The sequence below is a fragment of the Amaranthus tricolor genome, chromosome 15 (genome assembly GCF_026212465.1).
Source record: "Amaranthus tricolor cultivar Red isolate AtriRed21 chromosome 15, ASM2621246v1, whole genome shotgun sequence".
Taxonomy (NCBI): domain Eukaryota; kingdom Viridiplantae; phylum Streptophyta; class Magnoliopsida; order Caryophyllales; family Amaranthaceae; genus Amaranthus; species Amaranthus tricolor.
This window is the reverse complement of record NC_080061.1, coordinates 3,731,974-3,792,921: the sequence shown is the minus strand read 5'-3', so window position 1 is coordinate 3,792,921 and position 60,948 is coordinate 3,731,974. Positions and strand designations below refer to the sequence as shown.

At 30.1% G+C, this 60,948-nt stretch overlaps 4 protein-coding genes, 1 long non-coding RNA gene and 6 other non-coding genes across 12 annotated transcripts in view; 8 read left to right on the top strand and 3 right to left on the bottom strand.

The window, feature by feature from the left end:
* The first annotated feature begins 302 nt into the window (after positions 1–302).
* LOC130800734 (uncharacterized) lies at positions 303–8,184 on the top strand. The gene is made up of 3 exons (XR_009039488.1): positions 303–572; positions 725–819; positions 5,431–8,184. It is a non-coding gene; the product is annotated as an uncharacterized LOC130800734 (long non-coding RNA).
* Positions 8,185–15,510: 7,326 nt separating this feature from the next.
* LOC130800733 (ribose-phosphate pyrophosphokinase 2, chloroplastic) lies at positions 15,511–20,074 on the top strand. Its single transcript, XM_057664342.1, has 8 exons — positions 15,511–15,815; positions 16,601–16,774; positions 16,930–17,178; positions 17,400–17,543; positions 17,645–17,812; positions 18,151–18,220; positions 18,656–18,737; positions 19,606–20,074. The coding sequence occupies exons 1-8, from the start codon at positions 15,696–15,698 to the stop codon at positions 19,784–19,786; spliced, it is 1,188 nt and encodes a 395-aa protein (XP_057520325.1). The 5' UTR covers positions 15,511–15,695; the 3' UTR covers positions 19,787–20,074.
* A 2,827-nt stretch (positions 20,075–22,901) lies between these two features.
* LOC130802007 (small nucleolar RNA U61) lies at positions 22,902–22,995 on the top strand. Its single transcript, XR_009039726.1, has one exon. It is a non-coding gene; the product is annotated as a small nucleolar RNA U61 (small nucleolar RNA).
* An 84-nt stretch (positions 22,996–23,079) lies between these two features.
* LOC130802008 (small nucleolar RNA snoR14) lies at positions 23,080–23,170 on the top strand. Its single transcript, XR_009039727.1, has one exon. It is a non-coding gene; the product is annotated as a small nucleolar RNA snoR14 (small nucleolar RNA).
* A 51-nt stretch (positions 23,171–23,221) lies between these two features.
* Positions 23,222–23,312, top strand: LOC130802004 (small nucleolar RNA Z101). The gene has a single exon (XR_009039723.1). It is a non-coding gene; the product is annotated as a small nucleolar RNA Z101 (small nucleolar RNA).
* Positions 23,313–23,417: 105 nt separating this feature from the next.
* Positions 23,418–23,507, top strand: LOC130802005 (small nucleolar RNA Z101). The gene has a single exon (XR_009039724.1). It is a non-coding gene; the product is annotated as a small nucleolar RNA Z101 (small nucleolar RNA).
* A 215-nt stretch (positions 23,508–23,722) lies between these two features.
* On the top strand, positions 23,723–23,819 carry LOC130801982 (small nucleolar RNA R30/Z108). Its single transcript, XR_009039701.1, has one exon. It is a non-coding gene; the product is annotated as a small nucleolar RNA R30/Z108 (small nucleolar RNA).
* A 48-nt stretch (positions 23,820–23,867) lies between these two features.
* On the top strand, positions 23,868–23,967 carry LOC130802003 (small nucleolar RNA snoR31/Z110/Z27). Its single transcript, XR_009039722.1, has one exon. It is a non-coding gene; the product is annotated as a small nucleolar RNA snoR31/Z110/Z27 (small nucleolar RNA).
* A 539-nt stretch (positions 23,968–24,506) lies between these two features.
* On the bottom strand, positions 24,507–26,313 carry LOC130800732 (peroxidase 20). The gene is made up of 4 exons (XM_057664341.1): positions 26,104–26,313; positions 25,545–25,736; positions 25,106–25,271; positions 24,507–25,029 (listed from the first exon to the last, which is right to left on the bottom strand). The coding sequence occupies exons 1-4, from the start codon at positions 26,311–26,313 to the stop codon at positions 24,614–24,616; spliced, it is 984 nt and encodes a 327-aa protein (XP_057520324.1). The 3' UTR covers positions 24,507–24,613.
* Positions 26,314–27,836: 1,523 nt separating this feature from the next.
* LOC130800731 (type I inositol polyphosphate 5-phosphatase 2) lies at positions 27,837–33,722 on the bottom strand. Of its 2 annotated transcripts, XM_057664338.1 has the most exons (11): positions 33,411–33,722; positions 33,072–33,177; positions 32,859–32,951; positions 32,165–32,252; positions 31,561–31,665; positions 29,781–30,579; positions 29,503–29,687; positions 29,312–29,420; positions 28,939–29,087; positions 28,390–28,612; positions 27,837–28,291 (listed from the first exon to the last, which is right to left on the bottom strand). In XM_057664338.1, exons 1-10 carry the CDS (start codon positions 33,441–33,443, stop codon positions 28,393–28,395), a joined length of 1,887 nt encoding a protein of 628 aa, XP_057520321.1. In that variant the 5' UTR covers positions 33,444–33,722; the 3' UTR covers positions 27,837–28,291; positions 28,390–28,392. The 2 variants fall into 2 exon arrangements, with proteins under 2 accessions (XP_057520321.1, XP_057520322.1); XM_057664339.1 differs by lacking the exon at positions 32,859–32,951.
* A 26,171-nt stretch (positions 33,723–59,893) lies between these two features.
* Positions 59,894–60,948, bottom strand: part of LOC130800730 (tobamovirus multiplication protein 2A-like) — a 7,649-nt gene continuing 6,594 nt past the window's right edge. The window contains exons 6-7 of the mRNA XM_057664337.1: positions 60,830–60,948; positions 59,894–60,266 (exon numbers count right to left, since the gene is read on the bottom strand). The exon at positions 60,830–60,948 is cut by the window's right edge and continues 91 nt beyond it. Of these exons, the coding sequence (XP_057520320.1) occupies positions 60,159–60,266; positions 60,830–60,948 (227 nt within the window). The 3' untranslated portion in view covers positions 59,894–60,158. The remainder of the gene's footprint in view (positions 60,267–60,829) is intronic.

Below are 60,948 nucleotides of genomic sequence, written 5' to 3'. Positions count from 1 at the left end.
TTTTTTTGAAAGGAAAAGCCTATTATACTCAAAGCAAAGCTAAAATTTATTGAGAAATCATTTATATTCAAGTAATAAGAACCCAAAAAATTTTGATAACGACAATATATATTAATTTTAGATAGCAAATTAAAACATTTTATGAATTTGAAATTATATAAAAATTAATTATATCAGCTAAATTATTATTTTCTTAAATTTTGTGTTCCCAAAGTGCATAAATTATGAGGTAACTCTCACGTGACCTTTAAAATACTGCAATAAAATTTATTTTTGGAACCTAATTTTCTTTTTCTTTTTTTTTTTTATAATTTTGGATTTTGATGTTGGAACTTGGAACCGATTTCTTCATCAAACAAAATTTTCTAGTTGGGAAAAGAACCCATTTAAGTGAAAAAGTGAATCCAATGAAGCAAAACTGAAGGCGCAATCAAGTTGTTCGTCCTCCGAGTCTCCGACACGAAGATCTCCCTCTCATCGGCTGCAAACGGATTCAAATTTCCAATTTGTAATGTAGTACCAACGCTGCAGTGATGATTCGTCGTCAAATTTCAATGGCACGACAATGGCCTGTAAGCATCTCATGCAAATGGTTTTTGATTATTGATTGTTGATTTTTTTCCGGCCAATTTGTAGTTTAATCTAATTTCCCGACTTATAAGTCTGAGTTTCTTTGATTCATTTGAGCAATTGATATAAATTTCCTGTTTTTGTTTCTTTGAAGCAACATCCAAAGCAGCGATGGCGGATCATCTATCACAAAATAGTTCAATCTACTTACAATCTTCTTCAACTTATGCAGCATTCTTCTTCTCAGGTGTAAGTTGATGATTCTCTTAGAAATTCTAGAAAATTCCATTGAATTATTGTTTAATTTACTAGTTTTTGTTTAGTTGATTTTCTAGGGTTTTAAGCCGTCATTTGTAAATCACAGCAAATCACTGAAAAAAAGACAAAACAAAATATCAATAAAGGAAACAAAATAACAGAAAAATTAAAATCCTGAAAGCCCTGCGCTCTTACCCTATCAAATTCTTCCATAAGGGTGATTTGTCACCTGGAAAGACTTTCTCAAATATATATTGGCTGTTCTCTAGAACGCAAACATGCGAGATATGCTGAATCTTTGGCCAATCTCTACCATTGGGGCCTCGGAATCTTTCAGTCAGCCCTCCACATGCTTCATATAAAGTTCATTTAAGGTAGTCAGCTTTCTGAAACCTTCTGGGAGAGATGTCAATTTAGGGCATCCATATAATTTAATGTATTCAAGAGATTGCAAAGAACCTATCCATTCTGGGAGTTCCACGAGATTATCATTGTAAGATATTTTCAGAAAACGGAGGTTTACCAAGTTTTGAAGCCCACTTGGAAGATCCAAAAGTTTAGGGATCGCGCAAATCTCCAAAGAACGAAGATTTTTCAAGGCTTTCCATGTCATGCCATCTTCATTTGGTGATGGCTCAAGCTCATACTGTAGTCAAAACCTCTACGCCTTTAGAGATGATGTCAGTCTCCGGCATTGAAATAACACCAGATTTTGGAGAGAAGACAATTTTTTGAAGACTTGTTCTACACTAGAGATGTTCAGAAGCTCACTTTCATGGATTTGTGGTGAGGAAAGCTGTTGCAAAAACTCATTTGGCATGCATATATTAGATCTTCAGGAATGTCAACTCTCAACTTCCTCAACTTTGAACCAAAACTTGATGAGCTTGTTGACGACGAAGAACTTGTTGCAATCTCCAACACTGATAGTGTCCTGTTGCTCTTTGATAACATCAACTTCCCGACATTGGGACGTGGTGGCACATATTCTGGGTTTGGACATCCATGTATATGCAAAGTTGATAACCTAGAAAATGACATGGATAAATCAGTTTCTCGTACTGTCCACCTCCCCTTCAAACTCTTCATATTTATCAAACGAAGTTCTTCAAGAGATGGAAGAAGAGAGTATCTAGTATAGATGATGTTGATGATGAGGAACTATTGTACAAATCACTCTCCATGTATTCCACACTTCTCAAATCACTAAGATCAAGGGACTTCAAGAAAGGTAGCTTGCTAAAGGAAGGCACTTGCAGGCATCTCTTACAACCCAGGAGTGTAATATCTACCAGATATGGAAGATTAATACACAAATTACCCATCATTGCCCTACTTGGGAGCTTTTGACCTCCGTAGCATTCAATTAACAGGCTTCTCAAATTAGGATGTGGTTTTATTCCTTCTAGTACTTCTTCATCATACTTATAATCACCACTAACATCATAGTATGACGAATCAAACTCAATGCTCAAGTTAGTCAACAGTTGCTTACAAGTCAAGTTAGCTTCTGCATCTTTGACAGTATCTTTTACGCTTCCCAAAAATACAATGTGCAAAGGGCTTCCTAAGTTATTTAGATTCTTCATATCACTCAACTTAGCAGGATTGTAACTAGATTTTGGGGAATCTAGACAATTAACAACAAATTTAGTTAACATTCGGAGAGAAGTCAATTCTCCTAATCCTGAAGGTATATATTTTAATTTATCACAATCACCAATGTCAAGACTCCTAAGATTAACAAGTTTTCTCATACTCACCGGGAGTATTGTAATTTGTAAGCCTGTGACATTCAGACAAATTAAGTGTTTGCAAATTATGAAGCCTAGTAATTGAACTTGGGAGTTCCTCGACAAATGTATTGGACAGATTGAGGTACCTTAAGTGAATCAGAGTACCTATTGAACTAGGTAAACATCTTATGCCAAGTTTACTTAAATCCAATACCCGCAAGCATCTATAATTTGATATCAACTGTTGACAACTATATTTGCTGAAGGGCGACCCATCTTTCAATTGCATTGGCAAAAGAAAGGTCCGCAGAAGCTTCAAATTTAGCATATCCCTTGGAATCATCCATGAAGACTTGAAAGTGTAATCAAAGGATACATGATAGAGTTTGTCACTATTTAAATTCCTTTCTTCAGCCCCAGCAAGCTGCAATTTTCTCTGGCTACTTCTAGAGCAAGATCATGCATTAGATCATGCATTTTACACTTCTTGATGGCACCGTATTGATCCCTTTCTACATCTTGAAAGAAGCACCTTTGCAATAGAACCATAAAGTACTCTTCACCAACCTCGTCTAGACTCTGGCTTTCACAAGCTGTCGGAATAAGAAAGCCTTGAGCCATCCATAGATCAATCAAGTCTTCCTTATAAAATACAGTCTTTTGGGAACAAAGCGCAGTAGGCAAAGCAACTCTTCAATGGTGACCACAGGTGATGGTAGCTAAGCTTGAGGATGCCTAGAATGCTGGTTCATGTCTGCTGCATATTTAATAGACTTGTATTGTATCCTTCAATGACTTCCACATGCCCTCATCCTTTCCATAAAGAAGACTACCTAAAGTTCTTATTGCCAAAGGAACATTTGCTCATTTCTTAATAATCTCCTTCCCCATTTCAACAAGTTGTGGCTTCCCTTCAGATTTTCCAGGCTCAAATGCCATCTTTTCAAACAATTCCCAAGACTTTTCTTCTGATAGCCCTTGTAATTCATAAGGAGGTAAACAACTCATTATTTTGGCCACTCGTTTTGACCGAGTAGTTACCAAAATCTTACTCCCTTTTTTACCAATCTTCAAGAGAGACCTTAGCTTGAGCCATTCCTCACGCTCTTCGTTCCAAACATCATCTAAAACAAGCAAGTATAATTTATCACCTATTTCCGTCCTTAATCGACCCTGTACCTGCTCCATCTCTAATTTCTGGATTTCTGTATTGGTTGCTGACATGAGGATCTTTTCCGCAATACCCTTAACATCAAAAACCATCCGAAACACAAACCCATAACCTCGTCTTAAAGTGCTCCCCAACTTGAGGATCATTATATACAAGCTGCGCTAAAATTGTCTTGCCCATGCCTCCAATGCCTACTATTGGGATAACCTACGGAGCACCTCAGTTCAGGTACTATCACATCATCATCAATAGCAGAGCTGGAGGAAAGAAGGACATCTATGAGGTATTTCTTATCATCATCTTTACCTATAATGTCATCCGCATCTACATAAGAATAAGTTTGATCTCTCCCGTTTCTGGCTTTTACTTCCTCACGAGGGTGAATTACAAACCCAAACTCACTACTGTCTTTAACTATATCATCCAAGTTTTGCCTAATTGCTTTAATCTTTTGAGAAATATCGATTGCACGGGCAATTGGATTAGAGCGAGAGAAAAAAGTGCATACCTCCTTACTAAACTTGTTTCCATGTGAGAAATGTTTTCGAGAAGCAATAGTGGCAATCTCATCGAACAAGTCGTCAGCTTGGTACACTGCTTTGGCAAGCCTTTCAAGCCAATCACGAATAGTTGGACTATCCGCTCGCCTCTCTCCTCAGCATCCAAGAGCACATTTTTTATGGTATTCATAGTTTTCTTAATTCAGCTGCTCAAGGCGATCCTTGAATTTCCAAGTTAAGGCAATCTCATCAATTGCTCTTGAACCCAGATTCTTCAGGACTTCCTGTACAATACCAAACAGTATGCCTTCAGCCATTTTCTCTCCTCTCGTTGTGAATCTCAAATTGTCTCTCAAGTATTTTCAAGACTAAAGTGTTTGTTGTTTAAGGTGAGTATTACCGAGTAACAACTCTTTTCTTTTATAATCTAAGAATTACCCCCTACATTCCTTAATTAGTTCCCACAAAAAATATTCACAAGAATTAAGGAAATTAAAATTTTTTAGATGGTGAATATATTTTTTACTGAATAATAAATTGATGGAAGGAAAACTGAGGGATCATAAACATAAAAAAATATTAAAAAACAGTTATTCTGGTGAGAGACTGTATTTCAGTGAGACGACCTCAAAACAACATGCTTATATACTAATAATATTTATTATTTGGCTATTTAGCCCATATATAAGGCGCGTCTCACGGTGAGACCGTCTCATATAAGAATTTATGTTAAAAAAAGTTAGTGAAAAAAATATAAAGACCACATCTAATAACAAAATAATTTTATAGAGTTGGTGGGAAACATGTAGGGGTCTTTAGGAGTATAAAAATATTAAAATGAAGTTACTAAAAGATATGCGATGACCATAAATATTTGTAAAATATTAAAAGAAAGATGAATAATTATTCTTGTCTAGAATTTTTGATTTAAATAGAAAGATTTTTTATTTTAGCAACAAATAAAATATTTTAAATAAAAAATGAGAATTTCTTTAAAAAAAAATGAAAAGTGTAGCATTTTTAAAAGCACTACCGCACCGGAGTGTATGACTCTATTTAATACATTATCTACACAATTTTGTTAATATAACTTTTATTGACTAAGAATACTGGATGATATTATTATTCAAGGACCGTAAAAGTTTGTTCTGCAATTGGCCTTTCTTTTATTGACTAATTGGTCTTTCAAAGCTAGGCTTGACCAGCTCTAGAATATCATCAATACTCTCAATAATTTGCTCTTGTATGCTGAGAACCAAGCTGATGATCGACCGAGCAGTTTGTGGTTGGCTTTAAAGGCTTAACATTGTTGTCTATACTGCTGATGACTTGTTTGATGAACTCCACACTATTGCATATAGCAGACCACTCGTGGGTCAAAGCACAATGTCTAAGAAGGTAGTGAATTTCTTCGCCCTTTCTACAAATCAGCTTGCTCTTCCTTTCCGAATTTCCAGAAGGTTAAAAGCAATTAGGCAAGAACGACATTGTTAAAGATGGTAATGAGGTTAAAAGCAATTTGGCTTTTTTGAAGATTGGTACAACCGGGAGTAAGATCATCGTACAAGATTGAGGACGGTTGCAAAAAAATATGGGCACAATTGCTAATCGTTATGCCTTATCTGAATTGGAAGCATGGAGTTTGTTTGAAAAGCTAGCATTTGAGCCTGGACAATCTCCATTGATTCCACACCTAGTGAAGATTGTTGGGAAAGGTTTGTCTCATACCAATGGGTTAAAGATGGTGTGAACACTTTATCAGTCATGTGTACACCCAGTATTTTTCCAAGATATGCTGGCATTCATAATATCAGTCATGTGCCTTTAGCCATTAATGTGCAAGAAGTGGTTATTTTTGAGGGATGCAAACCTCGGAAGAATGCCAACTAGGAAGCAAGATGACACATCATGAACATTCTCAAGCTTAGCTATAATCACCTATGGTTTCCATTGATCCAAGGGCCTTGGACGTCTTGCTGCATTAGAACAGTTGGTTATTTTCTTTTTCTTTCAACAAAGCAACAAGGAGGTGAAGACGAAGATGATCACATGCCATGGAAAGCCTTGAAAACTATAATCCTCATTCTTTGGAGTTATGGGATCTTCGTAAACTAGTTGATCTTTTAATTGGGATTCAGCATTCGATAAACCTTCGTTCTTTAACCATCGCGTGTAATCATAAATTTGGGAATTACCAGAATGGATATCTTGTATACATGATCATAAGCTTGTCCTTAGAGCAACACTTGAGGAAGAACTATCTGAATGATTTCAATGCTTATTACTACCATTATGGTTATTGTTTAATTAGTTTGTTACTAATTGTCTCATTTTGCTGTTTTTAAATACTTATCAAAGACATAAGGGGAGCCTTTTGTGTTCTTTGCATCCCATATTGATGTACTAATCTAGTACATGGCATGATGGCAATACTTATTTATTGTTTGTAGTCCTGAGGAGTAAGCTAAGGGCATAAAGCACCAGATCGTGTACTTCTGGGTTGTATGTGTATTCAGTAAAAAAATGTTATATTCTTTTTTTTTTGGATGTACTGTTTGGAAATTGATGCTGATTCTACTGTCTTATTGACTTCATAAAATTAACTTGCTGAAGAGATGCTGGGTTGTATTTGTGAAATAACTTTATTTGGTTTTTTTGGCCTTTTGGTTTAGGGGTGTTTTGCAAAATAATTTATTGGACAATTTTAGCTTATTTTGATATAAATAGAGGGTTGTGGGATCAAACCAGTCAATTCTAATGTTTGGTAAATAGCTTATTGATATAAATAAACTGTTTTTTGAACAAGCAACTCATAGTAGCGCTAGCGGGTTCAAACTCAGCTGGTCAAATCAGTCACTGTAATCAGCTATTAGCTACCAGCTATCAGCTATTTATCAAACACCTTCTAGTTTTTAAATTGGTCAAAAAGCCATTTCACAAATAGCCTATAATTATTTTTTATCAAAACACGTTCATAACAGTTGGTTTGTCATCCGAACATTTCCCCCACAAGTTTCAGCCATCAAAGAGACCCTACATAATGAGCATGTGAAAGTTTGCAATTTCTACACATACCGTTTGACCTGAGAAACAAGAAACTTGTCAAATTAAGTAATTTTTCGGCATTGTCAAATTTGGATTGCTAAATGCCTAAATTTCTTTACAATTCCTGAAACATTCAATGTTAATGTTGTCTATATTTCTGTGCTGCCTTTATAAGTGGACCGTGAAGTTTGCTTTAGACATATAGTCTGGATCATTGCTGCCTTTTGTGGACTTAAGTTTGCGTTAGGCTACATTTACTTGGTTATATTACTTGACCGACTCAAGTTCGGTTTAAAATATTTTTAATGTTGGTCGTACTTTGGGATTTACTATATGTTTATTATTGCTTATAGTCCATATGTTTATTATTAGTTATGGTTTATAATTTTTGGTTATTTCTTATCTATATATATTTTATTTTATTTTATTTTATTCATATATGTCTTTTATTTTTTGAGTAATCATAGCTATTCATATATTTTTAGGAAAAATTGACATTAATAATCCAAGCTTTTGCTCATCCGCTCTGAATACTCCAACCTTTAGATTATTTTCTAATAATTCAACATTTGCCTTTACTTCGTCGTGAATAATCCAACTTCTATTTTAGTTTTGCTAGCAGCATATCCTATTATTACCTATTAATAGTAATATGGTATGTTGTGGGAAAATTTATCACAAAAGTTAGATTATTAGAAAATAATCTAAAGAGGAGATTATTCACAGCAAATGAGTGATATGTTGGATTATTAATGTCAATTTTTCTTACTTTTATCTATTATTTTGGTTTGCTCAAAATTTGTCTGTAGCAAATATGCTACGGGGAGGGGATTGGGAGTACTATCTATCACCCAAATTGATGAACAATTTATGTATTAGAGGAATTATGTAAGGTTGTATTTGTAAATAAATATTTCATTTCAAATTAAAGATTTTAATTATGAATCATCAATGGAAAAATTTTAGAATAATAAGGTTTTGAAAGTGATTTTTAAATTCTCATCTTTAACCACTTTTATAACAACGGTGAATTTAACTCAAATTCAAATTTGAATTTCTTTTATTTGTCAAACACAAAATTTGAGTCAAATTTATGTTCTCAATTGAAATCATCATTTGCAAACATAGCATAAATTTGTTTTTAGAAATACAGTCCAAAATCAAGAAAATAATATGTAAAGTTTATTTATCACCAATACAGTATACTAATTAGTACTTACATGTTTCTATTTGAAAATAAAAATCCTTTGTGCTTGGTGTTTCAAATATTTAATAGGTAGTGTATGTATTTATTTTTCTTTACGTATATAACTTTCTATTTTGGTACTTAAACCATTTAAGTGATTTGCTGTATCATTTCCTATTTTGTAGTAACAAGCAAATTTCTTTTAGGCTTTCAGACTGTCAATAAAAAAGTTCAAAATAAAAAAATTATCAATCTTTGAGATTTGAGATATGATCATACAAAGTTTATGTCTTTATTATATAATTTCAACTAAAATAATCTTTAGATAAGATTTTTCTTCAAATAGAGAGATATTTAATCCGTTTAACACATTCTATGATCTATTAAGTAAAAAAAATAAAATTTAAACATTAAAAATAATCGTCAAAACTAAAAAAACTCTTAATTCTTATTATGATCAGTACCCTAATATAAGTTAAAATTCAACTTAACACATTTAAGTTAACAAAAGAATAAGCAAAGTCGTAGGTACTAAATTGAGCTATCATGCAAAATAAAAAGTTGGTAGTTTCAGTTACATAAGAAAGCATTAAAAGATTTGGCCAAGGCCTGAAACATGATGAAATTCATTGTCATTAATTATATCTTCTAATAAAAGCTTAAGATACGTGACAAGTACGTACGCTTTTTGCTGGCAAAGTTCATGCTATACTTCAAACAAATGTCCTTGTAAAGATGAGCAAATAGTCATTTAACAAATATGAAAGTCTTATTAAATAATAGTAATTTGTGAAGTTAATAAATTACTTTTATATGGTAGGATTTAATAGGGTGAGAATTTTGTGATTTTAATTTATCTTTTTAATTTTGTTTATTTTATAATAATTATTATTATTATGATTATTTTTTTTATGGTAATTTACAAATCATATTTATCGATTATAAATTATTGCTTAACCAAATAGTGGAGCCTATAAGTGATAAGATAAAGCCAATAAAGAGAGTAAAGTGAACCTTGTGTGATTAGTAGGAGCGATTATCTTTTATCTTTGTCTTTTTGGTTTGTTGGAGGGCGATCTGGAAGTTGGAAGGACACTGAGAAGTATTGTAGCTAAGTTTATTTTACATTTTTACTGATTTTAAGGGTGACTTGTGGTTGTGGCTAGTCGTCGCCCAGCTTCGTATTATTGAACGGTTTAGTTTTTTTTTTTTTTAGTGCAATTTAATTCATTTATAATTGAATTCATTTTAGTTTTACTTTTTTTTTGGTTTCATTAAGTTCGACTTGTATTACTCAAACTTTGTAACTCATTGAACACGGCTATGTGTTCACGTGACAAATTTGGTTAAATCTTGGAAAATTTTTCTTATTTTTGTCCATAATAAAATATTTAAGTATCTATATTAAAGTATTGATAATTTAATATGGATATTTGAGATAAAACAAAAAATTCAATAAACCTATATTTAAATTGTAAATGATTCATACTTCTTAGTTTTAAAATAGACGTTCATTATAGAATAAGCATAAATATATTTCAAATTGTAATTTTTCGCGTATCTTTTACAAATTCCATATAATAACCTTAATATGTGAGCTTTTACTTTTATGATTAATGAGACAAAGAATAAAAAATTGAAAGTGTAATTTGATTGACTCATTCTATCATTTCTATGTAACTCACACGTAATTCCTAGTTTGTATTATAGTTTTTATTTTTTTAACATTGGTTGTGATGACAAAATTTTGAATACCCACTACGAAAAAATATGTATAACTTGTTCATCAACGTGCTCTCTATTTGACTATTTTGTATTTTTTTTTTCTCTTATTTGATTTCTTTGTAAATTAAACATTAACCAACAAACAAAAAAACCGACCATAACTTTTTTTAGCTTAAATTAGTCGATAATATCTCTCATATTTAAAAATTTTAGTTAATTAGATTTGCAATTTCTGTAAAAAAAAGGAATATATAAATAAAATAAGCAAGAACAAATTTAAATAATAACCAAATTCAAAATATACTATAGAGATGTTTGGCAAAATAGTTTATAGGACAATTTTACCTTATTTTGACTCAAATAGAAGGTTAATTGGTTAAACCATCAAGTGCTATTATTTAGTAAATTAGATAATTGAAATAACATATGATTATGAATAACCTGCTTTTGAACAAATTGCTCATAATAATAGATTCAAAATCAATTCACAAAATTAGTTATTAGTTATTTATCAAATACCCTATATCTAAATGACAATCAATGATCACAAATATTTACACATTGCAAAGAATTACACTTGTTGCATAGTTGAAGTTGCATGGTATCTATCTAAACCAAATCATATCACGTACTACTAATAAACATTCTTGATAAGTACGACAAAGAATTTATTCCTTAGATTAAGGGGGAAATGTATTTGTTACATATTTTGAATATGGTACGTCTTTTTCTAGCACTCTCATAGTGACTATAATGATACAAGAATTAATGTCCCACCCTCATCACCAAATGAATTCTACGTCTTGTAGTACCAATTCCTTGTGGGCCCACAACAATCTTGTTTGATGATTTACCTACGTGTGTGTCTTACCCATAATTTGTGATCTCATTATTCCACTTATTTAGTGATTTAGAATGGACGTAAGAAAAGGGAAAATCTCAAATATTGTTTGAACACTTATTACATTCATTTAAATTATATAATTAAATATTAATAGTTATTATAAGATATGAACATAGGTTTGGCTCATATGTGAGGCATTACCTATTTATGGCCCAACACATAAAGTTTCATCACCGGCCATCAACTACTATAATGATTTGGTCTACATACGTGAAAAAATACAATTTTAGAAATTGATACGACACGATACAACATAATATGTGATACACAAGTGCAGTCCGGGACATGATTATTGTTTATTTTATAACCAATTTGAGGAAATAAAAAATGATAAAAAAATTTATGCAAGTCGGGCTTGTATTTACGGCCATTGTTTGAGAATCGTTGGTTCAGTACACAATTAGCAACTGGCCATGGCCTTCCATAACTCAATTTGTCAGACACGTGACTTACTTTAACAAAATCTGTAACAGCCTAATACTACACAAACTCAATGTCTAATGTTTTCCATAAAATAAATTCCATCAAAGCCTAATAGACCCGAGCCTAATTAACTCTACCATGTAAATTGAAGAAAGTCGCTCTCGTGTCTCTTTAAAATCTACGTGTTATTTCATGGAATTTTACATTAATCAGTTATCAAACTCAAAACGACATTGTTGGTACACTAATAAACCACAAAACGACAATCATGAAACACGAATTACTCAACATTCAACAACAATATGTCTTGATTTCAACGTGTTACAATGTTGACCAATTCGTCCTACCTAATCTTATTTTGTATTAATATAGCTCCACTTTGTTGATAAATAATTCTACATTGCATTATAAATGAAATTATGAAAAATTAAACTCATTAGTAAATGTTTTGTTTGAAAATTTTAATATGATATATAAATGAATAGAAAAATCACATGTATTTGATCTTAAGTTATTACTACATACAATGTCATCTCAATAAAAAAAAGTTACAACTACAATGAAGATTAATTAATACTCCTATCAATTTTTATATCAAGAAATAGTATTTTATTCCATTAAGAAATATTTTTTTTTGCAAACCTCAATGCTAATTTAATAGTCAAAAGACTCTAATTATGGGTTTTTAAAAATTAAAATAAGTTGACATTTGAGAAATATATATTAATACAAATGTGTCAAGACTTTACATATAAAAGTTCATAACCAAAGTTTGAATTTAAATTTTAAATATTCTATTTGAGAAGAATAAAAAAAAATATTATACATAATATAATAATAGAAAAAGAACATTGGCAAACAACTTTTTTTAATTGGTGATAGTTGATTATAGTGGCTGATTTAATCATTTGTTTTTATTAACTGGTTTGACTGGCCAGTTTATTTAAATATGTTGCTATAAGTAGCTTGTTTAAAAATAGTTTATTTATAACAATAAGATCTTTCAACTAATTAATTTATCAAATATTAATATTGAATGATTTATATTTTAACCACCATTTATTTATATCAAAATAAATTAAAATTATCTAATATAAGATATTTATCCGAGGTTTCGATGATTTGTCTATAACTTTTACTGTTGTCATTATGATACCATGTTAATAAATGGAGAATTTTGACTTGCTAGTTGCCTAGAAAAAAGGAGAAACATTCAAGTCTTATCATACTTGTTTAATTAATATTTAATTGTCATACTTTGAATTGAATGATACTCCACTTAAAATAGCTTTGATTTTATTTTTTTTTATATTTTATTGAGTGTTATTCTATGAAAATACTTCAAAACTGATACAGTCAATAATGATACCTTATGACAAACAATCATAATTATAAAGTTGTTTTTGCTTGAATTATTTAAGTTTGACCAAAAGTCAAAGTAAGCCAAATATTAAAAATAAGAAAAAATAACCTAAAATAATTCATTCATGATTTTCTTACAATAATCTTATCTATTGATTAACCATAAATAATCTCAACCTTAGGGATATTTACCTAGCGTAAACTTGGATTATTTGATGACCTACTATAGTAGGTTATTCAAAAAATAGTAAACTGAATATTATTTTGAAATTAGAGATTAATTTTGAAATTTACGTAAAGAGTTCTAAATATTTAAAAAAATCACAAAATTATTTTAAATATTTTTTTAACATTGTATTCGTCATTTTATTTTAATTTATCTTTTGTAAAAAAATAAAACTTACTATAGCAAGTCATATGTTTACCGGGTTTACTCTAAGACAATACCCCTCAAAGAAGGAATTATTCATGGTAATCAATAGGTGAGATTATTGTAGAAAAATCATGAATAGATTGGATTATTCTAGATAATTATTCCTAAAAATAATAAATAAGGGCATATTTATGCTTTAAGTTTATATCGTGTATTTATCTCATGTAAAAGTTATAATTTTGTTATGATAATTGATTAAGAGTAGATTGGGCAAAAATTAGAGGATTTAGAGAATCTAATTATAATTTTAAATCTATCTCAAATTCAAAATTCTCAAATAAGACAAATTGAGACATAGATTGTAATCCTAATATCATACAAATCAATAATCTAACATTTTCATTTCACTAGTAGTTACTCTCTTCAGCCTCTTGAATCTTGATTTTGAATTTGATACGCACGCTTAAAAATTCATGTATTTTAAATTTGTGAATAAGAATAAAATACGTAAAACAATTTATTATCTACAAGCCACAATCAAAATAGTTATTACTTTATGTCAAATTGATTCAATGCAGATCACATATAAAAAGAAAATAATCACTTCCAAAACTTTTTTGGATCCTTTTTTAAGTCTAAAATCTAAATAAATCATTGGGATATCTATATGGTAGCAATATACATTTATAAACTGCCACAAGTAACAAATCTTAAAAATTTTCACAGATCAGCATTGTAATATTGTACTAAAAACTACAGTATTATTAATGAGTTAAAAATGTTTAATTGGCTGTTAACTTGTGAAATATCTTAAAAATATTCTATATGGTAGCAATATATTCTTATGAAACGCCCGTGGTAGCAAATCTTAACTATAAAATCTACTGTAGTTTTGAGGAAAAAAACAAGGGCAAATAAGATATTTAACAGCTTAACGACCAATTAAACATTTTTAGCTCATTAATGTTACTGTAGCTTTAAGTACAACATTAAAATACTATTCTGTAGAATTTTTTTAAAATTTGCTATCACTACCATTTTATAAAAGTATGTTGCTATTATATAGAAAATTCCTAAATTATTTAACAAATACTTTTACGAAAGTAGGATTTATTGGCACTTCCTCCATAGTTGTTTGGTGAAAAATTGAATACCAAATCAAATCGAATTAATAATTTGGATATTTTTCTAATTCGATTGCTTTGAACTTTGAATAATCTGGTATATTGAACTTTTGATCATTAATTTCAAACATTATTAATCCTTACAATTTTTTAACATTTAGTTGAGCCGAGTGTATTTGATTTAATTTCGTATCAAATGAAATAAAACAAAAAAAATGAACTTACATGGTTAATTATTACTCCCTCTGTTCTTTTTTGATCTTTCACATTACTATAACGGGTAGTTTTAAAAGTTCTTCCACTTTAGAATACTTTCTATTTTAAGAAAGTTTTTATCTCACTTTTACCCCTTAAAACCCCCCATTTTTTTTAATGTACCCCTTTTCTTTTATTTATAATTATTTTCTCTCTCATACTTTCAATACAATCATTATTTCACACTACTATTTAATTATAATAATAACCACTACAACCTCATACTTTCAATACAATCATTACTTCACACAACTATTTAATTAAAATAATACCCATTACAACCCAAAAATTCTATCTTCCTTAATATGTGTGAAAAACCCAAAGTAGAAGATCAAAAAAGAACGGAGGGAGTATATTATCATGAAAGTGATATATACAATCCTTACTCTTTTAGGGTTAAATTCATTATCTAAAAATATGATTGCCTTATTATTTTAATGCTAATTACACAAATAGCTATGTAATTAATACTCATTTTTCATCAAATATTATGATTTTAATGCAAATATTAACTCAAATAACGATGTAATTATTACTTACTTTTCATCAAATATTCCAACTTTTAATTAATTAACTTATTATATACAACCATAAGTACCGTATATATCATTGCCTAGTGATGCCCATAGTATGTGTTGGGTCAATTTCGATTCCACAACAGTGAAACTTCATTTGTAACTTAGGATTCTGGTTATAGGCGGTTCCTGCCAATTTAACTCTCGAGTTGGGTAAATAAGTCTATAATATAAAGAAAATAAATTTTATTTGTAAGTAAAAATAAAAAAAACAAAAATAAATAAATTGAGAAATTATCATCGATCATAAGATTAGTTATAGCCCAAAATTAACAACAGAGACTTGGTTTTTTTTTTGAGAAAAAAAAGTGAGAATAGGCGCTAGGCCGCTAGGGTCCCAAATTCCAAACCCTCTCGTCTCTCAGCCTCTCTTATTTAAGGGTGGAGTTGTTTTCTCAAGTCTTAGTAAGACAAATCTCCAATTTTCAGAGCACCTCGTGTCTTCGTCTTCGACTCTCCGCGGAAACGAGAACTTTCATACTCCATTAATGGCGTCTCTTTCTCTTCGCTCTTTGTCTTCTTCCAATTCATCTTATGGTTCCTCATTTTCTTCTTCTGTTTCTCCTCCTCGGCGCCTTCTTCTTCGCTTCGATCGCCCCTTCTCTGTCGTAAGTTTTTTTTTTTTTTTTTTGTGTAATTTTTTTTGTTGAATTGGTTCTTTAATTGCGTATGCATGTGTTGTCAATTTTGAATTTGGATTATTTTTTATTGACGAATTTGAGTATATTTAGTCAGGAGTGGCATGCTAATTTGTTTGGAAGAAGGTTCTTTAATCGCTTATGTTTGTTAATGTAATGTATAAGTTGTGCTTTATTAAAATTTGAACTTGTATGATCGTTTTCATTGACATAAATGGTGGAGGGATGAGTATTGGAAGACGGAAGCAACAAATTGAATTATGCTTGCTTTAAAATAATATTAAAATAATTAAGTTAATAATTATTTTTAAAGATAGTTTGCACTTGCCAATTGGATCAAATTCAATGAAAGTTTTTTTTTCGTTTCTGTTCTTCTAGGACAAATTGCAGTAGTTTAGAATTTGCACTTTTGTAAATTAGTAAAATTACTCCATTTGTGTTGGATTGGATTCATGCTTTTACAGTTGCTATGCTGTGATGTGATGTGATATGTGTAATAATCGGGAGTGCTTCTGGTCATGTGCAAGATGTGCAACTTCTCAGGCCCCTTAAAGTAATGACTTCTTGTTTAATATTACTTTGCCCCTTTGAATTTTCTGCATAAGCAAAGCCAAGTGAGAGTCTTTTTAGATGTTGTACAGCAAATTTTAAAGCGATCAAAGGGAGTATTTGTAAATAAACAAGGTCTTAAATTGTTGTGTACTCTTTATCAGCTCCTGGTGATGATATGTAAATTTGCCTTGTATTTCTTGTAGAAATGTAATGGTAGTAGTGAGCCGTTAAAAATTAATGGACGGCCAGCTGTCCCGATCCTTGATGAGCAATCGCTGCCCAAGTTCTTGCACTCAAAACGCCTGGAGAATACTGTAAATAGAAGTAATACAAGGCTGAAACTGTTTTCTGGTTTGGCAAACCCTGCACTGGCTAAGGTCAGTTCAAGTTTCACTTTCACATTTCCTTACATAAGCTGGTTACAGTCTTACAATAGCGTGAATTGCTTATGTTGATGTTAATTAGTCAACAAACCATGTATTTTTGAATTGATGTATTCAGTACTGTTTTCTTGTTAATAATTGATGTACAGGAAATTGCCTGGTATATGGGTCTTGAGCTGGGAAAAGTGAATATTAAGAGGTTTGCAGATGGAGAGATTTATGTGCAGTTGCAAGAGAGTGTCCGAGGATGTGATGTGTTTATCATTCAGCCTACTTGCACACCGGCAAACGAAAATCTTATGGAGCTTTTAATTATGATTGATGCTTGTCGTAGAGCATCGGCCAAAAATATCACTGCTGTGATTCCATATTTTGGATATGCTAGAGCAGATAGGAAGGCAAGTACTTTGATTTGTACTTGGTGTTATTTGGTATTCAAAACCAAGTGGAGATGTTTTCCATATATCAGACTATTGGTGTGTCTTGGATAATTTGATGTGCTGTGTACAAGTACATTGGAATTTGGAATGATTTATGTCAAGTTTGTTCACATCTACACCATGTTTTCAGATTTTTGGTGCAGATAATCTTGCTAATGTCGGATCTTTTTCTAATTCAGACTCAGGGGCGTGAATCTATTGCTGCCAAACTAGTTGCAAATCTCATTACTGAGGCTGGTGCTAACAGAGTACTGGCATGTGATCTCCACTCTGGGCAATCAATGGGATACTTTGATATTCCTGTAGATCATATATACTGTCAGGTAATGGTTTTTTTTCATAAACCCATGGGTTCTTATAGGTGAAATGTATAACTTAGCTAGTTAGTATTTTGCAATTTCTGATTTCATCAATCTGTATGCAGTCTGTGATACTTGATTATTTAGCCAGCAAGGGTATTGCCTCAAGCGACTTGGTTGTAGTCTCTCCTGATGTTGGAGGAGTTGCAAGAGCCCGTGCCTTTGCAAAAAAGTTGTCTGATGCACCTTTAGCCATTGTGGATAAAAGACGACAAGGTCACAATATAGCTGAGGTAATAAAAAGTTTGATAGAATTGAATTGAAAGATTTGGCATGTTGGTAATTTTCCAAACACCACTTTTTCTGTATCTTTTTGGATGTTTAAGGTCTGTTGGGTGGTTGGTATGTATTAGTGAGATTGCTTTTGATATTTTGATTACCTTAAAACTTACAGAATTTGTGCAGATAGTGGTCTCTGGTTTTGATTGTAGTATAGTTGCTCATTTCTTTCACTAACAATTAGATAGTTGTCTCTTGTTTTGATTTTTTGTTGTGTATATGCTAATCTGTCTATGAAATGATTCATACAGATAAAGTTACTAATGTTCCTTTAATACACTTGTTTGTGCAGGTAATGAATCTCATTGGTGATGTTAAAGGAAAAGTTGCGGTTATGGTGGATGACATGATAGACACTGCTGGTAAGTTACGTTCTATAGTAGTAGATGCTAGTGTAATACTCCACATGCTTTCATGGTTAATAATTCTACATATATAGTTATATGTTCTCTCTTGATGAGCTGGCACTATTTTCTGTGCAACAAATTTTATTAAACAATGTTGTGTAGTTACTAGTTACTGATAACCAATTCACTTCTGTTACCATCACCATGTCCTTACCACTATCGAGAATGTTTCCTCATTTTTGCACAATGATCAACACCTTATTGACATAAGCTACTTGTGCCTTAAATGGATACATAAATCTCTTCTCATGGTGTAAGAGGAATGTTTGTCTTTACATGTGGCCCATTCCTGTTGAAAATTAACTTCTTGATTTTGGGTTTCATAAGTAATTAGGTCCTTCAGAAGATAGTTTGGTCAACAATATCAATACTAACAAACCTTTTATGTAGGCACTATTACGAAAGGTGCAGAATTGCTTCAAAAAGAGGGGGCTAGAGAAGTTTACGCATGTTGTACTCATGCTGTGTTCAGGTATCAATTCTTTTGCTTGTAGTAGTTGATCTTTAGAAGCAGTCAAGTTTGTTGTGCAAGTGGCTCACTCTAAAAGTACTGATTCAAAGTATTATTTGCTGATTCTCAAGGAATTATTATTAGTTTATCTTGTGACAATGAAATAGGAGGTATATTATAGCGATTGATTGATGATATTATTATTATGTGATATGTCCTTTTGGATGGTAGGAGCTGTATTTGCATTTGTATTTGATTTGAACAAACTTTATTTCATTGACTTGTAATTGTAAATGGTATGTACTTGAGAGTTGAGGGTGTTGTACTGTTGTTGATGAACTTTACCATTAATCAACACTTATTCAGCTACCGCTAATCTCCTAGTTATGACTTGCCTAATTCTGAACGATTTTGTCAGAAGACCTTGTGAAGAGTTGAAGAGTGTGCATTGACCTCTTTAGCATGGCGGGTGTAACATACCTGAAATTTATAATAATATATAAATACGAAATTTATGTATTAAATTTCACCAGAAATCCAAAACGAGGAGACTGGGAGTGTAATGTAAGGAATCCGTACATTATAAATAAATGAATGAAACAAAAGGTTTAATATCTAATAGCTAATGAGCTTTATCGATACCATACTAATTATCATGTAGATTATACTATTATAATATCGTATATGACTTATTAATAGTGTGGGATCAAAATGTAAGTTAATCATGCCATTTTCTTCCCATCCTTCACGTTTAAGCTGAAAGCCAAATGCCATAATGACTCGATGTTTAAGGAACAGAGTTTTGCAAGTTAGACCCGTCAAAAGTATATTAGAGAACAATATTAATCACTTGTTTTGCTAATATACTTTATCTTTGTTTGTTTTGTAGTCCTCCGGCAATTGAAAGATTGTCTAGTGGTTGTTTCCAGGAAGTGATAATTACAAACACACTTCCAGTAGCGGAAAAAAACTTTTTCCGTCAGCTAACTGTTCTTTCAACAGCAAACCTTCTGGCCGAAACAATTTGGCGGGTGCACGATGACTGTTCCGTAACTAGTATTTTTCAGTAGTATGGCAAACTGTGAAGACAAGGAAGAGTAGTGTATCGTATATTTGTGGTGATATATCTTCCTTCGTAATTTGCGTTGGTATCCTAGTCTCGAAACACCGTGTTCGTGTTATCTAGCTAATTATGCAGTTGCAGCAGAGTAGCATATAAGAGTTGCTAAATATTGTCCCTTATGGATGATTTAACTGGCAATCCAACCATTTAGGATTGCATTTGTATATTTTTTTAGACGAGTTTTTTTCATCTGATTCATTAAATTTTAAGTTATAATATGTTGGGACTTGGGACACACTATGAATGATCTTTCCCGTTTTGAAAATAACTTGCCTTAGTTATTATTGGGGGTACATTATTAGTTAATAACTTAATATAGTCTATTATTTTGGGCTACCTTTTCTTTTATAATCAAATTTTTGTGATATTTAAAAACTAAATTTGATTAATGGGAAGTCAATTGATGAGAGCTTGAAAATTCCAATTTTTTAGTCATTAACAATTATGTTTATCCATGACTTTTGCGGATCTTTTTTTCAAATAATTAGAGATTTTTATTGATAAAATTAAGAAAAAGCTCAAATAAACCTCCAGCATAAAAAACCCCCCATAAGGATAAAAAGTCATTGGAAACAAAGGGCCCAACAAAATCTTTTAATTCACGTCAGAAAATTTGAAAAAAAATAAGATGATTTAATAACTTTATTCAAAAAACAAACTTCGTTTAAATTTTTTTCCCAAAATAAGCGTCTTTGGTTTCAAAGCTAGGCTTGGTATGTAATCGCTTTTACTAATAGCGACCTAATGTTTGACTGGTCAACAAGGTCAAATCACTGTTACTAACAGTGATCTAATGCGTTTGTAAATACAGCAGCTTCTTCCTCCTTTCTCATTTCACTTTGTACCAGCGAAATAAACTACGAAATCTCCCTCTTCTTTCCACCATTAAAATCAACTTCAATCCTTTATTAATCTCATCAAATTTCAAGTTTCTATTACTAATTAGTTCTGTCATCTTTCTACATTCAATTCAGGTACTATTTTTTTGTGTTTTTTTTTTCTTTTTTCAAAAATTAGGGTTCACAAAATCTTCATTAACTTACACATAAATACAGGTTCATAAACTTGCAATTTACTACTTCTTGTTGATCTACAGTTTATTAAGGTACGTTTTTATTATAAATTTTTTTGTTCTTGATGATTTTAAAATGTATGTCTTTTATAATTTACACTTAAACCTTATGAATATGTCAAATGTACTTGTTATTTGCCATGATCTTCTTAATGAGGTTGTTTGTTCATGAATTTAATGTAGAAAACGTTTGAGTTTAATGTAGAGAATGTTTGAATGCAAACCCTAAATTTGAGTTTAATTTAGAGAATGTTTGAATGTAAACCCTAAATTTAATCAATGTAATTATATATGTATATATTTATGAACTTGATGGTGATGTTGATTTTGTACGTATTGTTGTAGAAATGGCTTCATTTCGTGTGACTGTTGTATGTTTTTGGAATGGTTCAATTCGATCAAGTAGTGGCAATGTTAAGTATGTTGGGGGAAGACGTAAACTGCTTGCATGCAACTCAAACATAGACTTGAATGAAATTTAAACATCTTATATGCTCTAAGATTGGCATTGACACTAGAAGAAATACTGTTAATATAAGTTTTAAATATAATATGAGTCGAGAATTGTTAGCTCTTCAGTTGAGGATGAGGAGGCTATAGTATAGATGCAATGTGGGAATATTCAAACTCTACCTCTATTCCTTCTTTAGAGTTTTAAATACATTAGATATAATAATGATGACATATCAAACATCTCCAACCTAGTTCATCTGTTTACCTTTAGTGCAGCACCAATTTCAGATCATCAATCACAACTCTAGCTAGTCATGCTAGCGACTCCGAGTCCCCAATCCCAAAATCTCAAATTGTCAAAGGCATGGGCTAAATAGCCAAATTATACAGATTATTAAAATTTAAGTTTTGTAGGCATCTCAGTTTGAAATAATCTCTCACAATAATAGCAGTTAGTAAAATTTCACCATATATTCTAAAATGGGACGGTTTCACTGTGAAATTATTTCTATTGGACTGACCTGATAAACATTTATCGTCTTAAAGTGATTATTTATAACCTTAAAGTGATCACTAATAATTTTAAAATGATCACTTTTTATAGTTTTAAAGTGATAATTTATAAACTTAAATTGATTGCTTATAATTTTACTATAATCAATTAAAAAGAAAAAAATTATATAGGATGAAATAGTATCATCTAAGAGGAGCTCAAATTTCATTTTTTCTAATTGAAATTAAGAATTTTTGAAATTCTTGAGTGAAAAAAAAAATTAATTGAATAAACGAACCTTTAAACTTTTTCCAAAGTAAGCGTTCAAACCCCAAAGCTGTGCTTTGGAGCTGTTCGCAGTTACTAACTGCGAACAGCATATAAGACAAACTAACTGTTCGCAGTTAGTAACTGCGAACAGTTCAAAAAAAGACAAAATAGCTGTTCGCAGTTACTAACTGCGAACAGAAAAAAAAAATTTTTTTTTTTTTTTTTTAAGGTCAGATAGCTGTTCGCAGTTAGTAACTGCGAACAGCTATTTTGTCTTTATTAAACTGTTCGCAGTTACTAACTGCGAACAGCTAGTTTGTCTTATATGCTGTTCGCAGTTAGTAACTGCGAACAGCTCCAAAGCACAGCTTTGGAGTTTGGACGCTTACTTTTGGAAAATGTTTGAAAGTTAGTTTATTTAATTAATTTTTTTTTTTTTTCACTTAAGAATTTCAAAAATTCTGAAATTAAGAAGTCTAGAGCATTATGTATGGGCTGAGCTATTTTACTCAATCAAACATCAAATAACGAACCCAAGTTAAATATAGTGGATAATGGACCCGGGCTCAAGTTTCAGAACCCAAACCCAATAAAAATCTCAAATTAGGGTTTCTTGACACATTAGGGTTTGGGGTTTATAAATTAATCTTCTTCAACATGTTCCATCATTCTCAAATCGCTATCTATTTCCTCTCCACCTCTAGTTCGTACCTCCAAAACGATTCCCTAATTTCATAAATTATCTGTAATTTGTCTTTTTGATATGAATTTTATTAGCAATGAGGAAAATCTTTAGTGTTCCAGAGATCGGCCTAATTGAAGGTCTTTCAATGACGGCAAACACAACCCTCTAAGAAGTTCTGAGCTTCAAATTCATCGATCATCCATAATTAGGGTTTCGTTAGTTTATCTTTAATTGAAATTTAGGTTTTGTTTTTCTGATATTCAAAAGACGAAATGACGATAGAAATTCATAAGTCTGTCAATCCACTGATCCAATATCTGGTTTGATGACACAGTGAATCCCGACAGGTTCTGATCGTCTTTCTCTTTCAAAAAACCTTTGATTTATGTTTTAACCCTTTTTCAAGATTTAAAGGTATATGATGAATCTCATTTCTAAATGGGTAATTTGCGTCTGAAATATCTTTGATGCTTTTTCACCTTGGAGAACTGATGCCTTTTTCTTATTTAACCCTGTTTTAAATCAAACAGTTAATTTCCAGTTAAATTGCATCTTTTTTGATAAAATTTTTTTAGGGTATTGTATTAATTTAATTGGTATCAACAAGTGGGCAATTGATGAAATTTTGTTTATAAATGGGTAATTTGCGTCTGATATTCATTGATGCTAACTTTTTCTTACAACTGATGCCTACTAATATCTAAATCCTATTCCTTCTAAAAAAACTAATAAAATTGATTATATTTAACTTTAATTGTAGAATATTACTTTTTGAAAATAAATAAGTTGAATAATAAACTGGGTCAATGATGGGTTTTGTACTGAAAATCCTGAAATTATTAATGTTGTATAACAATTGAAAACTGAGATCCCATTTCTTTAAACTAATTTACATATATAAAACTAAATTAGAGATTGCAATGAGGTTAAAACGCTCCCTCTTCTGAGTAAAGTTGAGGAAAATTGCAGGCAGAATCGAACCATAAATACTAGCCACCACTGAGCAATCTCTTTTTATTTAATTTCATCAAATAATTGATAGTAGGAGACTGGAGTGCATCAAATGATGAAATAGGAAAATAATCTTAGGACACCTTCCAACACATCACATTTTTTGTGCTGTGGATGAGAATAAAATTCCGTTCTGATGATGCTCTCTTTCATTTTTGTTAATTTATTAAAAAAAAGAGTAACTAATTAAATTGTAAAAATTTTATGGTTATTTTAATGAAATTTTAAAACAAACAAATTAAATTAGAATGGGCTGAGTTGGAGCGGTCTGAGAATGCGTAGTCTATTGGAGCTTGGTTTTTTTTTATGTGGACTTGAATCGGCCAATTTATTTGGAACCTGGCTTAAACTTTATATGACCCTTTACAGGTTTATTTGTGACAGAAATGCAGCGTTGGAAGATGTCCTAAGATGAATTTGCTACTTCCTTCACTTGACGAACTCTTAGGGATGTGTGTCGGTGTACACAAGTGTGTAGACCGACACGTTCTGAATTGGATTTTGTTCTATAACTATAGGAGTTGAGTCTCATCCCATACGTTAAAAATTAGATTTGATTCAGATCAGATCCGAATTATGGATTCTTTATGTATTTTTTTCTTTCAAAATAATACTCTATATGTGATTTAGAATGTAATTTTAAGGAAAATAATTTTATTCAAGTTCCTCAATCACATGAATTATATAGAGGTTAATGTACTTATGATCCAATTGCAAGTGGTATACAAAGTATTAAATATAATACAAAAATATCAAGTACAGTGCTTAATCATATTGTTGTAAAGTCCAATTAAGCATTAACAAACCTACAATTCTTCCTAATTTCACCGTCTAATCCTGTCAAAACATTAATATTCCCCATCTTAATTATAGATTCTACAAAAGATTCAAAGAAAAACTTTCTATTATTAGCATACGCCCAAACTCTTTGCTGAATATCTCCACCTTGATCTTCCAGTAGCAATACATTATCTGAATGCAACAGTCCTTGTGATTCAACCAAATTTATATAATAATGATTATCAAAATATGTTGGTGTACTAAAATCAAGTGGTGCTATTGCATTATCATTTCCTGTTTTGGGGCATATTGAACTCAATGATTCTTGGTAGTGCGAATATCTATCGTATACATTCTCTTTGAATGTGTTGTCGTAAATTCGTTGTCTAAAGCTCACACACCTTGCTACACCCATCGTATGGCTTCCTGTTATGAATTCACGGGTTTAGTATAATGTGAATGTCAACTAGTTAAGTTGGTAAAGTCGTTCGGTATGTTTTACCTGAAAGCGCAACCAAGTCTTTGGTGTCTAGACCTTGTTGCCTAAAATTGGCAATGAGAGCATCTAGTGATAGATTTGGAGTTGGGATGAATTTGTTGGCATCATCTATGCTAGCTGTTAAAGAGTCTCTTCTACCTAGAGAAACTTCCCATGTGGGTCCACCTCTCTTCATAGGATCAAAAACAATAATAGAGTAACACTTCAATTTCATATTTCCTTTTTAAATTGCTATTCTCTTATTTTGGTTTCGAGTAATAATGAACTATATTAAAATGGTATTTTGATTTTTCTCAAATAATGTGTACTTCTCTCATCTTAAAAGATTGTCATATATATATTTTTTTTTCATGCCACCTCTTATTTTGATAAAATTTCCTTTATGAAAATGTTGAGACAAATTGATATATATTGTAATTACTAAGTGAAGCAAGTAATGTACCAAAACAACGGAGTCACGAGCAGCAATAGTAAGAATGTCGGCACAAGAGACCGTTAAAGGACAAGCATATTCAACTGCTGCCTTAATTTCGTCAATGACTTCAAAACCCTTAAGTGAATTCTTGTTTGGATTAGCATCCTTTTCACTTCGTATGACACCATTGTTGTCTAACAATATTGATCCGTCACATCCCTAAATTAATAATTAATAGGTACAAACCCATAATAAATGACAATTCAATCTTCAATAATATATCAGAGAATCTAGGTTCGAGTCTGCTTATGTCATGTAATATAATTTTAATAATATTGAGCTATGTATCATATAATACACAAATATGGAGTTGAGTTGATTCACTATTCTTGGACTCATCCTATATTAATATCCTGAATTCACCCTACACAGTTAATTATACCAATTTACGTAAAAAAAGGTCAATTAGAAATAGTAATTTCTTCAACTATGTCGGAGTAATTTTGTGTATATCTGACCTCTAAAGTCTAAACCTACATGTAGGCAAAAGTGATCACTTAACAACAGTTGGATAATAAAATGTTACCTGGACAAAACAATCATGAAAATGAAGCCTCAACAATTGAGCAGCTACTCTAGGCTGATTTAATACTTTAGTCTTGACTATATTGCCCACAAGTTCTTCCAATAAAGGGCATGATTCTTTGTAAAAATCAGGAATAAGACCATTTTGGCTTGAAATTCTTATGCTATTAAGAATAACCAAGAGAACTAAAAATAGCTTCATGAAGGCCATCCAATTGTAAGAATGGTAAATTTTGCAATGTTATAAATGTTGAGATAAAATTGATATATACTGTAATTACTTGTAAATATTTTTTCAGATGAAAGTGATTTATGTTTTGTATTATTCTGTATGTCATGTTTGGATATTCAAACCAAATTCTACTGGTTATGGCATTTGCTTTTAGGCTTGGTCTGAAGATGGAGTATGCCACTGTTTTTCTAAGCTTTTTCATATTCATAATAATATTTCGACGCCCACTTTATAGTTTATGTATTCTTGAATCAAAGTTTGATGTAACTAACTTACCAAATCTTTTTAAGTCAAAATGGTCTAAATAGATTTTTTTATTTAATATTTACGATTATAATGGGTTATAGTAAAATAATTCTTTAAATCATTTGTTATAAATGTGAAGTTGTACATAATATTTGCTATTAAGGTTCAATTGAAAATAACTTTTTTATCAATTTTATCAGTAATAAGAGTAAAATTGCTAGATGGTGTGGGGCAAGTGGAAAATATATATATTACTTTTTTTTTTTTTTTTTTTTTTTGTGTCAATTTCCTGTAAAACGAGCTACACTTACTGCTTCTTTTCTTCATTAGCTAGAAATTAGCTTGTAAAGTTTGTGTGTCGTCCGTGCATAAGCATCTGGAGTCAAAATAATGAACTTTCATAAGAGGTAATTGAAGGAAGATGTGGGTAGCTGAGATTATAGGGCAAAAATATGATAACGGTTATCATATAAAGAGAATATCGATTTAGTAAATTTGGAAACTTTTATGATATGGTTGATATGATATAACTTTGTTTTTACGCCATAGCTGAGCAGGACCGGCCCAGGGTAAAAGTATTTATGGGCCCCTAAACTATTGTATATATAGAAAAGTTCGAAACTTAACATTAGTTGAAAACTAAAATTTTTTGAGGCCCTACGCATAGACACGACTAGCACTTGCTTAGGGTCGGCCCTGTGACTGAGATGCGTATGACACCGTTGATGAGAAGACATATGCTTAAGAAATGAATTTGAAATGAAGACATGAGTCATGGATTCATATATATCGAGTATAAAATTAGACAAAATCATTTATGTCAATTTTGATGTGAAGAAAAGAAGCAAAAAAAAAAAAAAAAAAAATTAATTTCAAGCTTAAAAGAAATAACAAGACAAGGTTGACTATAAATAACCCGAATAACATGAATAAATTATGACATGGAAAACTAGAATTTGAAGGAGCATATGCTCATCTGAATCGACTTAATAAAACAATTTTGTTTCACATCAGATAAGATTGATAAAATATAAATATTTATATATTAACAAAAGCTTAATATAAAAGTTTTGATTCACGTTGTTGACCTCATGCATTAGTACGAAGACTTTGACTTTGTTGGCATTTGATCGGCTAACTATTATTATCAGGAAGCAAGGTGCAAAATCAAACTAATTACAATGTCTAAGTAAGAAAGTAAATATTACTAATCAAAATATAGAATATTACCAGACCAAGCTCATTGCAAAAGAATCTCAAATAAAGAACAAACATATTTATTCCACAAGCTCACACAAGTAACACACATTTTACAAAACTGATGCACTCCCTGCTGAGGTACACTATATTCATCTTCTTTCTAAACAAAGAATTTCTATAAATTTCCCTGTACATTTTCTGACTGCTATAAATAGCAACTGCTAATTATATATATAGTTATTTATAATCAACCATTACATGATTATCTCACAATTAATCCACACTTTTAATAAAAGTATATGATAATGATCATGGTAATAAACTTTTCTTGATCAGGATTCAAGAGCCATGAAAAATGCCAGTACAATATGCATTTATCCACAACAAAGATCATTCATTCACCCGAAAAATATCGAATTTTCAACCTTGAATCCCAGGAGATCAATGTATAAATTCAGATGATTGATCTGTCATATTAATTAGTCTTCTCTAAACATTGTTTAATGTTCACCTGCAAGATTTCGGAAACAGATTCATTAGGCAAAATTGTTTCTTCTGTTTGTAAATGTTGCTGATTTAATGAAACGATGATTAGGAAAAATTAATCACCTGTTATTGGGGATAATTATACATGTCATCCTCATCAGGAAAAACTTCAGGATGTATTGCTGCAGTGTTGTAATGAAGAGTCCTTTGAAGCTTTCGAGGGTCTAAAGCTTCAACATCAACTGAGAACGAGGAACTAACAGGGCGATGATCCGATATTTTTATTTCTGATCTTCTGTAGAAATGTTGCTTTATGCCCTTTCCTGACCAGAGTATTCTGTCACACCTGCATACCAGCAGATGAGAATAACATATTCAGCCAACCAACCATATTGACTATGACCTGTAAATATAGGGGTGTTTGGCTAACGTCTGAATGTCGATAGCTAGTATCTGACAGCTAATTACAGTGACTGATTTGACCGACCGACAAATCAGCTGATTTTGAACACGCTATTATAAGCAGCTTGTTCAAAAAAAACTTATTGATAGCAATTGCCAATAAGTATTTTATGCCTAACATCCCCATAATTTTGTTATTATGCATGTTATTTGGAATCTCAAAAGAGTGTGTATTGTAGCAACACATTTTCATTTCAAAAGCATACTTACCATGCTGGTGATCTTCTCTTCTCCCCTTCTTTTGGGTCTTCACCCACATATCTATCCGAATTGATTTCATACTTGTATGTTGGAGGGAAATTGATTATTCCCTCCTTCCATCCATCGAATACACGTCCACTGCGAAGCTCTTTTGTTAACTGTATGAAAATCATGTGCCGCGTTAATACAACTTGAGAAATAAAAGCATCTGATAGGGGATGGAGTACAATAGTATAACATATCATGGCGCTTCAACAAGAGGTTTAAGCTTTTGGGTGTGTTGATTCCTTAACATGGTATTAAAGTAAACATAACAGAAGGTCACCATATATTACTCGATTAGATAGTATGCAATTTGATAGTATCTATTCAGAAGCCTCACCTGATCATTGTTTAGAAGCTCACTCCACTGTTTGTTAGCTACATGCTTTCTGATCTCAGAGTCGGTCATATTGAGACGATAATTCAAATCACCAAACCAAAATATTTGACTGTTTATAGAACAACCACAAAATTATCAGAAACAGTCGTCTCGGTGTAACAACTAGTATTAGTTCAGAGAGAAATGCTTACTCATGAGACGGAATGTTATGAGGTTGGTTATTATCAATGATGGGTGAGAACCGAGTACGTCTAAGGATTTCATGAACATTAGCATTGCGCTTGTGTTGATCTCCATCCTTGTGACCCGATGTAAGATGCGAGCAAACAAAACATAGGCGCGACTGATAGAGCGACATGCTTACAGATATACATCCCTGCAGTACATACGCGTGCACATTATTTACTGGTAATTCGGATTTCAATCAAGCTAAAAAAACATCAGAACAGAAGAACTGACAGATTTTTACCTTGTTTCCCATATAACCCATAAGTCCAACACCAACAGGAAGAACTTTAAGGTTACTTATATGCCTCCTTAACTTCTTCCGAATCCAAACTGATATATATATTCCGACCATCTGCTTGCTGACGATTCTAACATACTTGGGCCTTGCGCGGCTATCTGTGGCAGTCGATAAATTCTCATCTGGTAAACCGAAAAAAGAATCATCTTCTTCTGCAGAAAACCCATCAGAAGCATCATCCGAAGTAGCAGAATCAGCAGACTCTTCAGGTCTGTCGGTCTGTTCGTCAATCAGATTAGCAAAACTCGGGTGAATCCTTTTCAACCCACCATTATTAGGTATCAAGTTAGGATCAAAAACTAAAGGATTATCCAACCAGGAAACTCCGGTTGCCATTCCAGAACTGCTTAGTACGCGCCTCAACTTTTTAGACGAAAGAGCTGGTCTATCTATTCTTCTGTCACTATCTATACCATAAATTCTTTTTGTTAAGGATTTCATTTCTTCACTGTATTTTCCCTTTAGTTTAAGTTCATTGACGTCAAGTTCAAGGTTTGATTTCGGTATAGATTCATCAGTAGGAAACTCGAGTGAAGGAATATGAATATCGTCTACAAGTGCATCGAGAGTTGATGATGTCCTTAAAATCGGAGATGGTGGTGCACTAAAGCTTTTGTAGTCAGCTTCGGATTCAGATGTCTTGTTCAAGGTTTTACGGATTAGTGCTTCCCATTTCGGTATTGGGGTGTTATCCTCTGCTCCTAGTACATTTCCAGCACTTAGAGGGACTACTTCCTGGAAACTGGAGAGCAGGAAACATAATCAAAAACTAAGTTTAGTATACATAAAGTCAATTAACACTTTAATAGACAGCTTTCTTTACAGTGAATACCATGTTCAAATGGAATATGTTTAGTCTGTACATCACTAGAATAAGTTCCTTTGTAAAGAGTAATCTGCACACACCAAATAGAAAACAGAACATGTTTTCTTGCTGATTTGTATTTAGCTGGCTTTATTCCATTTCCATGGAGCTAAAAATAGGATAATTTTCTGGTTTCGTATTGTAATAGATTAGTAAACTGACTTATTAAGCATGTGTACTTGTTTAAGTGACGTTTCAGATAATGTTTGTAATCAATGGTCATTGGAAACTACCGCTTTTGTTATAAAAAAAGAGTAAGGTTGTATAAATTTAAATCATAAATCTTGTTATGAAAAGGTACGGTTGATTAGGAGCTACCTAATGGCATTGGAATAATGAAATTCGGATTCATGTTTAATAGATAAATTACTCACTAACATAAATCAACTGTCGTGCCGAATCTCATCTAGTGGGATTAAGACTTTGACATTATTGTTGTTATAACGGAAAATTCCCTTCTTTCTGGTTGCTTCTTTGCCTAACCCAAGAGCTTTTATTAAAAAAATAACTTGAAAAATGAAAAAAAAAATTGTAAAATTCTAGAACCCACCAAGAATTTGGTGATTTGAAGTCACAAAATCATATATTTAACATCAATTAGTCATTTGGTTACACTTAAGTTACCAGAAAAGTTGTAGATTTCCTGTGAATAAACAATGGGAAGTAACAGTTGAAAAGTAAAGGAAAACATACCCCAATTAAGCAGTAGTACATCAAGTAGTCATGTTTGTTCTCAATTGAAGAATAGATAAATATTGACTTTGATTGTGATCACAGGGACCACAGAGAAGGAGAATATGTGTTTCAATGGGCCACAATCTCTTAGAAAATTAGTAATTAAAAAAAGTCATAACTCACCCAATAATGTAGATATCTGTTGGTTCCTCCATGCAAAGCCAGTCATCTATTTCTAGACCTTGAGATGGTGGTCTACCAGCCACATTCCATGTTCCTATTGTCACTCTGCATATACAAAAACTCTATTGTTAGCACTTACCATAAACTCAAATGATATGTTATATCATCTATCACGCTCACTCCACTTAAAATAGAGGTTGATGGAGTTCGACTTATAACCTCCTGTTACGTGGGCTTGTAGTTGTGGTTGTAGCACTAGAATATGTTATATACTTTATCCGTAACCAGTTGATGTGAAATCTTGTTACCGATAGAAAAGATGTGAAGCACAAGAAAGTCCTGTCTTGGGTAGAAAACATGTGTGGATTTGTCTTTCCTTGCACTACAATATGTACAAAATTCTTAAATGAGACGGTCTCATTGGTGAGACTATCTCTATTGGGTTGACCTATGTATATTTAGTTTACTAAAGTGATCACTTATAATTTTAAAATGATTAATTAGAAAAATGAGTTAATACATGGGTCTGTTTTATAGAAGTTAAGTTGATATATATGTATTTCAGATAGGAACATACATAACATCAGTAAACTTACGAGCTAACCTCACATCTTTAGTTTTTATGTACTGAACTCGCAGGGTTTCAGAAATTCCTCTTCTGTGTCTTAGCTGATTACATTCTGCAGGTTTGTCTGTACAAATATGACATAAAAAATGATCAGAACATTCACTTAACATAACAGAAAACCATAGTTTAAGGATCAAAAGTACTATGTATCAGCTTAAATTTCCATATTTAGCTATGCTGTTAGATGGATTTCAGGTTTAATTTCCTGCTAAACTCATCATAAGCTAAACTACACAAGTCAAACAACCATCAATCTGAATGGTGTAAATAAAACTTGTTGGTCTGATGGAAATATTTCTATTTTGGGTATGAACAACGGGACTGAAATTCAGGGGTGGTTTTGAGTATATATGTCAAATTAGAATGGACTTATTGTAAATCTCAGTATATTATCGGGAAAACACGAGGTGCTCACGCTCTATAGCCAAAAAAATATCATCCCGAAACCATGCAGTAATGAGAGGCACAGCTCTAATGACATATAAAGTGTGCACATCATCAATAATCTATCGATGTGGGACAAATAACAACACATGCAGTGTTTGATCGCACACGGCCTTTGAAATTTAGACTTATTTTTTGAGATTAGTCCCATTGTTCACACCAGAAAAAGGATAATTTTTTTTTTAAAGTAATTGGTACTAAAAACAGCTAGAAAATCAGTTATTGCCTGAAATCTGATTTGTGGACATGGATTTGATCTCTTGAGTAATTTGGAAACGATCCTCAGCATCGTTGAGTTTGGAATCCTTACAAGATAATGCTGAAAGAGTTTCCAAAACAGGAAAGAAAAACCAACCAACCAAAAAACAAAACAAACTAAATTTAAAAATTCATAAGAGAAGAACAACTCGTTAAATCATCAAAACAAAAAACTACACACCATCATCTTCACTCTCAGTCTCCGTATCAAAATCATCCTCGCTAAATTCATACTCCTTAGGCTTAATATTTAGCCATTTCTTCATCACTAATGATGGCCAAAATGCCTATGCATCAAAATTAAAACAAACAAGTTTACCTTAAAACAATTGTACCAACACAATCGAACTAGCTAGCTATCAGCTCATAGAGTATATAACATATCTACATGTTTTAACTGTCAAAATTCTTAGATTTGGTATCAGAACTCACGCAACCAACTCAACCAAAAACAGCAGAATATGTTATATACTGTATGATCAACTTTGATCAAAATCCACCCAAGAAGCTAAAAACATACCTCAGAACGCCTTCCTCTTCGAGTAGTTCTCATTTTAGTTACTTTCAATCTATTAGTGAAAATATGAAGTATTTGTGGGATAAAACAGTTTTAAGGAAGAAAATAAAAAGGATTATGGAAGAATATAAAGTAAATAGGGTTCATACATACATTTTTCGAGGAAGATACACACTAAAAAACAAGGAACTAAGAGACATTTAGCAAGCTTGGTGCATTAAGATGAATGTGCGGGACAGAGAGAGTCGTAGTATTAGTTTCAAGTTGCAACCCAAAATATTATTATGACAAAATGGTCCTCTCTTCTACGTTTTGAATTATGACCAGACATATATATAAAGCTTAAAAGATGAAATATATGATAAAAGGATATTTAATAATTAAAAATGATGATTTTTCATATCAATATTGTTATGTCATTTTCAATTAACTAAGACTTCACCAGGGCTATATCAGTTGGCGCATATTGTAACCATTGCTTTCTTTAATTTGGTGGGTTTATTAGTTGGACATCTCCTCTTGTCACTCTGTTCGTATCAAAATTTAATTACTCTATTTGTTTCTCATATTTTCATCTGTTGTAAAATAAGTGAAATTTAATAGAAGAGCTATTTTTTTGAGAGACTGTGTATTAGTGAGATCCTAAAAATAAGGAGTCCATATGTTAATAATTGTATTAATTGGATTATTTATCCCGTGTATGAAGAACGTCACACACAAGAATTTGTGTTAGTGAAAAGAGAAATTGGGTTGAAAATTGAGACAAAAAAACAAGTAGAGGTTACAATTGATTAGTTAAGATGGGGAGAGAGTATAAGTTTGTGGATGATATTCAAAGAAAAAGAATATGATCTTTGGAAAAAATTAAAAAGAGTGCAAAATTAATAAGACAAATTAAAATAGAAAATGATCCAAAATAAGAGGGAGGATATTTATAAAATTTTTTTTTATAATCTAATCGTTAATCAATCGTTATTATATATAGTCAAACATGTATATTATAGGTTGCTATTATAGCCAAAAAATTAAGTTAATGGTAAAAAATTAAATTTAAGTTAATAGATTGCTCCTAGTAATTAGAAATCAAATCGGACCCTTAATTTATATTAGAAATCAAATTGAAACTTAATTTATGATTTGGACGGAGGTAAAGTTTAATGTAAATTTATTTTATTAAAAAAAAACTTGAGGGAGCACTCAACATTCAAAATAAGGAAATCTAACTAATACCAAAAAAAAATGATGAACAATGTTTTTATTTAAATGCCACCACTGAATAAAATATCTAATGAAAGGGACTTTCAAGAAACGTTAAACCTCTAACCCATTAGAACACAAGCAATGGAAATTGCATAACCAATACGATTGTATGTATAAATATACATGGATAAAAAAGTATTTTTATATACATTACAATTATTTAAGATATATGCTAATGTTAGACCAATGGTTAAAATAAATAAATTAATTAATCACATAATTGCAGATGGATTATTGATAAAAGACAACATACCGTTATGTACAAAGCCTTAAATGACCCACTAATCAAATTAAAAAATCTTGATAATTAACTGTATATTACCAAACCTAACCATAGGTCTAAGGATTAAAATATACTAACTAATAATATTATAACCCAAGGTCAATATATCATGGGAAATAAAATATAAAATTGAAGGTTTTTTAATAATGAAAGGGGAAATCTACTACCAACTCTAGGTTTTTTTAGCGACTCTTTTGAGAGATTATCTCTTTGAAAGACGTATTTCAAATCTGACTCATTAAAGATTAATACGTACTTACCGTATTCGTAATGCCTACTTATATTATCTTTAATGTTTATTTACCGTATCCTTAATGTCTACTCTCAATATCTTAAATGTCTACGTACGTCATTTTTAATGTCTACTTACAATATTCTCAAAAAATACAGACCGACTTAATTAGAGATAATTTCTAAAAAGAATGTCTCTCACCGGGATTTTTGTTTTTTTTGATGTAAGCATTGAATGAAAGGGAGGTAAAAGCTTTATTTAGGTAAAAACAAACGCATAATGCTCCCTCCATTTCAAACTAATACTAGTAGTGTTTTCTAGTGTGTCATTTGTTGTGGTTTGAGACTAGTCCTGGTTGAATTGAGGATGTTGTTTTCGCTGATTTTTAATTTATTTGAGTTCAATTTGCTATTAAGAAAATACTAGTAGTCTTTAAATCTTGTAATCAAAGCATTTGTGTCATCTTATTTTTAATAATTTTATATTTCTCCTTTTAATTTAAGGAAAATGTTATTTTTAATGTTTAATGAGCTAAAAATGAAAAATATAATAGTGACTATACATGACCAAACACTTCTCAATTCAATGTCATTAAACTTTATAAGTAATGCTTATATATATTTCATCTATTTGTTTTAATGAATACACTTGAATATAGTAAACATTATCATCATCATCATCCTACCCGGTGTATTCCACTCATAAAAAAACTATGGACAAGATCTGGGGAGGGAAGGACGACGACAACTCATACCCATAAAGGAGAGCGCGACCAAAAGAATATAGTAAACATTATACAAATCTCATTTCATCTTATTTTACAATTTTTTAGAATTGTGTAAAGAAAAACATTTTCATATGTTTGAAACGTCTTAATGCATATTTTTATTATATTAACTATTAATTATGTTTATTATGTACATTTGAAGATATATATGTTAAATAGCGCATTGAATAACATAAAAAGTGAAAGTGTAGTCATTTTTCTCGTATATAGTTTTTAATTTTTTTACTTAATAGAATTTAGTTTTCACTTGTTTAATAGGTTGTTCACTTTAAGGGGAAGACAACAAAATCTTAATTAGACTCATTTTCTTCCTTCACAAGTTATTTTCAATCATTATTAATTAAGGTTGTGTAATAATTTTTTCATTATGTAAAAATTTGTACAATATTTTTAAAAGTTAAGAGTGGTTAATTTCACCCTATTTGGGTGACTAAAAATAAATTGACACTCTCAAAAGATTAAAAAAATGGAGTGGCTAAAGTAATTGGTTTTTTTGTTTTATTCTTATTATTTATTTCTATTTTTGGTGGGGAAATTAAAAAAAGTGAATAATGCACAAGAGGTTAGAAAAAGGGGACCCGTGAAGGAGAGAAGTGGGGCCAATGAAGCGCACATTATGTGGAGCAGTATATTGTCTAAGTGGAAGATGATGAAGGAACTAACCGACTCTATACAATTTGATGTCAGTCCAATTAAGCCCACCCATATTTTTGGTTTTTCCCTCTTTGTTTAAAATTAAAAGGAATAATGGGTTAAGTTTAATTTTTATTAAATCTTGTGAATTACTCCTAATAATTTGAGACTTTAATTTAGATTTGAATACTTAATATTTTTATAGGATTTAGATTCGTACTTAGAATTATATAGTCATTTACTAAGACTTTTAGTAATCATCAAAAAATCTAAATTTTTTACTTTATACCTTTTTATTAACTTTATATGATGTTTAAAAATAAAGACAATCAATAGTATAATACAATTTTAGTTAAATATTCTTCATTTAAAAAATATAAATGATAAATGATAAATGATAAATGATAATATGCGTAATCAAACTAGTTAATAGTTGAAGAGGTTATACACTAAATTGGTTGAATAAAATAAATTTAAAATTTGCTGTGGATTTACTAAATTAGGGTATATTCAAGCAACAAGTCTTCTATGAAACAGTCTCATTGTGAGACGCGTTCATAAAAAAAGCTCATTATTAAAAAAACATTAGAAAAATGAAATTTGAATTCGTATAAGAAGCAGTTTTTTTAAAAAATAATTTAGACTGACCCAATTAAAATTGTCTCATGTTGAAACGATCTCAATAAAAAATTAGTGATACTCAAGTGTTATTCTTGTGCCTTTTCTTGGTCAATGTCAATTAATAAATCACGGTAATTTTTTAGGGTTTGATTGTCCCAGCTTTAGCATACTTTTTCACTTAAACGTGAGATGATCGTAGTCCTAGTTAATTAGTTGATGTCAAATTACAGCTAGTCTCTTTGAGAGACATATCTCAAGTCTGCTCATTAAAGATTAATGTTTATGCACCGTATTTTTAATGCCTATTTATATTATTTTTAATGCTTATCTACGATATCTTTGATGCCTACTTTTAATATTTTAAATGGTTACTTACATTATTCTTAATGTCTACTTACAATATCTTAAAATATATATAATGGATCGACCTAATTATAAATGATCTTTCACAAGAATTTGTGGTCAAATTAAGGCACAAATCTTCATGTGGATCTAAAGGGTTTCATCCTAGAAAATCTTAAAGTTGTTCTATAAAATTAAAATATTATTTAGTCATCATAATAAATAAAGTGATTTAGTGATTAAGAGTAGATTTGTTTGGTAAATGACTATTACGAATTGGTTTGACTAGTTAGACGCATTAGTGGATAAGTCAGCTATATATATTTAAATTAATTTTTTATGGAGATGTTTCAGTGGTTGATAGACACTACAATATAATATATTTTTAGTGAAATATACTTAGTGACATTTAATTTAAATGTCAGTATTTTAAATTTCTAATAGTATATAAAGTGACTTTAATAACTTTCATTGGACCCTTTAACGGCATAATAAAAAATCATACTAAAATTTTTCGCGGCATAATCTAGTGACATTTCTCATAATTGTCACTATAAGCTATAGTAACAATTACATATGTCACAAAAAAGCCAAATAAAGTATCATTAAATCACTTTATAGTGGAATTCAAAATAAAAACTAAAAATTATAACATTAAAAATATAAATTATTGACATATTTTTTTAATATCACTAAACATATGCCACTAAATTTTGTTATAGTGAAATCAAATTTTTAAATAGATACTCCATGTGTTTCAACAAATTTGCCCCAAGTATATAATTGGTTAAATCAAGAAAAGTGATATATGTGTGGTTAAAGAGCGGTGTATATTTAATGGTGAGGGAGTGAAATGTAAATATGTAATGAAAATGATAAGTTAAATATGTGGATTTAATGATAGATTATTTTGTAAGCTGAAATGGATTTGTTCACTTAAAATTTTTTTGGGTTATTATATATAAGTAAAATGTTTTATAACTATTACACTTACGGTCCATTTGGTTGATGATAATGAAGTAATGGGAATGAAATGTTGTAATGACAATAGTAATGAAGGAATGAATATGAGAATTGGTAATGAAGATTCTTTTGTTTGGTGTGCATGACTAAAGAATGATAATGGAAGATAATATTCCATTGATTGCATTTGGTTGTTAGTAATAAAAAATGGTAATGACTCTTAGTTTTATTATTGTATATTTGTATCTAAAAGCATTATTGTATCTAAATTATTCTATCTAATGATTCTTTTTTTAATAATAATATTTTTTTGGATAATTACATACATTACCTTTTTTTTCTTCATTATTTTCTTTCTTCAGCTCGAAACAACATTACCTTATTTTATTTACCACAGTAATACTTCATTACCATTACAGCCTAATACCAGGTTGTTTGATGGTAATAAAAATGGCCATTTTTGATAATTTCATTACCTTATTTTATTACCATCCATTACCATTGAAGGCATCCAAACAACCAAATTTTTTATTACTTAATTTTATTATTATTACCACCCTCTAATACCATGTACCAAACAGACCGTAAAAAGACGCGGTTCGTTGGTTATGAGTAATAAAGTTTTTGAGCTAAAGATTATGAGTTAGAATTTTGACCCCTTAATATTACTATTGAATAATAATTGTGATATCTATAACTTATGGTTCAACGTCCTCTAATCAAAGAAAATGTGTGATTCATAACAAAAAAAAAAAGAAGTAATATTATAATAAGAAAGACTAAAAACACAAATTCTTGTAAAAAAAATATCTTTCATTGGACCAGCTCATAAAAAATATACTCGCTAGGTTTTAAAGATATCGTAAGTAGACATTAAAGATGCGATAGATAGGTATTAAAAATAATATAAATAGACATTACAAATACAATAATTAAGCAATAAACGTCCCAGAAAGACGATCTCTCAAAAATCAACTGTTAAAAAAATATTGTAAATTTGGTGGAGAATTACTTTTAGCTTTGGCTGCTCCAGCCTACAAGTAATGTGTTATGTGTAGTAGTAGACTTACTAGTAGCGTGCAATGACTGTCCATTAAAAAGGGACTACGTAATTGAAACTTGAGAAGGGGTAGGTTTTGGATAGAATTTAATAGCTGGAGAACAATCTGGATACTACGACTGCCAACTACCACTACTTGAGTTCTGCATGGATCGGGCCGGATCCAATTTACGGATTTGGTTTATTTGAATTCATTTTCTATTTTTACAATTAGGATATTATTTGATAATCTTTGTTATATATATGAAAGATCGCTGGTTTGTTTAATATGTTTACCAATGAGTAATGATAATATGAATTAATTAATTGTATGAGAATTATTACCCTATGCATATTAATCTGTATTATTTTACTTTACCTTATTTACGAACAAAATTTTATCTTTAAAAGCCATTAATATTAATATATAATTACAAATATATCAAATGAGATTTTATTAGATTCATCTTAATATTTAATTTAATAATATCAATAATATATACTCCTATTAACTATAAAATAATTTGAAATAATGACGGTGAAAATAAATTATAAATTGTGAGAGTTCAAATAAAATCATCCAAATAATATTATTAATCAAGTTAAGGCTGGGCAGCTTCTTTGTGTACTTGGTAAATCCAACTCACCTAACAATCTACCAACGCCCCAAGATAATGGGCATTAACAATAGTGAACTTATAGAATATATGTTTGAATTGTTGCACCACGACAAATCAGTCTCGACTTTGTTAACTCTTGTATGTTGAGTTTCTAAATAATTATGTTTTTGATAATGTGTAGCATGATTAATAATCAACAATTATTATAAATCAACTATAAATTATATTTGTTTATCTATAGATAATAAAAATATAAGAATTAAATTTCTGTCACAAAAGTAAAATAATAAAAGAAAAAGTTAATCTGTAATCATTAGATCAACTTAAAATGTTTTATGAAGACTATTATTAAATTTGTGTATTAAATAATAAACTATTTAAAACAATTAATTTTAATGTACAAATAAAACCAACACGCTTAGCAGCATCATGCAACTTATTTTTGATTCTTAGTTATTTATTTGATGGCGTATTATTCATACTAAATAAATAAAGATCTTTCCAATTAAGTTTTTAAGTCAAAATCAAATATTTCAATAAAAAAATATTCAAAAAAATGTTTGATTTTGTACATAATACTTAGAGTAACAAATTATTTTTAATTCTTAGTTATTATTTGATATTATTGAAACTAAATAAATAAATATTTCAAACCAACTAGCTAGATACCAATATCTTTGCTAAGCTGTCTTTCAATAATAGTAAATTTATTTTTATCTAATAATTAAATAACTTTGTTATGGTTGTCCCTGTTAAAAATGATTCACTCTATTTGGCGCAATAATTCTTAGCTACACGTGTGAAAACTTGAATAGTGCGTGCGAAAGGAGCATGAGTTTACATGCAAGCTTGAAAGTGAAAGATTATACGTGGGGAAGACAAAAAAAGAAGATGAAAATACAGTTGTACACCAAAACAAGAGTAATACTTGTCCTAGTTGGATTTTATCTTGTTTCTCTAAATTTTCTACATGCTTTTAGATTTTTAAAGATATTTTAGCTCTATTGACAAATTATTTATTGGATGAAGCTAAGATTAAAAGTGCAAATACACCAACATTTTTTTTATGAAAAATTATCTTTGTTGCTAAATAATAAGTAAACTTATTGTAAATAATTAACAAATGAGCATTTTTTATATATGACTCTTGGTAAAAACTAAAAAAAAATCTATCATTTATTATTGACTTTTTTTAAACAGAATAAGCTGATGAAAAGTAAAAACTAAAATTTTTATGAGCTTAATTAATTACTTTTTTATTCACAAATTTATCTTTAACTTATTTTAAGTTTAATCTTTTTTTCATCATATTTATAGCTATCGGTCTATCACATTTTCTGTTTATTTATTGCTTATAACTTAAATTTGAATCATTTAGAAAAATATAAACTTAATCTTTTATTTGAAAAGATCTCAACCAACAACCAACAATCATCAATCATCAATTATTTTGAAAATATACATGAAGTATAATCTTGCAAGGCTATGTAACAAAATACTTTTAAAAATTAACAAAATTCTATTAAACATTAACTTATAAATAATCTAATACACCCTCTTATTCTAAATATATGTTTCATTTGATAATGTATCAATTTCAAAAAAAATAGAGAGATCACATAATATTACACATTGGAAGAGTGAGGAATTAGTAAGATAAAAAAATGATAATTTAATGATAAATGTATAAATAGTTAGATTCTACTACTATAAGACTATAAATAAGAGAAAATATTATCAAATTAAGAATACTGCAACAAATTTAACTTTCGCGATATTGAATTTAATGGCATGAAAAAATGTCATTGATTATATTTTTAGTGTAATAATTGTTGGTTTTTATTTTAAGTTTCACTATAAAGTGATTTATAGTAACACTTTATTTCGCCTTTAGTGGCATATTTAATTGTTAACATAATCTATAGTAACATTTATAAGAAATGTCACTGGATCTTATGTTATGAAAAACTTTAGTATAATTTTTCATTATGTTGTTAAAAAGTCTAATAAATGTCACTAAATCCATTAAATATACTATTAGATGTTTGAAGTAGTGACATTTAAATTAAATGTCGCTAAATATATCCCACTAAATACAAATCATATTGTAGTGAAAATACTTCATCTGTCTCATTCATTTTGCATCAATTATCATTTTTATCCATCTTACTCATTTTGCATTATTTGATTTTTCTATTAATAATTATATTAAAAAAATAAACATTTAATTAAAAAAAAATTACAATTATATGATAAAGTACTACAAGTTGTACTAAACGTTGAATACTAGTCATGACACACAAGTCCTTTTCATGTACCAATAACTCTTGTCAACTCCCATATGTTAATAAATAAATAGTACACGTAAAGAGAAGGCCGCCAAAAATAGTTATTCATCATCAAAATAAAAGCTGGATAGCAATAGCATATAGGTCTAGGGCTGTTCAATTTCAAGTATGCGACCAAACTTCTTTTATTGGGCCAAAATATTTGGTCGGTTTCAACTTGGATTAGGGTTTCTAAATTCGGGTCAATTTCGACGTACACTAATATAAATGTGAGGGTTTTTTTGTTTTTGGTTGTTGTTCCTTCTACATACATTTACAAAACTTGTTGCAATAATCGCCATAGTTATGAACATATATACACCAATTTTAGTAATTTAATCTATAAACAGATTGTGCTAAAATATCGATAAACGTATTGATAGACTAATACTGATATATTTTAGAGCATTAATCATCAACATACACTAAAATTAGTTTTCGGTTTTTGTATCATTGATTTTATTGAATTAAACTTATTTCAACAAAAAATTTACTTATATTGATGAATATACTAGTAAGGTATAGAGAATAGGGCATAAAGATTGATTAATGCATGGATAGATTAGTACATAATATATTTTGAGGTTTCAACTATCAACATAAACTCTTTTTTCAATAGATTCATTAACAATTGTAGCCCCAGAATATCATGTCTACTTTATTAACACATACTCTTTAAAAACAAATGTGGTTCAACAATAAATAATCCTTGACATGATATTAGGAAAATATTATGTCAATATTTTCCTGATACATGACATGCTAAAAAATATAAAATTCGAGAAAATATTAATTTTAGTCAAACTTATTTTTTCTTGCTTGTAATATTGGCTTTTACTTAACAAATTAAACAATTTGAAACTTACTCCATCTTAATTTAATTTACTTTAAAATCTAGTAGAATATTTCTAAATAGCAGAAACATAGGGTTTGTTCTATATGTTTAATTTTGGGAAAATTAAGATTACATAAGGTCTAATAAATCCAAATTAATGGCAATTACTTGAATTTCTCTCAAATATATACCTTTGTTCCATTTGATTTGCTATACAACACCCCATATTAAATTTTAATAATCAATTTGTACACATTTTTTAAATTATTATAAATTACAATATAGCAAATTTATTATGACAGATGATTACTGAAATTCAAGAATTGAGTACTAAAATTCAACATTCTTGTCATTATATTGTAATTTTGTTGAGTAAAGATAATAATAAACTAGGCTACATTGTTGTTGATGCATTTCAAATTTAACATAATACAAAATCTGACTAAAATTATCGATCCCCAAAAGTCCACATAAAATACATTGGTACAATGACAAACATAAATGGATCATGTCTAAGCTGGGCAGCAATATCTTATAATCCTTTTCACGGAAACATTTGAAATAATCGAAAATCTGTTTATGGTAAATCTCTAATTTAAATTTTTTGTATAAAAGATTTTTTTTTGTTTTGTTTTAATCTCTATGGTAACTCTTTAATTATAATTGGTTGATGATTTTTTATGTGTACAAATATCTCATCCTTAAATATCCTGCACTTATAGAGAATATTTGATAATTAATTGGTAATTATTAGTGGATTCAGTTGATTTTTTAACAGATTGATAATATTGATTGATTGAATTATTGTCAATTGTTATGATAGTCTTATGAGTCAACTTTTAATTCAGAAGAATTGTAAAATTAATTTTTGAATGTTGACTGTTTGTTAGAGAAAAAATAGTTCAATAAACCTAAAATCATTGAAAAAATTTATTGAGAGCCATATTTTCATTTTAATTACGCAACCATTTTGATTTGGTTAAAAGTGATTTGCTAATCAAGTTGTTATGTTCTTTAACAAACTTATATATAAGTTGGCTAAGAGAGGGCAATTACCAAACAAAACTATAACCACATTAGGGCTTAATATACAGAGGTCTTAGAATACTATAAAAAATATTTAGCACTTTAATCTTAAGTATATTAGTTATATTAATATTAATATTAACTAGTAATCGAAAAGGACGTGATGCTTTTGTAATCTCAATAATATTTTAAATATAAATTTCAATTTTTTTTAAAAATTATTGAATATTTATTATGTGTACTTAACTTATCTCTTTTGGATTAATTTTGCATTAATGAATGAATATTTTTTCTAGATAACATCATCTAAGAAAATAAAAAAAAAATGAAAATAGCCTAAAAAAGTTTTTTTTTTTTTTTTTGTCCTGCCCTGGTTAAGTGGTTATATATAAAAAGGAAAAGTCTTAAATCACACATTAATTTTAATCCATAACAATGTCTAATCAACTAGAAATAGCCTTTATTATAAGTCAATAAGTAGATAGATATCTAACTAACTATAGCTTCAATTTTATGGTCACAATTGCAAGTTTCCACATCATTGTTTACTAATTCTTCATTATTAAAAGTAAGATATAATGGGCTTAATTTCTCTTCATGTGTGGATGATTGGCTATTAAAGAAGCGGAGATTTCTAATTGCATCCCAAGTAGAAGTATATAGAAGTATTCGTCAAGTACTAGTATTCCTTTAGAACTTAGGATCTTAATTCTAGCTTCTTATCATTGTCTAGATTTGACATAGGTTATGATTAAATGAGGGTCTTGGCTACAGCAACCAACTTGTCGAGTGTTTACTTGCATGCACCGATAATTAATAATTTATTGATAAATAATTAATTATATACGTTTAATAGGTACTGAGTGAATAATAAATACATATCATCTTTATATACTCAATGCCATCTTAAGTTGGTAGTTTATTGAATAATTTACCCAATCGTTTACCCAATAGGTAAACGAAGCTTTCCCCCATATATATATATATATATATATATATATATATATATATATATATATATATATATATATATATATATATATATTAAAGATCTAATAGAAAAGTTTTTATTTAATTTACTCATTTTTAATGACTCCCAAATGTCGTTAAAGTTTAACTTTAATTATGTAAGTAATTATCTTCTTTAAAAAATGTCTATATGTCACTTTGTCATTTATGATGAAATTATTATTATTATTATTATTATTATTATTATTATTATTATAAAATATCATATATGCAACTAGCAAAACTAAACATTTTATATACTCTAAATAATTAGTAAGCCAAAAGAATTCACATTATCCTGCAACTTAAAAATTCCAAGACAGAATAACTACTCTTAGCTCTTTTAATCAAATACTCTTTTCAATTCTTTTTAGTTGTTCCATTTTCTTATTTGGGCAATTCACTTCTATTGTCCCATTTCTATTTTAATATCTACATTTATAGGTGGTCCCTCCATTTTCTTAATATAAAAAATATCTAATACTCCCTCCAATTAAGAGTAATTGTCCTATTTGGTTGGACACAGATATTAAAAATGAGATGGGATCCACCAAAAAGGTGATAGTTGGAATTTTTTAAGTAATTGGATTAATTGGATAAGTAATAAAAGTGGGGGTATTTTCGTAACTACATGTGTGAACTAAAGATATTTAGGTAAAAAAATCCATTGACAAAAAAGGAAATGAGACAATTAATATGAATTTGCCAAATAAGGAAACGACACAATTACTCTGAATTGGAGAGAGTATTGCACATGGATCTACTATTTTTTGTAGTTCCCTCTAATTCTTAATATTAAAAACACTCAATATTACACATGTGTATATTATTTTAGATAGTCCCCTCATTTTCTTAATATTTGTGCTCAAACCAAATGGAATAATTAAATTGAATTGGAGAGAGAATTAAAATATTACTTACAAAAAGTGAGAAATAGTTATAGAATTTTGATATATGATGCCAATAACTTCTAACCACTTGTCTAATTACTAGAGGTACATCGATTGCCGTCTTTTATTTCTTTAACTATAATTTGCTTAATTAGCTAGTAATGACCATTATGTTATTTTAATAAAGGATAAATAATATTTCAAATCAAATGTTAACACTTGTACGAGAGTTAATTATGATTTGTTGTTATCTACGTACAATAATATATATAAATAAATAAATAAAAATCCGTTAAACAAAAAGTAATAAATAAATAATCTAATAAAGGAATAAGTCTAGAAGAAAAGTTCATCATCAATAGAATGGTCCCTTATAATTACTACTTTTTATCATGCTAAAAATATATAATTTCATGTATAATAGAATGGTCCCAAAAGTTCATTATTTAAATGTATTATATGGAATATATAAGACTCTTTTTTCAGTAATGTGTGATGTTAGAAAAGAAACATGAGCAATAATGTGATAAAAATAAATATAGAAACCTCTAAGTGCCCCTTATCTTCTGCTACAAGCAATAAGGCCAAAAATATGACTTATTTTGATAACTCTTATATTGCAAATAAAACTTGCCGACAACCATGCACATTATTAAAAAAAATAATTTTGTAGAAAATATGTTAAAAGTATATAATATAGCATACGCATACAAAATAACGATAGAGAAAACTAGAAAACATATAACGAATACTCATATGTATTTACAAGTAAGATCATCATTACGTTAAATACTATCATCATCATCCTACCCAGTGTATTTCACTCATATAAAACTATGAATAGGGTATGGGAAGGGAAAGGACGGCGGCAACTTATACCCATAAAAGAGAACGTGGCCAAAAGAGTCCCCCAACTCGAAAAAGATAAAGAGAAGTATCTGCACGGAAAAACAATATATAGAGAGAACGATATATAGAGATGAGGAAGCACCAAAATAAAGCTAAAGACACACTAAGCAGACAATGCAACAAGCAAAACACAAAAAAAAGCTCTCATCCCCTAAGATATATGAGTTATATATCTTTATAATTGTTTGCAATCAATTCATACCACTGATCACAAACATAAATGCATGCAAAATATAAAAAATATTAGTAGTTTTTCTAGCTAAATTAAAATATTTTTTTATTATCATTGTTACCTAATAATACCAACATTATTATTATAGTAATAAAATTTTGCATGCATTTATAATTTCCTTGAACATAATTGGTAAATCAAAAACGCCATCCACCCCACTATTGTCAATGAAGAGTAATGCACCCCTCTTTCGATACCTTTCTCTATTGTCCATTTTCATGCCCTATCTTTTGTATCACCACTTAGGTCACAAGCTAGCTAGAAAGCATCGTTTTTTTTTTTTTTTTTCTATTATTATTTTTGGCTCTTTCTCCACCCTGTTGTTTTCTTTTGTGGAATAAATTTGATTTAATATGTATGTGTCTAATATTAGTAAAATCTGAATTATTTTTCAAATTTTTTGCACGCAATAATAATGATAATTTATTTTTGTGGTTGAAGACTTGTATTAGTTGTTCTATTAACATTTAAATCATTTATTTTTAAAATGTTCAAATACCGTCTTTTTTTTGTAATTTTCAAAATAATTAGAATTGTTAATAAATCTATACTCAACGAATGAGTTTAAAATATCTTTACTTTCTTTCTGTTAATTATATATACCTATTTCATATGTAATTTTCTTACATATATTCACAATTTTATTTTGACTCGTAATAGGTAATATGATTTATGACTCGAGTTTGATGAAAATGGTTTTGAACATCATTATGGGTACCTTTAGTTTTTCACAATTTGCCATTGTTTTAATTTTTTTTTTTTAAATTGACAATATACTTGCTTTCTCTCTTTCAATTATTGTTAGTACCATACACAGTAGCATCCTCCAATATTATTAGCTTGCTAAGATTTTATTTTCATCTAGCCTTATCTAAACACAATAATTATCATAATTACCAAGTGTAGAGTCATAATAATAAAACAAGATTGTATCAATTTCGATCAGTCGAATTATAAAATAATGGAGTAAAATTTAAGGATTTTTTATAGGGTAGCAACATATTTTTATAAAACGTTAGGGCTAGCAAATCAAAAAATAAATCCATATAACAACGTTGTAATGTTGTATTTAAAGCTACAGTAATATTAATGGACTAAAAACGTTTAATTGACCGTTAAGTTGTGAAATATCTTATTTGTCCTTGTCTTCTTTCCTTAAAGCTATAACAGATTTTATAGTTAAAATTTGCTATCATATCATATAGAATATTCCTAAGATATTTCATAACTTAATTACAAATTAAATATTTTTAGTCCATTAATATTACTGTAGCTTTAAGTACAACATTATAATTTTTTTTTTAAATCTACTATCACTAAGGTTTCATAAGAATAAATTAATACCATATAAATTAAAATATCCATAAAATTTACTAAACCTTGTAGAAAGATGTGAAAAGCCATATTTTATGATTTCGATTCTTATTAAGACTTTAAGAGTAAAATACTTAAAGGAAAACTGTATTTTAAACTATGACATATGTGCTGACTCATAATTTTAGTGCCCCACCTTTCCAAAATTCCCGGATTTATTACTGATTTCGACTACGTACGTACATACTCAAGCCAATCCCATAATATTTATTGGAAAATTTACTTTATACTCCTTCTAAACATGCACATAGAAGCATATTCTTATGAATTAATGCTCAGTTTGGTAATATATAATAATCTCATTTTTCTTTACAAATTTTATTCCTATGTGTTACCATATGAAAAATATGGTATTAGATGGTAATGAAAAATTGAAAATAATTAAATTCTTTTATGATTAAAATTTCATTACTAATATGGTACATTTCATGAAAATTTATACTATAAATCATTCTAGTTATCGTCATTTAGTAATAACAACCAACAGTGGTATTGTATTCTTTAAAATTGTCCCCTACACAATGTGAGGAAAGCCCTTTGTTTTTCCACTGCGGTACGGTATGTATTAATAAATATGTTATATAATTGACTTGATTATTTAATTTATTTAAGAAGGGTAATAAAAAGTAGTAGTAATTACTAAAGACTAAAGTATATATAATATAATAATGTAAAAGAGTTGTAAAAAAACAAAATTTCCTGGTTGGGTGACATAAAATGTTATATAAAGTAATACTTCTTTTTGCCACCCCAAAGGAGGTAAAGCTAAGCTTTATCAAAAATTATACCGGCTGATAATACATCAAGCTAATTAAGATTAGTGAAAGGTTAGGATTAAGATAAGGCATGTTATTGCAATTAGATGCTTCTAGATATTATAATTTATGCCATTTTTTTAAGGTTCTTACCAAACATATTAAATATTGTTACTTTGTTTGACCCAAATAATTTTACATATATATATATATATATATATATATATATATATATATATATATATATATATATATATATATATATATACATATATATATATATATATATATATATATATATATATATATATATATATATACATATATATATATATATATATACATATATATATATATATATATATATATATATATATATATATATACATATATATATATATATATATATACATATATATATATATATATATATATATATATATATATATATATACATATATATATAGATATATATACATATATATATATATATACATATATATATATATACATATATATATACATATATACATATATATATATATATATACATACATATATATATATATATACATACATATATATATATATATACATACATATATATATATATATACATACATACATACAAGAATTTCTTTAATGTTCCCTCCATCTTTAAGACAACTAAATTTGCCTATATAAAAAAGACATACATACTTAACTAATTTGAATCTCATTTCAATCACGGATTACTTGAACAATAAATTAATATTTTGCAATATAGCTATCTTTAGGTATCTAATATATATGGTAATTTAATCGTTTATAAATATTATTATACTTATATCTATTCAATTAAGATTTTAAATTTTTTTTCCAAATCTTTCGAGTTATTAATTACAAATGTTATCTATATAATTTAGACATGAAAAAATATACTATGGCAGCGACATTGATGACACAATACAAGATTTAACTTTTAGTATATTGATATTGACATCATTAAAGATAAGCTTAAGGCGATGAAATAAGTTAAGTTTAGGTTAATAAAAATAAATTAATGTAGTGATTAATTAATTATAGTCTATAAATTAGAAAATTGCAACTAATTAACAAGAAATCACCATAAATAAGTTCACATAGAATTATTTCGTTTTTTTTAGGGTCTTAGTTTCTTGTAGTCAAGATTGAAGAACCATCTAGAGAATGCATTTACAAATAGAGAAAATGCTTTAAGTTATTAAATACTCGATTGTACAAGAGTCAAAGTATGATTGGTCATTTATTAGAACAGCAATTGTCACATTAATTGTTGGAGTTATAATCAATTAATACGAATTATTATGAACACTAACTAAAGTACGTATAGAATGTGATTAATATCTGGACCACAATGAATAATATCCGAAACTAAAATAAATAAGCCAAGATTAATTATAATAACAATGTTTCTGATTAAATCTCACTTTTTCTCCTCCTTTGGTCATCTTTATTTTTTTTCTATGTTTTTTAATTTTTATTTTTTGGTTGATGTTGCATGAAATTATAGAAATACACTGAGAAATAGACTTCTATCCATACAATGTTAGCCACGCTTACTAAATACTAATTAAAATCAATTTTAATCTCACAAAGATTACATGGAGTAGGTAATATAAAAGTTAAAAAGGGGTTTTAATTGAAAAATACAAGTGGATAATTTGACCAATTAAAATCAATATTAGCATACCAAAAAACAAAATTGTATACTTGGACTATTATGTAGGATATTTCACAATTTATCATTATTAGTATGTAGGATATTGCAAATAATAAAAATAGACTTGATTTCGATTCTTATTTTCCCTTTTTCTATTTTTTCTTTCTCTTACTCTACCCTATATGCAAAAGAAATATATTACTCCCTTCCATTCTCCTTATGTGTCCCATTTACTTTTGGAATATTATTCATTTATCACTCTTAAATTGTATTTTATTATTAATCTATAAATTAAAACATAGTCATGAAGAATCTTATTTGATTCATCTTAATGTACAGTTTATTAATATTAATTTTTATAATTTTTAATTATACATAATTAGATATATTATGGATTGAATAAGTGCATTGGATAGAGTGTGTTGAAACAAGGAATGTAACACTTAAACAAATAAGAAATTGAGAGAAAACAAACAGATATTCATTGATTGCTTGAATATTTTGTACAAGGGAGTGAACACCTATATATATAAGGAAGAGAAAAAAAAAGAAGGATCCTACTAACATCCTATACAAAGCAAGGCTAACTAACTATGCTGACTAGGCTACTGGATATAATAAACTCCTAACAAACACCTAATTGAATAGCTAACAGAATGTTGGAGGTCCTAGCTGCAAGCTGGTTACGTGCATGAGTCTTGAAATCTTGTTGCTTGTTTGACTTACTGCTGGTGCACATCCAATATATCCAACACCCCCCTCAAACTGGAATGGGGTTGGACATTCCAAGTTTGCTAAGTAATTCATTAAACTTAGTAGAAGGCAAGACCTTTGTAAACACATCTGTAAGCTGAAGCTTTGTAGGAAGAAAAGATAGCTATAAGAGGCCTTCTAACACCTTTTCCCTAGTGAAATAACAGTCTATTTTAATATGTTTGGTCCTGTCATGATACACAGGATTCTTTGTTATATGGATGGCTGACATATTGTCACAATGCAAGGTTACAGGCTTGAGATTAGATATGCCAAGATCTCCTAAAAATCTAACAATCCAAACTACTTCTGCAGCAGTAGCAGCCATAGCCTTAAACTCTGCTTCAGAACTTAATCTTGACACAGTACCTTGTTTCTTCGATCTCCAGGCTACAGGAGAGTTACCTAACATGAGAATGTAGCCTGTTACAGATCTTCTAGTATCAATGCAAGCCCCCCAATCATTATTAGAGATTGCCTGCAATGTTAAGTTTTCAGATCTATTGAGAAGGATTCCTTGGCCACAGGTGCTGTGAACATAGTTTAATGTATGCTTTAAAGCTCTCAAGTGGGAGTCTCTTGGGTTTTGCATGAATTGACTAAGGGCCTGTACTGCATAAGAAAGATCAGGCCTTGTGTGGGTTAAAAAATTAAGTTTTTCCACAAGGCTTCTATATAGAGTTGGATTATCAAGAAGAGAGCCCTCATGTGCTGAAAGTTTCAAATTTGCTGGTAATAGAGTAACAACAGACCTAAAGCTATCAAAACCAGACTCTAACAATAGCTCTTTAGTAAACTTGTTTTGATGAAGGATTATGCCACTTCATTGTATGCTAAAGACTCTGTGTAAATAGGTTTTGAGAGTTTTTATCTCATGTGGATCATTGCCAGTAAGAAGTATATCATCTACATATATGGCAAGAAAGGTCATATAAGTATCTCTTTTCTTTATGAAAAGAGAATAATCATTCTTGGATTGTTGGTAACCTTTGTTGATTAATTCTTGAGTCAACTTGGAAAACTATTGCCTTGATGCTTGCTTTAGTCCATATAAAGACTTATGAAGTCTACAAACATGATTGTTAGGATTAGGATAACCAGGGGGAAATTGCGTGTAAACTTCCTTTCTTAAGTCTCCATGTAAAAAGGCATTGTTTACATCTAATTGGTTTATTATCCATGCTTTGTGTGATGATACAACAATAAGACATCTTATAGTATTCATTTTAACAACCGGAGAGAATGTCTCCTCATAATCTATCCCAAACTTTTGGTTGTAACCTTTGGCTATTAACCTAGCCTTATATCTCTCTAGTGCTCCATTGGCCTGTAGTTTGAGCTTAAAAACCCATTTTGATCCTATGACCTTTTTACCATGGGGAAGAGGAACAACTTTCCAATTTTTTTTTTTCTGTAAAGCTTCAAGTTCTTGGTCCATGGCTATTTTTCACAAAGGGTTAGCTAAGGCTTCTATGTGGCTTTTAGGTTCTGAATGTATGGTTTGTTCTAAAACAGTAGAGAAGGCAAAATGTCTTTTGTACTTTACTAGACCATACCAATGGTTCCCAATGGAACTACTACATTGGTAGTTATCCAAATATGTTGGTCTTTTTTGATCTCTGAGAGATCTTCTTAGTACAGGGGAATGAGGAGTGTCATCATGTGATGCACTATCTTCATAACGATCAGTCCCCTGATCAACTGGAGCAGCAGTCTCCTGATCAAGTTTATAAAAAGGATCAGGATTGATAACGATGAGTAGGGTAGGTATCAAAATCATCCAAATTCTCGGAGGATATTAGTAGAAAAAATTGCTTCAAAGCATCATTTTTGTCATTATTGCAATGAAAAGGGAAAAAGTGTTCATGGAACATAACATCTTTAGAAACTGAATCAACTTTGGTTTCAAGATTATACACTTCATCCCTTTTGGCTAGTTGAATAACCAATGAAGACACACTTCTTTGCTCTTGGTAAAAACTTGTGTCTATCCCTTTTTAGGGTGCTCACAAAGCAAAGACATCCAAATATTCTTAAATGTGAATAATCTGGCTTATAGCCAAACAATAGTTCATAAGGTGTTTTCCCTTTTAAGAACTTGTAAGGGCATTCTGTTGATTAGATGAACTGAGCATTGAACACAATCTCCCCAAAAACTAAGAGGGAGATTGGCATGAAAAAGGAGAGATCGAGCAGTCTCTAGGATATGCTTGTGCTTCCTCTCCACTACATCATTCTATTGTGGTGCGTTAGTACAACTGGTTTGAAGTTTAATTCCCTCTTGCATGTAAAATTAGAGTGCAGTACCCTTAGTTAAGTCAGGTGCATTATCAGTTCTAACACCTTTAACTTTAGAATTCAACTGATTTTCAATATAGGTCACAAAATTCTTTAAAACATCTGTAAATTCGGATTTCTGTTTAATAAGGAAAATCCAACACATTTTACTAAAATCATCAACAATAGTGACAAACATGGAACAATTTGTTCTTGTTTTATTTCTAAAGGGACCCCATACATCAATGTGCAAAAGCTCTAGGGTTTTTGTGATTTATAAGAAGACCATATACATTCCTAGTCTATTTACCTAAGGGGCATATTGTGCAGAACATATGAGGTTTGACTAAGTTCTCACTTATTTCAGGAAACAAAAATTTCAATCTATTGATGGGTTGGTGGCCCATCCTGAGATGCCATAACTTGGCCTTGTGTAGAACTGATTTGGATGCTGTCTGAGTGTAGCATTTTGTAGTGACACTTGCATTGGTATGATGTCTGTTGTTCTCAAAGATGTAGAGACCAGACTTGAGCTTACCAAGGAGGTGAGTTCTCTTCTTTAAGGTTTCCTGAAGGTAGCACTTGTTAGTGTCAAAGAAAACCAAGCCATGCATATCAGAAATAACTTTGTTAACAGCAATAAGATTAAACCTGAACTGAGGCACATGTAAAACATTATGAAGAACAACACCATTATTCAATTTGACCTGCCCTATATATTTGATGGGTATATTTCTCCCATCTGGTATAGTAATGGAGTGACTCCCATCTTTAATTAATTCATAAGAAAGGAATTTGGTAAGGTCATTGCACATGTGGTCTAATGCACCACTATCAATTATCCACTCATCTTGAAGGATAATTAAACAAAACATACCTATTAGATAAGATGGGATGTATTAGCATAAGTGATGGTGGATTTTTTGTTTTCTTGCTCGTTCAATATCTCAAGAATTATTTGCTACTGTGCAGGAGTAAAGGTAGAAGTCACAGTGGCTTCCACAACAGTTGTAGAATTGGCATTGGATCTGTCTCTCTTCCAAGTATTGCCTTTTAAATTTGTTGGGTACCCTATCAATTTCAGCATCTTTCTTTAGTGTGTCCACTGATTTTGCAGTGGTCACAGTAGAATAATATTCTTTTATTCCTGTTGCCTTCAGATTGATTCTTTCCCTTTTCTTGAAACTTTCTCTTTTCAACTTTGCAAGCAAGAGAATCATTTGGTTCATTATCACTTGCACAAAACTCTAAATGCTTTTCTTCTTGAAATAGGTTGTTGTATGCTTGTGAAGAAGTGGAAAGTTCTTGCATCATTAGCATATTTTATCTGACTTGACTGTATTTTTTATCCAATCTCATCAAAAAATGATAACCCTATTATTTTGTTGCATCTTGAAGCTTTTCTTTGCAATGTCACACACAAAAGTGACAGCTGCCGCACAAGAGCAAGTAGGGAAGGGATTTAATCCATCAAGTTCATCCCATAGGGTTTTGATTTTGGTGAAAAAAATCAGAGATGCTCATTCCTGGTGTTTGAACAAGATTGTTCAACTCTTCTGGAAGAGAAAAAAGTTGTGCATTGGAACTTTGTCCATATCTCTCTTGTAACTCATCCTATGTCTCCCTGGCTGTCTTGTAAGACAAGATACTCTTAGCAATGGAATCCTCTAACACAATAATAATCCATCCTATGATGACATTGTTAACCCTATCCTATGCCTTCCCAGCAGCCACATTGTTGGTTGGTCTAGGAAGAGAACCATCAACAAATGCCAATTTGTTCTTCCCAGCAAGGGCAATAGTCATGACCCTCTTCCAATCAACAAAACCAAATCCAGAGAATACAATGTTTATGAGTTTTTGCCCTGAATCTGAAGGGTGTAAGTAGTAGGCAGAACTGGGATTCATGGTAAGATCAGAAGAGGATGAACCATTATGACTGCTGTTGCTTTTGTGATTCACCATGATAAAGAAAGAGAACAAGAATCAAGAATCTTGGTAAATGGAACAACAAGAAGAAGGGGGGATGATCAGGAAAAAGGAACGACTAAATTAGATTTGATTTAGTGGCTCTGATACCATGTTGAAACAAGTAATGTAACACTTAAACAAATAAGAAATTGAGAGAAAACAAACAGATATTCATTGATTGCTTGAATATTTTGTACAAGGGAGTAAACACCTATATATATACGGAAGAGAAAAAAAAAAGAAGAAACCTACTACCATCGTATACAAAGGCTAACTAACTATGCTGACTAGACTACTGGATATAATAAACTCCTAACAAACACCTAACTGAATAGCTAACAGAATGTTGGAGGTCCTAGTTGCAAGCTGGTCGCGTGCATGAGTCTTGAAATCTTGTTGCTTGCTTGACTTATTGCTGGTGTACATCCAATATATCCTACATAGTGCATAAAATAAATGGGAGACATAAGATGAATAGGATGGAGTATATTCTTTGCATTATAAAATAATAAAGATTTAATGAAAAAATTAATGCGTTTAAAAAAAATAAAGTTATTTCATAAAAATGTTAAACTCATTAAAATATAATCATTTCATTTAAACATTGCTCAAATTATTTTTGAAATTTGATATTTCAAAAAAAAAATAAGTATAACTTTGTGAAATATCGATAATGTAAAAAAAAATAAATTGAATCAGTATAAATAAATGAGTTCATTACAACAAAATGAAGCTCAACTCACTTTTAAGATATTTATATTTTTAATCTTTAAATTTACTTGATTATTTCCTATTAATGGTATTATTTCTCTGATTACGACTATTCCTTCTTTTACTAAACCGCTCCAGTCTTTACTTATACGATTTCAAACAACAATAATCACTACTTATTTCAATTAGTAATTATTTTCAATGAAATATTACTACTCATTATTAATTTTCTTGGTTTATTCTCATATTCTAAATGAAAACGAAAAAATCAGAAAACTTAATGATCATTACCGCGAGAGAAATTTGATTTGTATACCTTATAACCAAAAATTCCTCATAAATTATAACTAGTATTTCTTGACACAATAAAATTATCAATCAAATTGCATATTTAAAATCATTTATGAAGATTTCATTATGTCACATATATTCTCTAATAACAAATAAACTAGGTTTGGAGGCTTTATTTAGTGGAAAATAAAAATATTAATTATTTACAAGTTGGCTTGTTTTAAATTGTAAGATAATTCTTTAAATCTCTTGGGTTAACGTTGACTTGGGTTTTCTTGGATCTTTCCATGCTTTTTCTAAAGGGAAAATAAAAATTGATGGGAGGATTCATATTATCATGGTGTGGTGCTAATCCTTTGTAAGTATCCAATCAAGGATGCCTCTCCAAAGTAACAATGGATACAAATTGTAATAAATTATAATGGCTTTACACTGTAAAATTGATACTCTAAAGTAGAAATTAAATTGTTGTTTTCTATGCTCTATCCGATTGGTGTTATTAAATTATGTTATTGCCTGATCTATGAGTATGGCAACAGATATTTATAGTTAATAATCCAGTATTCTGTACAAGTCAGAATTCAAAGAGAGAAAGACTGCACATAGTTTATATATGTGCTCCCTCTAAAAAAAGTACACACTCAATTTATCCCAAAAAGAAGATAACATATATTAAGTAAATTATTTAAAATTGACGAAGTTTAAAATTTATGACAAAATTATGTGTTAAACGATTTTAACAATGCTTAAAAACAATTCGCATTGTGATTGTATGCTAATAGATATTAGGGCTAGAAATAATGTTATCAGCTATTATTATTGAGAATCAAGGATTCAATTATCAAAATTTAAACTAAAAGAATTACATATTTTTGAATTTAGTTTAATTAGACCAAATGAATTACATTTTGATTATTATCGTATCCGACTTCTTACCACCCAGCCCAAGTAGACCTGGGAAAATTTGATCCGACCCGAAAATGAACCCGGGACCCGACCCGATAAAACCCGAATCCGACCGACCCGAAAGCGACTTAATCCGAAACATGACCGACCCGATAATTACCCGACCGAAAATGACCCGACCGGAAACCGACCCGTTTTGACAAATTTAATATCAATTTTTAGAGTAATTTCAATGTTAGAATTCATTTCAAATAAAATTTTAGTTTTCAAAGTATCTCAACATATTGAGTATATCACTTGAACCCTAAAACTCATCAATAGATCTCAAAAAACACGTATTTAACGTCTTTTTAGCCATCGTAATTATTTTTCTTTAAAAACAGGACGTTATAATCATCTTAATTGAATACATGTATCTTGTTAAATCAGTCAAATGAGTTTTTAATTCTTCTACATTTCAGTAAGCAAATCAATATAATTTATACGAACGTTTCGCACGTTTGAATGAGCTTTTCAAAAAACGAATGTTGCTACCCTAAATTATAAAGCGCATATCTTATAAGACGAAATAAGTACTTAGTTAGTTGTATATCTTTCCAACATGAAAATTGTGAAGATAATTTTAACGTCATTTTTATCTAACGTTACAATTATAATAAACAAAATAACTTTTATAAAGCGCGTATCTTACAAGTCTTTCAAAATAAGTATTAATTCCCCTATTTTTCTTGCACTTAAATGAACCTGACATACCAACTATTTTTTGAAAATCGTACATGTAATTTCTCTAACGATTTTTTTTATACATTTTAATGATTTTTTTTATGTTGAATTAGTCGATTGGATATTCTAATATTTTATGGTAACCCGTTGGGTCAATCCGAACCTACCCGAAACCCAGAGTGATCCGACCTGAAACTGACCTGATCCGAAACTGACCCGACCGAAATTGATCCGACTCAAAACCCGACCGACCGACCGTTTTCCCAGGTCTAAGCCCAAGCAATCAAGTTTATTTGCTTGAACACTTGGCACATAAACCCAAATGTTACAAATGACAATGGATTAGTTTGTATAAATTGTTGAAAGATTCTTAAATTTTTCATATTTCCACAAATAAACGTCCAAAAGTCGATACATGTTCCAAATTACGTGAAAAAGAAAGAAAAAGTATAAATAAAGGCTTATTTAAGCATAATTAACACACAATTTTCCATCTTTGGAATGACCTGATACACATCATCTTTCAAAACTCAAAAGGACAACAAAGGCCCCTAAGAGACCATCAGTTTTACTCGGTGAGTAAAATGCAAAATACCTAACAAATTCTTCATTTATGTCAATGAGCACCAATTTTATCAATAATTCACAACCAATACCATCATAAAAAAGAATTCTTGACCAAATTACTAATTCTGTTGACTAATTGCAAAGCTGTATTTGACCCAGGGTGGGTGGGGCAAAGGCCTAGGGCCCCATATTTCAAAATTTTGATAGGTTTAAATTTATATTTAAATATTAAATAAAGTAAAAAAAATTAAAGAATTAAGAGTAATAGTCGAATATTATTGGCCCCTATTTCTAATCTCGCCCCTGGGCCACCGAAAGTTCAGAAACGGGCCTGACTAATTGATCCAACAGCATTAGTAAAAAATTTCGAGGCACAGTAAGCAAGTCGAATACTCTAAAACAGACTAAAACACAGAATAGCCAAAAAAAACTCGCACATAACAGAACTGTTCTGGTTAGCAGAGATCGGATGGATCAATGATGAATGACTCAACACATTGACTATATGCAAAAATATGCAAGTTTAACACAACATGGACTGTACTGAGATATATTCACTGGGTCAACGTAATTTAGAAGAAACAACACCTGAAAAGGTAAATTTTACACACCACGCTTGTCAAATTGACTTTTCTTTGATATAAATGGGAGCGCTTTTTACACCATTCCCGACAAGTTTTGACTTCTGTGATCAGCCCAATTTGCTCCGGAAGACAAAATAATGCTTCAGTTTTTTTACATGATGGTGCAGCGGCCTCGTTCCTCTGTTTGTTGTGCAGCAGGCTGCTGGTATCGTCCTGATTCGGCTGGGTTATAGGTGAACTCTGACGTATCAAGACCATACTGGATTCACACAGTTCAGAAAAGAAAATGTGAGAAGAAACGCAGTCAAAAAGCATATGGAGCAATGTCACATACTCACATTATAAAAAAACAATCACATGTTTATACAATCTCCAAGACTGAAAACATGGAAGGATAATTGCATAGCTTAAGCAAATAGAATCTAAGATGTGTTGATATCACATAGAGAACATTTCACTACTCTAATGTCATTAAATGGCTCCCACCTTAGACCGCTAGATGGGATTTGAGAGGTTGAATGTACCCAACTTTACCCCAATAGAAACAAGAAAATGTTTCCAATTGGCCTTAGACAGCCAAAATCATCCGCAACTTCACATAAATAAGCAAGGCAAATAATTTTCTGAATATTTCTAAAGTACTCCACCTCTCTACTCTCAGTTAACCCATTTATGTAAGATGCAAGGCAGCACAAAACTACAATTATTGACACTCTCTTTCATAAGTCTTTTACTTTTAATTGATTAACTTAGTGTGTAAAGGTCTTAGCATGAGAAACAACATATATTGCTGAAATTAAAAAGTCCTGATGTTAATTGCACCTTTTCTCTCATGCGTGCACTCCAAGCATCATTCCTGGCAGGTCTCTGATCAAGGGTACCAGCAACAGGTACACCTGTTGCAACCGGAGCTTGTCTGTTCATAAGAGGCTGCTTAAAAG

What these genes read in the sequence shown, in the direction of transcription:
- LOC130800732 (XM_057664341.1), bottom strand. Translation starts at nt 26,313, where the DNA reads ATGGCCTTCATGAAGCTATTTTTAGTTCTCTTGGTTATTCTTAATAGC. An exon ending in TTCATGATTGTTTTGTCCAG is followed by an intron (nt 25,737 to 26,103) that starts GTAACATTTTAT and finishes TTATTAATTTAG; the next exon opens with GGATGTGACGGATCAATATT. An exon ending in AGACTTGGTTGCGCTTTCAG is followed by an intron (nt 25,030 to 25,105) that starts GTAAAACATACC and finishes AATTCATAACAG; the next exon opens with GAAGCCATACGATGGGTGTA.
- LOC130800731 (XM_057664338.1), bottom strand. Translation starts at nt 33,443, where the DNA reads ATGAGAACTACTCGAAGAGGAAGGCGTTCTGAG. An exon ending in ACAGATATCTACATTATTGG is followed by an intron (nt 30,580 to 31,560) that starts GTGAGTTATGAC and finishes CCTGCTCTCCAG; the next exon opens with TTTCCAGGAAGTAGTCCCTC. An exon ending in AGCTTCTAAACAATGATCAG is followed by an intron (nt 29,088 to 29,311) that starts GTGAGGCTTCTG and finishes ATTTTCATACAG; the next exon opens with TTAACAAAAGAGCTTCGCAG.
- LOC130800733 (XM_057664342.1), top strand. Translation starts at nt 15,696, where the DNA reads ATGGCGTCTCTTTCTCTTCGCTCTTTGTCTTCTTCCAATTCATCTTAT. An exon ending in CAAACCCTGCACTGGCTAAG is followed by an intron (nt 16,775 to 16,929) that starts GTCAGTTCAAGT and finishes ATTGATGTACAG; the next exon opens with GAAATTGCCTGGTATATGGG. An exon ending in TGACATGATAGACACTGCTG is followed by an intron (nt 18,221 to 18,655) that starts GTAAGTTACGTT and finishes CCTTTTATGTAG; the next exon opens with GCACTATTACGAAAGGTGCA.